Genomic DNA, 60,948 nt, shown 5'->3' with positions numbered 1-60,948 from the left:
ACTGTCACCCTACCATTGCTGGGACAGGGTCCCTTGCCCTTGAAAAATCATCTCCCTTCCAGGATGATGTGGTTCAAAAGGAGTGCACATCTTTCACTCGGTGTTACAGGTTTTTCTGCTGGCCCCTAAAAGCTGCTCAGACGGAAATCGGACAGGCGAAGAGTTGCTGTGTGCAAGCCAGATATTTCTCTTTCTAACCAAGAAAAGTGAATGAAATTTCCAAAAGTGCTTGCTCAACATCCAAATGGTGACTTCCAACAGGGGACTGAGTTCCCAACCCAAAGCCCCCCAAACAGGAGCTTTAGCTAAATGCCACCCAAGTGGACAAGCCATCCCCTGCATGAGGTCTCCCTTGCACAGCTCCTGGCCCAGTAGGTACATTTAAGAAACCAGGAGAAAATAAGCAAACTCTTTTCAGGCATTTTGGTACTTTCCTGCTCTGGTCCGAAAGGAATGAGAAGCTCCCGGCTTTCGATACATTTAGTAGTCATTCGCACCCTGGAAAGCAGCATCTTTCAGCTGTCGGACTGCGCTCCAGCAGCCATAAGTAATGACAAAAGAGCTATCGGATACACAGAATACATTTACATGTTTAACAGACTGAGTACACAAAATAAATAATTCTGTACACTCTAATCATAATGTTACAGACTAATTACAATGGTTCAGACCTCATTCTGCAAAACAGTCCTTAGTGTAAAAACAGGAGTCAAAGGCAAGTCACAGAACTGGATTCTTCTCAAGACAAACAGCCCCTGTTAGGAGATGAACAGGACGTGACAGGATTACTTCCAAGCAGCTCCAACCCAGCACAGGAAATTTGGCAACCAAAAATAACAGCAAGCACCGGAAGACCTCCAGTCCCGAGAGCTTCCTGGGAAGTGTCTTTCTGTAGTGAAAAGCAACAGGAAAACCCACAGCATCTGTGTGTACTTGTGGTAGGTGCTCGTTTCTCACACATACCTAGTTTGGACCAGGATCTCTTCCACATTCAACAGATAAACACAGTGCAATACATTTGCAACAGCAGCAAGTAGCTTGTCCATCACACACAAGGGATCTACAGTATTACTGTGCAGAGGAGGAGAGCAGGAGACAAGCAGATGAAGGAAAACCATCACTGGGCGACAGCAGCCTGCTGCCTCCCATGCTCTCTCCACCAAAGGGACACTTAAGGGTGGAGGGTACCAAGTTCCGTGATGCCATTACCACAGCGCATCCCTGCTGCTTCACATTTTTGGGCAAGTTTGCTGCTCAATAATGCATATCTGACAGGAATCTCACAGGAACCTGCCTCTGCAGCACCCGAAAGCTGCATTTTTAATCCAGGCTGAAAGAGGAGACTGAGTGGTCAGAAAAAGCACCAAAAACCTCCGAGGAGCGGTGCATACCACCTGGGGCTGGGTATCCAGCACCGAGTGGTACAGGCACTTTGTTACATTTTCCAGGATGAATCTGAGTTGGGCCCACAGACTGCGTGGGGTCACGGGAGACTGGGACACAGCCACCCTCACTGCACATCCAAGGGCCCATCTGGAATACACTAATAGCAGACAACATTTTGTGACTCCTCCAGAGGGTCTGATCCCAAAAGCCAATCTTGGTTTTTCTTCTCAGCATTTAAAATACTAAATTAAGTCAAAAATTGAGATTTTCATTTATTGTCAAAAGAAAAACAAAAAACAAAGCCCCCAAGCCCTCAGAATCTGTAGTATGATCATCTAAAACAGGAAGGTGGCCCCACGCAGTCTAACAAGAGGCTTGTTAGTGTTATACACTGTACAAGGTCATCTCTTTACAACGGTAACACACATACAGCTTCTCTCACACACACCACCCATGCAGGTAAGGCTGGCTGGACTGCATAGGAAGGAAAGACAGACGATATTCTGACACGCAAGCTACATCCTTCCTAACCAGAAATGTGCTGATAGGGAGGAAGAACATAATGAGATGTAGTCTGAACAGTGATCAGAGACTCTCACGTCTCTGTTTACAGTGCAATCCGCACTAGCAGTACATGACATTATTGCTGACCGTTCTTCCCAAGCCTGTTACTCTACAAATGTGAATGATGACAGCACATACAGATAACCCAGGTACTCCAGACAGACAGCACAGACAAGCCCCAAGGAAACACTTGCTCGGGGAACAGAACACCCTAAGAACACCACCTTGATATCTGCTGTAAAATAGCACAGTTACCACACCAACATACAATGGAAACGAGTGGCCTGCCCCCTCTCTCACCTCCGTCCTCTGACACTCAGTAAAGCTGCAAATTCAAATGGCAGCAGTTGTGCTTGGAGACTGGCAAGTAGCAGCCAGGCCATCCTCTCTAGCGAGCCCACTCAGTCCTGATTCACTCTGAGGTCCTTACAGAGACGGTCCTACACTGGGCAGCTCATTTAGGTTCTAACCAAGTTATCGGAGCAAGATGAACAGTGCGTGACCCTGCTCAGTTCATCCCCAACTATTCTCAGATTATTTCCACCAGAACTGATGGGTCACCAGGGAAGCACCTACATTCACACAGCCAGCTTCAGTTGCCCCAGTGTGGGATCGATGAGCAAGAGAACAACAGGAGCAATCCCAAACGAGGTAAATGCACACCCACAAAATGACAGTGAGAACATACATAACGGAGAGGCCACAGAGAAAGGTGAAGGCTGATGCACTGCGGGGTCCTCAAAGGGAGCATTCTCCCACCTGCAAAGCACAACACAAATGCTGTTACCTTGCTCCAGGACTGAGCATGGCTCCTGCAGAGCCAATTCCAGGCTTGCTGCCCCAGTAGCTGAGTTATCCACAAGTCATATTCCAGTTTGTGCATTACACAAAAATTGATATTGGTCTTTCGACCAAACACTATGGCTCTGGCAGAAAGCAGGATCCAGAAATGGAGCAGGCTATGCAAATGAATGTAAATTACCAGAGCAGAAAACATCTGAATGAAAGGAAGAAATTATCCAAATTTCAAAGAAGTTAATAGTCTGAGAGTTTATCATTTCCAAAACAAACATCTAATGCTGGCCCTATACCGCAGCTGGTTTCCACATCACTAAATAAGCCAGCAGGTCAGAACTCTCTTGTCTGGGCTTACATGTATCACAAGGCTATAAAGCTGTCTTCCATGTATGCTTGTAGGTTTCCAAGCACAACAGAGCCCAGGAACTGGCAGGACATCTGGATGCTATCACAATCTCAGCGTTAAATAGCACAGGCTTATTCTGGATTGAAGGAACGCATGTTTCTGCTGCTGCTGGGCTGACATGTTCGTTTTCAGAAGCCTGAGAAGGGTGAGAAGTAAATCAAACATATACAAGTGATTGCTGTTTAAGCAACGCACGTAGAAAAATATATTGTGTGTGCAAAAATCTGAATGCAAAGCTTAATAGACTGAAGACTACCTAATGTTATTTCTGGAAGACCTTTTTACATTCATTTCCAATAACTCTCCAAAATATCAAAGAATCAATAGGCAACATTCTTTGAAGCTGTAATTCTCTTCCCCAAGAGAGCAGGCAAACTCCCAGGGCAAGACGAGAGATTGTTTTACACAGTACCGCTAAGTTCCAAAAGACGAATATACATATTTCTCTTTACTCCTTAAAACTGCTTTTCCCTGAAGCGGAATATGCTGGAAAGCAACACCCTGAGCTGCTCCATCGTGTCTCATGATGGGGGAAAGTCCAAAACCTTGTGCTTCTAGCCTCAGCATCTTTAGCCTTGGTTTTCTCCTAGCGTCACCTGAGCTGTGCCCCCAAGGCAGGATGGTTGTGAACGTTTCCTCAAGGTACTGGCAGGCTTACTGCACAGTGTCATTTCCCCAGTACTGAGTCCCCTTCTCGTGGGTGCACGTGAACATGTGCTCGTACCTTTGCGCGGTAAAAGCCTGTTCTTCAGGATTAACGATCAGTACGAGAGAAAACAGTGCCATGTGACAGGTCCTCAGTAAGACATTATCATCTACATGTCACTGTGCAGGTTGCTGAACCTCTAGGACTGCTGGAGTGGTAATGCCCAGGCCCGTCCTTCAGCACACCAAACCCCGATTCCTCTTTCTAAGACCATCTCATCCTGAAACAGTGGGAACATAGCTAGAAGGGGGATGCATGTGGATAAGGATATGCTGCAATTTGCCGCTAGATGTCATTCCAGCTTCATTTTCATTGCATTAGCAAACGTACGGAAAACAAAAGCGCTCATTTACTGAGATTTGTGCCCCAGCTAACACAGAAGACCAGAACTCAGCTATTGCCTGGGACATGCACATTTTGCTACCTGCATTCTTCCGGGTAATTCTGCACTAGAGGAAGTCTTCCAAAAACACCATGAGCCAAACTGAGAACCACCATTAAGAGCTCAAAGAAGCAGATTTAAAAACTAAACTTAGGAGCAGGAGAAATTTCAGAGAGATTTAAACTTCTGAAATCTCCAAACAAGGCACTTCTGAAAAGCATAAACTCCTGAGACTCAAGAAAAACTGAGAGCTGAGATGCGCCTGTGGAATATATATGAAGACGGACGTTCACTACGGTTCACAGTGAAGAGCTTCTTAGAAGGCAGACTGAAGGCACCTGAACCAGTGCTCAAAGTTACAGCACACTGGCTCTCCCCCCTGAACAGATCCAAAGATAAAAGCACCCTAGGAATTGTTCTTAACTTGGACCTTGCATTGCAGCATTTGGACCATCACGGCTTTCTGGGCAAAGTGAAAATACAAAGGTCACCAGGGTCTTCAAAAGACACTTGGACAGAGCTCTGCTAGTCTCTCCCCTTATGCATGTTATTTTCTGGGTAAAAGAGGTCCTGTAAATACTGAATAAAAAAAAAAAAAGAGGGATTGAACCAAGACTGTTATAATCAAATGATGAAAGGAGAGCACATAAAGACTATCCCCATGCGTACATTGATTTTTCCATACAAGAGAAAACATTGTATTTATAAAGAGAATTGAAATTCTTTTTCTAGAAAAGCCAAAGCCCCTCATGGGACTGACTTGGTCCTCTTCGGCGCAGTTCCCTAATCAGTGTGATGCCTGAGGATCAGAAGCATCTCCATACAACAGAGATGCAACCTGCAGCCATCCCATATTGCTCATATATCTGAAGAATCCTCTCTTCTGTCAACTGACCTCCTGGCCATAGAGCATCACTGCAGAAAACTAACAGTGACACAAACATATATAGCAATATCTTGTTTCCAAAAACGTATTCCACCCCAAACTTACAATGATCAACATCACTTACAACTTTTCCTGGTGCAAATCCAATTGCTCAAGAGCAATAAAGCAAAAAATTGGCATAGATGAAAAGACCCTTATTCTGCTTTTTGAAGGCAGAGAAACAAGCTTGGTCAGGTCAGAACTCAACACCCCGATCTTCTCTTCACCTTCATTTTTATCCCCTGCAAGGGAAAGCTTAAAGGAACATTGTGGCTACAGGCCTGTACAAAATATGTGCATATGGAAAGTCTAGTGGTTACTGGAAAGGTGTCAGATTCTAGAGGTCTTGGCTCAGTTCATCAGTTTGACTTATTGCATAGGTTAAAATACCTATTTTAAGAAGAAACATGCTAGATAATCTGGGGAGGGCCATGAAAACACCTACCTAGACAATACAGATCCAAGTGGTTATGTGTGATGCTCCAAACTTGCAGAAAGCTGTTACAAGCAGTGGCTTGAAAAATAGAAGCCTTCTGAGAGACCATCCTGCCATCTCTTAATGTTTAGGGTAAGAAGTTCCCAGTTAATACCTGTCTTGAAGTGGCTGCTGCTTTGAAGAGCTGTTTGCAGCAAAATGAGGGGCCCTGAATTGTTTATGAAGAAAACTGTGGTGAGCTGCCTGTTCTGTCAGAAAACATATCTAGTTTGTAGTTCTAATACATGGTAAAGAAACAGGGAAAACTAGATGAAGGGGTAAAAGAAGCCAAATAAATCTTTTTTGTAGTCCATAGAGCTGGGAAAAAAGACAAAACCAGTTTTTGGTAACTCTGTGATATCAGTTGACGCTGACTGAGGAAAGAGAAGGCTATATGTGACAAGGGAGGATGGCCACTGAGCAAAAGGGCAGCCTGCAAAGGATCCAGAGTTTCCAAAATCATATGTAACACCATGCAACGGATTTTGAATTCTCTCTTGCTACACATGTGTGAGGGACAGTGCTGTTCTCAGGTTTCATCACTCGTATTCCCCATAGCAAGCTTGGGAACACCCAGCTGTGCTCACTGTAGTTATGGCCCATCCTAGCTCTGGAGTGGAAAACGCATTCTCAGAAATCCTCTTTTTTCTTAGCACAGAAAACTCAAGTCTTCTCCCTCTGAAGCTGTGATGCTTTGCTGTTTGCTGAGCAAGAGGGCTGTGGACAGAGGAGTTAGAGCTCCCTGGAAATACAACAGATCACTTACAACACTAAAACACAGCAGCACAGACATCAATCCTATTGCGGAAAGGCCATGCTCGCCAGCCCCTTACGGGCCCCAGGTGTGTGCAGAGACTACTTCTCCAGCCTAGAGCTGAGAAAGCACTTCCTAAGTGCACAGTATGAAGCAAACTGTATGGCTTCATACGGAAATCCTCAAAATCCAGCATTGATCTTCACTGCCAGCCTTGTTTATGCTATTTCAAGACGTCAAATCTGCCCTGAGATTGAACATGCTAACAGCCTTGCTCTGCTGCACTGACTAGCGAGGGATAACAACTCAGTGGATGTGTGCAAAGCTCAGCTCTACGAGCACCCATCTTCCCTGAGAGGCCCTTCACAAGAGGCCCCTCCATTCCTAGCACAAGGCAACCTGAAAAGCAGATTTTTCATGTTGGATTTCAGCCCTATCTAACAGTTGAAGAAGGTTTTTGTGCAATGTCTCCTGAGCGTTATTGCTGCCGACACCCCAGGACTGGGCCTCTGCTACTCAGGCCCCCACCGTGACCCTGCAGAGGGATTTGTGGCCATCCCAGCAGCTGCACGACACCATTTCACTTTCCCAGAGCAGGAGCGGCTACCCTGGGGCAGAACAGGTGTGCGGAGCAGGGGAGCCCTGCAGTAAAATCTGAGCCAGGGAGCAATACTTGGAAGAACCAAAGTTTCCGTGTGCTGAAGCAACACGGTCAGAAACATCAATCTGAAGGATGCAAGATGCATAACAGGTTGCAGCGCTGAAAGGGCTAAGTCACCACAACAAGAACGAACCCTGCACAGTAGGAACTGGTCCTGCTGCACCCAGGAAAAAAGCCCCTACAGTACAACTGAGTGCCTGCATTTGTTCTTGTGTTTACACCTCAAGAGACATGCAAAGTAACTGCCCCAACAGTGCAGAACTCTCCCTTCTGCCTTTCCTACATACTGCTCCTTACAGCTGCTCTCCAACAACTCACAAGCACCCTTTCCCCTAACAGAGAACTGCTGCAGGACAGTTCAAGGAGGACAGCAAGGAACCTCTAGAAAACCTGCCTTTCTGTGAACCATGAAGCTCAAGCAGGATCACTGTCCTCTTCCTACCCCTCCATCAGGAGCACCCAGTCTGGATAAAAGGACTTAGACTACAGCTCCAAGTTGGCAGCACTTCAGTTTGGTTGCCAATTTCCACAGCAACTCTCACACAACTTGAGTAAACCTTGACGTCATCATGCCAATGGCAGCCCTTGGGGGAAACCTCTCAGCTTCACAGCTGTCATGGAAAACTGCTGCCTGGCATCTCCTCGGCACTGAATCAGGATGAGAAGCTGGTGGGCAGTGCGCTGGCTGAGTCAGAGCTACCCTAGTTCTAACTGCATGTGACTCATATCAGCTTCACTGCAAAGGCATCACAAAGTCTGACTAAACCAGCCCAAAATTTATATATATATATGATTTTTAAATACATATACACGCCTACACATGCATACGTGCACGCACACGCGTGCATGTACACACATGCACACATAAAGTGATTTTGTTTTTAATATGGAAGTGAGAGAAACTTAACACTCTAGAATTAATAAATAACTATGAACAACCAAGCTCCTGGGCTATGGAGGGAGCTCTTCTCCTTGTGTGGCTCCTTAATTCGCTTATTACTTGAGGCTCTGAACTTTGCTCTGAGCCCACGAGGACTCAGGGAAGGATTTTGCTACTCCTGCTTGTTTCCTGCGTTGAGACCCTGTGGCTCAGCTCACCCAGGAGCGCTCGCAGGGTGCGATGGCCACCACAAGGTTCCTTTTCCTCCACACCTCATGGTCACAGGGGGGACACCCGAAGGAAGGGAGGGAGGAACCTGGATGTTCCTCACTGAGCATGTGTGCGGCAAGGGGTGCTGCGCACCTCCACCACAGGGAAGGCATCTGGAGAGACTTCTGGCAGGTTCCCATGCAATGCTCAGCCAGTGTATTGCTGCTGGTAGCGCAGGTTGAGCTCTCGCAGCTCCCGTTCCCGCACCCGCCGTGACTTGTTGGATTTGGTGGAGCGGCTGGAGCGGGTAGACTGTGCAGACTTGGTGCTCTGACAACGGGAAGATGCCCTCTTGAGAAGGTTTTGAGAGATGGAACGATGTAGGTTCTTCATGGAGGAAGAGGCTGCCATGCTGACCACCCATGGATGCTTCAGGGCTTGAAGGGCTGTCATCCTGTCACTGGGGTCCACTGTGAGCAGACGATCAATGAAATCCTTGGCCAAGTTGGACACACTGGGCCAGGGCTGAAACACAAAAGAGAGAGGATTAGTGTGAAACACCATGGCATAACTTTGCTGATCCATCTGTTCCTCCTAGTCCAAAAAAGCCCTTCTGGGCATTCTGTTTCTTCCATTCTGTCTTCCATGTTCAAGTCTTCCAAGCTGTAACCATCTTGCCATGGAGAACAAGACACAGCTACTTCAAGAGACTTTCCAAAATTGCCTAGTATAACTCCCTTTCTCCCCAACACACACCAGTCTAAATTCTCTGTTGGTATAATTCAGAAGTTTTTAGTTAATTCAAAACATATGTTAACTTGTGCTAGCTAAGAATCTGGGCCTTTAAGTTTGCACTACTGTTCCACGCCAAGGTTACAGGCGCATAAAGTGATGCTTTCGGTATATAGTGTTGAGGTAAACACTTGGCTGTAAAAAGACAATTTTCTGTGCCAGTCCTTCATTAACCCAACAGTATTTGAGAAAAGTCTCCTACCTTTTTCAACAGCAAGATGCATATTCATTGGGAAATACATCATTCCTTCTTTGGACATGGCACAATGATGAATAACCACTTAGTACAGGAACTTCAGCACTTGCACTATCTTGTGAACAATTCCTCCTCCCAGTTTAGCCCTTCTCTTGCCCATTACTGATTTTTGATTTTTAAAAATGGATGCTGAGACCAATAACTTCTTTGATCGTATTTTAGCTGATGGGCTGTTTGTGAATAGCTCATAACAAGTGTCCATTTGAACATCAGAAATCTTGAATTCACTATTTAATATGCAAAAGTGGCTACCTAACTCCTCCTTTTCTCTGATGTTCACTTAGCTCTGGAACAAAATGTACTTGGTTGCCTGAACTAAGCAAACACTTGCCACAAGTCCTAAAGGCAACTCCTGAATGTAAAAGCCAACTCTGGAGTATAAAAGCAAGGGAAAAGGGGCAAGGAAAGTGTGCCCGAAATTTGCTACAATTGTAGGAAAATATACATTCTTGTTTTTCACCTTTCTACTCAGATATCCTCTTAAGAGATATCTGAATGGAGACACAAGCCAGTACGGTGGTGATATTCATTAGCACCTTCATTCACAGAAAGAATAGGATGTCACATTTAAGCTGGTTGCTCACAAAACCTGAATGAACCATCCTGACTTGATAACACTCACTTCCCTCCTTAATCAAAGCACATATCTTCACATCTTCCAAAACTATACAGTTGTTACAAAACTAATGGTAAGTGTATCCCACTGAAGACCTCAGTCCCAATGTTTCTTATCTGAGGAAGCTGTTACTGTTTGCAATCCTCTTGCCCAACCCCTGGTCCTCTTCTGTGCCTTGCTCTTAACGCACAGATCTAGTGAGCAAGCACTGAAGTCTGCATCGAACCTGAAACCAAGACTAGGGAGATCTTTCTGCACTGACACTCGGTCTTACTACCACATGTAAATATAAAGACATTGCTACTAGATAACCCTGAAACAGCCAGCCCAGACTGACTGAAAACCATTCCATAAAAAGTTCTAAATTCAATAGGTAATGTTGAAATAAGGAATTTTGATGAATACATACCAACAAAATAGGATTTTTTTTTTTTTTTTACAAAATATTGGTTTTAAAGAAACAAAAACATACAAGCCAGAAAATTAATTCATTACTCGTATATCCCCATAATACACGGAAGGATAGTCATAAAAACTTACAAGAAGACAAACATTCACAGCCACGCATGCTGAAATCATTTCATTTCTGAAAAAACACTGTATTAGCACTAACATGAGAAATAGGAACATTTCCTTGAGAATGAGGTACAACTGTGGACAAAGCTAGGAAAATCCAGCATAACAGTGAAATGAAGGAGACAGCGTGGCTGGCTTAAAAACAAAGTGTTGAGTGCATGCAGGCAACAACAGGTCTCTGCAATCCCATGCTATTGTGTAGCTGTCTGCATGGAGACTATATTCCAAGTGGCATTAAAAAATGCCTGAGTAGATTCATGCAATGAAGTGAAGATCTGGATACAATAATTAAGGTCATACACAAATGTGCACATGTAACTGGCTGAAAAAAACATGCTTGTAAAAAAAAAAAATGGCTGCTATTCAACCAATATACAAGTCTTTCATTCCTCTATTCTCTTGGTGAGGAAGGAGAAAACCCCAGCTATTTTAAAACACAGAACCCACAAACTGTAGAGTTTGATGCCCTTTTCTTGTGTGAAGGGGCCAAAAAAAGTTATGTCCTGATTATTTTGAGCTCTGCAATTCACCACTACCAAAAGCAATTCTCTCTTTCGAAAGACTTGAAGCCACCGGCAAAAAGGAAAGCTTAAGCTAATCCATTGGAGAATTACGTAAGGAAAGGAAGGATGGTCTCAGAGCTGCAGCACTGTTCCCTGCCGTAGACTGCCTACATTCATGCCCTTCTCTGTCCTACGTGGCAAGGAGGAGAAACTCCTATTCTAGGAAGGAACTGGCTGCTAGAATGATCAGGGTATAGCAAGTCTAGTTTACAAGAGAAGACTAAAACGGTCTGGCTTATTTAGCTTAGCTAGAGTAGTCACAGGAGACATAGGATCCCTGTCAATAAACACAAGATACACAAGAGAAGAGAGAGGAGCACGAGAAAGAATGATATGAACTACCTGAACTAAAAGAAAATACTGGTACACAAACAAAAAGCTCTAAATGCTCTTGAGTGCATTCAGGATCAAAATTGCAACACCTCTAATCACTACAGCCATAACATCCTGGAAGGAGGCACGTCACTGTCCCATGGACTAGGCATCAATTTATAAAGGAAGGTTTCCATAACAGGTTAGTATTTGGAAAAAACGTCCAAAATGCACTCCCCTCCAAGCTTCAAGCACAAAATCAGTTAACAAAAAATGTCATCAAATTCAAGCTGTTCTGTCTATTGTTCTCAAATATACTTAGTTTGCCATGACCTGCCATTAAATAACTTACTCAGCTGATGAAACGCATCTTGACAATGAATGGTAAGGGGAAAAAAAAAAGAACAGGGGCTTGTTATATAACAGCATATAGACAATCTTTGATCAGAGTAGCTGACTCACTAACGTATTCATTTATAAAGAGGACAAATAAAATAACAAAAAACCTTTTAAAATGTAGTAAAAAGCACAATAATAAAGATTACAATTGCAATTGAACATAGCAGTCTGTTTTACAGGAGAGCTATGTACCTTTTGAAGAGCGCAGCCTTTACGCTATTTATAACAAGAGAACCTAAAAGCCAAATCTACCTTTGACATGGGGACCTATAAATCAGATTTCAAGTCTACAGACTTACTAGATTTTTGGATAAGGTGCTTCCTTTGTTAAATACACAGCAGAGGGAATCGACCCAGAGGGAATCTTTTATTTAAGTACTAGTCCTTTCAAACTCCAGATCTCCAGTTGCAGATGACCTTTGAGTTCTCTCTTCCATAGAACGAAGAAACTAAACGACATCCAGAAATAAGAGGTTTTGCCTTTACTTTCTTTTTGCTATCTCTTCTGTGGTTTTATTTTTGTCTTTGGACCAAAGAAGTTATGGGTCTAATGAGTGGAGAGGCACTGAAACTGAGTTCTAGTCCTCGATTTGGTCTTTGCCTGTTCATGTCTTGCCACTGGCTCTTGATGCAAAAGGCACAAAGTTTACTCTTCTTAGTACTGATTTTCAAAATGATCTGACTCGAAATAAACCAAGAGCAGCCAAAAGTTCAGTACGAAGCAGGTAAGAGTTATTATTCACTTGTAAATAAGAATCTCCTATTCATTTTTATTTAAATCAGTTTAAAATGGTCTCTCTGGTTAAACACTCTCTCACCGCTGTCTCTGAATAATCCAACATTTTAAAAGGGCTAAAAAGCTATTTGCTAATCTGTACTTTCCAGCATGATAAAGTTAATGAAACACTTTACATAACATGCACTATTAAGTTACAAAAACTTGACAACTTGTCTACAGGGCCTTTTGTCTCATTTTACTAGTGAGAAACTAACTCCATACATAAATTTGTGTCAATGCGTTTACATCAGTTTAAAGCTTTGCCTGATTAAGGCAGAACACAATCACAACAAAACCAGCTCTAACACCAAGCTTGCCTTGCAAATAGGTCTGTTAAAGATGGTGCCAATAAGCCTGCGTTATCCCATCTGGCTTCCGGCTGCTGGTCCAGAAGGGCACAGGTCTCCTGGAGGTCCTCCATCATGTATTTTTTACCCCACAGGGATGTCCTGGATATCCTACGGCACATCAAATGACACTAGAAGCCTATGTCTGGGCATCTGCGTAGTGTTCATGGTGGCTCACTGAAGGGTTCGGGATTTAGGCCATGCTGCCGTTGACCCCGATTTTTTTCCTGACTCGCAGCTTGCAAGGTTTCCTTCCTTCTGATCTCATTAGGTAGGCAGCAATTTAATTTTAAGGCAGTTCTAAATGTTAAGTTCCTGATGTATCCGGATCAGTATCTGCTGTGCAATTCACAGATCGGGAAGGGGTGCACAATGCGGGATGGCACTGCCCAGACAAACCAACAAGCTGTAAGAAGGGAGTTCCTGTGACAACAGCGAAACTGGGAAGCCCTGCCTGTCTATAGCACAGAGATCACAAAAAGTACAGAAAACTCCCTTGAACCCCATGGATGAGATTTAAGGTATTTCACCAAAATCATTCTAAAGAAAAGCTAACTCATATGTGAGTGATCTGTCTTTGAGCAAGGGGTTGGACTAGAGACCTCCAGAGGTCCATTCCAACCTAAATCTTCCTATGACCCTATGGAAAAGTGAAACAGAAGTGGGTTATAAATAGCAGTTTGCTCTTTTACATAAAAATAGTTCCAAAACAACTTTTTTTAATATTTAAAACATTTTCCTCAAGCTCACCTTCAAACCCCCTTTTTTTCCTGTACCTGTTTTTTAAACTCATATAAAGTATCAGCTGTCTATACAGTTAAAATCACAAATTCATCATTACCTGTCTAAAATCCATTAACGTCCAATCAGTTCCTTAATTCTCTTCATCCTAGCAGACAGAGAGCTCATTCACTTCTGTTTCCTTCTCAAAGAACTGTTTTTCCATTCTCCAAATCATATGGTATGCGAATGACAAGTCTACGCTAACAATGTCTATCCAAGTTACTTTAACTCAAAGCCAAATTAAATGTTGGTGACAATTCAACTTTCCTTGCAGTGATATTTTTTGTTAACAACTCTTTATTACCATCTTCATAACCTCATTAGTTACCAGCAATTGAGATGACTTAGATATCTTGCAACAGGTTTTGTCCCTCTCAAATGGGAAAACAAATCCAACTGATTCCAACCTGATTGTTCCTCCTGGGGAATTTGTTCACATCTTTCTAAAGTCTTTTATCTTTCTGAATACTGTCTATCATAGACATATCATGAGTCATACCAGGATCTCCATCCTTTCTTTTTTTACTTAAATCCAAAAAGATGCATTCAAATGAACAAATATCGAGGACTGACACACAACAATACTTTTCACAGAAATACGTCTTCAAGAAAGCATTATTTCCCCTTGTGGATATTAATAATCACACAGACCTTGGACTTAAAGCAACTGAGAGTTATTTCGTTCAGATGCATTCAAATTTCATGGCTGCCCAACACAGTACAAAAAATTCTGGTGTGTCATATGAGTCTCCAAACACCAGGAACAGTATTACTTCAATCCTTTCATGTCATATTAAGAGCTAGCAAACTTGACAATGTAGAATTTGAAGAAATCAGTAAAGCATACATCGGTCTGACTGAAGAGCTAGAAACTGGGAATAAATAACCAGACTCAGCCTTGAGAGGCCTATGCATTACACCAGTCCAGTTAAATCGAAATGAAACAAAAATAAACTCCAAACTAAAGCAGATTGGATTTCTTATTATTCCAATTACTCTAGTTCCACCACAAATGCAGAATACAGAGTACTTGCCATTAGATTTTTCTTCTGGTCAGCAAACGCAGATCAGGTTATTGATCTGTTTATGCAACCAGAGGTTTCATTTGCTGTACCATACATATCTTCAGTTTTATTCCACTGAAGACCTTTCCTTAAATACAGGTAAGCCTACATTCAACTGAAGTACCAAGTAGAACGAATTTAGTAATTTTTCAATCCATTTTCCAGAAACCTTGCATCAGTTGACAAGACATCAGTCTTCACTTAGCAAAACCCCATGAATCCTGCTGATTAATACTGAAAGGCGGCAGCAGAATTTTGTGTAAAGACTGAGGAAGGTCAGCACTGACATGTTGCGGGAATCCTAAAAAGGACATGTGCGCATTATACAAGGCGACATGACCAAACTGAGACAACGGCTCTCCATCAGCAGGGAAGAGTGCTGCGATGGTTCTGCCCCTCTGCTCTTTCCCTCCCACCAGCTCCAGCACTCATCACAGAACGCAGAGCCATCACCGTCAAACCGCAGCAGTACACTAGTGCGAAAAGGAGCAGCCCTTATCGTCCCTCTTCACGAGTCCCCTTCTCTCGTTTCTTGCTAGAATAGTGTTCTGCCATATTAGAAAGCTGAATCAGCTCATGGTGCAGTGACACGAGGACCAGAGCACAGCTTGGGAGGAAGATGCTCCCATCCAGTGGCAGGGAACTACCGCATCCACTCAAACTATAGCAGGTAGCCTTACCCTTAACCTCACTGCTGTAATAACAAATTCCTCTCTTTTGTGGCACGGAAATGTCACAAAAATGAGGAGAGGTCACCATTTGTTCACCTTGCATCCCTGTTCCTCTGTGAATTGATTTCAAGTGTAATGTAGTTCAAGTATCATAATTGCTGTATACTTCCCTTTGTTACACTGTATTCTTTTGGAAGTAAAAGGTACTACAGGAGTTCTCACATCTTTCTAAGTATCTTTAAAAAGGCAGAACAATCATCTTCCAAGCAGAACTTCAGCAGTACTCGCTGAACGTCAGTGGTGACCTTGTAAAGGTGACCAGCTTTTCAAGTACCTGCAGTAAGGTACTTTGCTTAGGATGCCTGATGCAGCATCCAAACCTCATTTCTCATGAGACAAACACGGGATACAGACTAGTTTTAACACTGGAAACTATTGGCCCTTGTGCTGGAGGGCTGAATGTCAGTTGGAAAAAAATGTCCGCATTTGCAGAATTTAATAGAACGCTGAGAAATGTCATCCAGCAGGATTCCAAAAAATAAGAGAGCAAAAGAACTGCACTAACTAGGAAGTCTGAATGGCTCACACTAACACAGGAATAACCAGGATCCCTGCAACAAGCAAAGGAAACAACAGCACATCTTTACCCTTGTGTGCAGGCTCAGCAGGGAGTAAAGGGATTATGCCTTGCCATCATTTTGCTTTCCACGATCTAACCACCAAGAAGTGCTGGAGAAGACTTCTCAGCTCATGCTTGCACCACAACAGCTCTAAGGTGCTCTCCTTTCTATTTCCTATGCAGGACTGCAGCGCTTCCAAGATCCAAGGAAGTCTAGAGCTGCTGCTACCTGCAAAGCACCCTTAAATGAAAATAAACCCCACACCCTATGTACTAGCTAGCACAACCCTTCGGGTATGTGCAGATCCCCAGGAGGGGGGAAGAGAGCGTCGACTTTCTCTAGTGAGTGTGAGGATATCTGAAGCAGAAAACCAGCCACTAATAAGTAACATGCAGTCTCTGAGACGAGTTGTGCAGTCATCCATCCCTCACTTCTATCTTTGGTGAAGGTTTATTCTATTCAACAACTGAATCCAAGAGGTTAAAAGGCCTCTCAAGAAGAGGGGAAGGAAGATGGGCTGTAAACATATATAGGGATGTCATGTATCTAAGAACTACAGTTACTAGCAACATTCCCTTCTTCTCAGAGTGCCTGTCCCCTAGTCTTCCAGCCCTGGACCATGCCTGCCAGCACCCTGCGCCTTTGCAGACAACCCAGAAGAGGACCACAGGATCACTCTGCTAAATGCTCAGACCTCAGAGGCTGACTTGCTTTCACTGGCTGCTGAAACTATGAATGGAGCCTGAGATGGCAACGAGGCAGAGTTCAGCAGACGTATTTCTTCCATGTGCCTTGCTTGAGACCAACTACAGTGTCCTAACTAAGGGCAATTCCTCTTTGGCAGTCTGAGAGCTGTTCTTGACTCAACTGCTTATACAACGCACAAGCCTACACATAAACAGCCAAGCTCCTTGACATTTCCACTAGAGACACAAAGCAGCAAAGGGATATTCTGGTTAGTCCTGTGTAAATAAAAGAAAAACAGACATTTGAATGCCAGGCTTTGCTTTCAGCCCTGGAAGCATACATTGTGGGAAAAAATACAGATTAATTTCCTGATTCCAACACAAATCACACGTTGTTTCCAGCAGGAACTGACGTGAGCTCTAAAGACAACATTATGAGGAAGGTGAGGAACACAGAGAACTGCCTGGGCCTGAATCTCCTTTGCCAGTCAGCCTTTACACAAATATAAAGCACAAATCATGTTATCAGAGATTCAAAAGACTGCTCTAGTCAAAAATACTATATATCCCAGCCTCACTGATTCATGGGAAGAGTATGATCAAGTGCTGGAGGAGCCTCGAAGCTCCAGGGAGACTGAGAAGCCCTATAGCAGCCGGTGGATTCCTGCAGTTTTGCCTGAAGAAAACTACCAGATTGCTACTTTTAAGCTTTACAAGAGAAAACAGATTTACTGGGAACTAGGCCACCCCAACAGACAGACTGCACTGACTAGGTTTACTTGGTCAGACAGACAGCCTTCATATATTGCCCTTGCTGCTATCAGCAGAGCTGCTGCACACCACAGACAAGTGGGGCTGCCCCGTCAACGAGGCACACGGCATGAGGGCTGACGGACAAAACTGCTTAAGCCAGGGTGCTAAGGCATCCCGATTTCTGCATCGGGAAGCACAGAACAAGACACTACAGGCACAATCTGGCCTTAAGGAAACAAAAATGACACCTCCTTGCAGCAGCTGCTCCCCAGAGGATAGATGGAGACACAACGGACAGCAATGCTGAGATGGTTTGTAAGCCATGAAATTCTAGACCAGCTCTGGTTTAAAAAGCTACCACACATCATTGTAAGGAAAACCCTCAGCAAAACAGCAAAATGGAAGAAGCACTCAAAGGGGAGCTGTGGCTTCCACGCTGTCTCCAGCGAAGCAGAGCGCTGTCCATGTTGCAGGTGCAGCTGCTCAGACAGGAAGAATCACGGGCTCCAGCGCCACGAGCGCTTCTTCAGCACCAGGTCCTGTTTCTGCTGTTCGTTCCCATTTTGATGCTGCACCGTCCATCGTGCCAGCACAGATGTTTGTGCAACCATCAAAGCAAGCCAAATCAGGGAGACTGTATTATTTATTTTGCTGGCGTTTTCAGTCACTGTTCCTTGATATGATTCATCATCTGGCTACAGAAGCAACTACGTCAGCCCACGTGAGCATGTGGCAGAGTCCAGAACTAGCAGCACTTCAGCCAAGTACGAAGCCATTGCCACGGTCTAACTGACAGCCATAACGACACTGAGAGAGGTTCCTGTGGGGGAGATTGTAGTTTTTGCCCCTCAGGAATGACAGCTGCTGCTTCCAAGGTACAGCAGCATTTGCTACAAAAATATCTTCTCAGCTTCTAAGCTGCATAAAACATGGGGCCCATCTCTGATCTGCAGCTTCAGCCCTGCTGGATAACAAGCCAGGGGAAGGCAGCCTCATTTACAGTGCCTCAGAGAGCTCTCCAGTGCGCTGTATGTTATTCAGCTCGGGCTCCTACTCTGGAGGAGGAGGAGAAGCAGAGATCCTCATACGAGTGTCACTTAGCCTAGGTGAATGCATACAGCGCGAGGCCCTTTGTGATTAAATCCCATCAACACCCCTGCTTGTTATTTATATTGGCTACTGAATAACATTAAAAAAAAGAAAAAGCTATTGAAGCACAGTCCACGCTGGCACACAGGGAACAAACACACGTTGATCTCTCATGTGAACACCCAACCCACCTCTCCCACCTGGAGCTGCAGCTAGCATCAACCTGCAGCACGTTGTGTAGGGCTCCCAACATGCACGTCTGAAATGAAACTCCAAGCTGTGTTACTAACATGAGTCTCCCATCTAACTAAATGCAGGAACCTAGCTTGGGGGTGGAAGCCATAACTACTTAGGGAGAGCAGCTTCCATGTAATTAGAGCTAATGCCCTGGCCCGGCTTTAGATACCAGAGCAGAGACCCTGGGTTTTACTCTGCCTGCGGAGGAAGCGCACACTCCTGTCGAGTGCTCACTGCAACCTGCACTGCGAGCAAGACAAATGCTTTATACTAGCTTTTTATTTATTTTTAGCTTAAAACAGATGGCAAATATGTTTCTGGTCCATTTCACTATTGGGCACCAGCTCTTTAAAATATTTCTATTATATTCAGATTTCTAAGTTATTGAGTTCAGTATCTTTTCCTTTTCCTAAATCAGATTTAAGATGTCCCTAGATTTGTATATCCTCCTCCAGACACATGCTAGTATCCCTAAGAGGAGAGGCCATCCAGACAGAACTCTTGAAGTTGCAAAGACCCCCAACTCGGGCAGCCCGAATTTTTAATATATAGGAGTTTATTCTGGATGCTGATTACAGGCATCATTATACACCTTCCTTGCTCTGCAGAACCTATGGGATGTAAGGCTCAACACCTGCTTTCCATCCTATGGATCATACGCGGCCATGCTACTGTTAAACATTGTTCAGCTCTCCCTATACACACTTCCACTCCGTGTTCACTGACTGCTCTTGTTCAGCAATCCCGTTGAAGAGATCTGGATGTAGATAAAACCACTGACAAGCAAGTCAGTCTGAACACAGATGTCATCCGGGTCTCATTAATGTGAACACAACAAACACTTTTTTCGCAGAATTGACTCAATCTAATGGATGTGCACGGCGCTGGAGGCAGAGCACATCTATCCATCTACTATTTTTCCGAGTAGATACATTCTAAAATTCAGATGTCTTTGGTGGTTGACAGGTGACATGCCACTGGCTTTTAAAAAAAAGCAAATTGAAGGTGCCCCAGTATTCTGCACTACATCTTTCATATAACAATTGGGGAGCATGAACAGTAAAAACTGTATTACTGTTGAAGGAAACTCTTAGCAAAATATATATCAGCATGGTATTAGGCAAGGAAATCATTCAAAAGTCATCTCAGGCTGCCGGCCAGGGGCTGACAGTTGTTGGAGTGTTCAGGTTTGCATAGCTGTTCTGTCTAATCTCGGGGGTTCCTGCACGACTTCAGAAAATGGAAAGTGTCGACTCTGGAAGAGCAGGTTGAGGACAGCAACTATAAGATGTCACATGGTGAACCAGACTAGGCCTGAATTTAGGCTCCATTAATGAAAGGCTTGCATAGTCCAGGACATTATTCAGCCCAAGAGCAGTTGGAAAGAGTTGATAAAACCAAACAGTTCAAAAGGATTGGAACAAAAAGTTTCCAGTGAAAAGATGTAATGTGCTAAATTCTGTGCAGGACAGATTCCCAAGCATTCAGCCTTAATTTGTTGATGTGGGGAGAAGGAATAAAGGAAGGATGAAAGAGGCAAATAAAACAGCCCTTTAATAATCCACAGCATCATAAGTATGCGCAGCCATCTGGTGCTGTGAACTTCTATAACCCAGCTTTCTGAATGGAAATAGCCAGCCGATTTTCCCTGTACAAGCATAGAGTATCCAGCTAGAATCATGTAGTAAAATTACAGCAGCTACAAAACCAATAAACACAAAGCTTTTCTCTACAGCCAGAGATGGCTCTACTAACTGTAATGCTGTTACTTTGCCTAGGGAAATAACCAGCATGCTAAAATGAGTTAATACCACATTTCTGCTAGCACCACTTTACATCTATCTCTTAAAAATGTGTCAGCAAGTTACAGATAGGTATGGGGAACCTTACCTTTAAGCACTACCTTGGCTGAGAAATTTTGTATTGAGATAGCTCATGGCTAAGAGACCTGGACTCCAAAAAATGTACATGAAAAGCCTAGATCACCAAGTACAGACTGCTGAGACTGCCAGTAAAAAGCCAAGCAAGGGAAACAGTCAGCAATTTCCCAAGGTATTGCTACAGTACCAGTTCACAATGTTATTTACAGTAGCTAAATGGGGAAATATCTTTCCCAAACTGTCCATGACATCTGAGTATCTTGGCATCTCTACTGCTTTCATTCTCAAAAGAAACTCTCAAAACTGATTGGAATGCTGTTCTCTCAAACAACCTGAATGATCACCTTTAGTCTTTGTTGGATGTGAACAAGAACTGAAGTTAGTAAATGTTTCTAGCTAACAGTTCAGCATAACAGTTCAAACAGTTCAAATAAAAAATGGCAATCCCTAACAGAAACATTCGCACACACCAGGATCTAAGCAAAACCACATTGCAACTTTTGCCACCTGATTCACTGACACCAGCAGCAGAAGCCCTTGTTTCTGCACTGCGATGCTGCGCTGTATCGCTGCGTAGCTCATTGCAGGGGTTTGCACAGCATAGGGATTTTTCACTTTTCTAAAGTGATTCTAATTAAAGAATGGCACTGCCTTCCAGACCCTAGCGAGAGCACTGTTCATTATCTTTGACTCCTGTTTGCCGACTGGGAAAGGGTACTCATTGCTAACGTGTTGTTACTGGGAGCAGTGTTGCGGGAGCACCTGCCTGGGGCCCATCTGTCCGCCCCGCCGGCACGGCACACACCCAGCCCTGCAGCTCACCTCCTTCTGCGCCTCCTTCTGCGTTCTCTGTGTGCGTAGCAGCGTTGCCGCAGCTGTAACGAGCTACGGATACAGGCAAGACAAAGGTTGTCGGGAGGAAGGAAGACTATTTTTTAGTCACACTGATTAGTGCAGCTGGGGGATGAACAGATAAACTTATAAACTTCTGGGGACACACAGCTTTCTGCAGGTTTCCGGTTGCTGATACACAAGACCTGGGTATGTACAGGAAGAGAACTAGCAAAGTTGAGCAAATCCTAAGACAGCCTTAGTTGAGAGCCTAACCATGCCCTGCTGCCCGGCTGGCACTAGCCCTGCTCAGCTTCTCAGTACAGCACAGAGATCCCTTTGAGCTTCTCAACCCCAAGTGCCAGATGCGGCAGAAAGGACCGAGGCCGTGCTGAAAACACCAGCAGTGCCTGGGCTTCAGAAGAGGCGCAGCACCTGCCCCTTTGCTCGGCCTGCCTTACTTTTTTTCATTACAGTCAGTCTTTCAGTTTTCAATATAGTCCAACCCTGGCATGGGTCAGAGAAGGTGAAATGCCCATTCCTCCCGTCTTAGCATTTCCTACAAAACGCAGATTAAAGTTCTAAGATCTAAGATCTAAGTTAGATCAGCATGTGTTGATTAATGATGTCCTGCTCTTCTTCCTCTTCCAGAAAGCACTGCTTAGAGTAGGTAAGTTGGATATAAACTATTACCATCTTGAAAACTTCAAGGTTCACAGAACATTAGGATATACTAAAAATAAGGTTGCTTGGACCATCGCAGTTCACTCCTGGATGACTGGTTTACAGTTCTCTTTCCTGGCACTATTTGGGAAGTCTTTCTCAGAGTCCAGAGTATATAACTGTTCTGGGTCCCACTTCAGTGTGTTTCTCCTTATTATCTTTTCAACCTCTTCCATTGTCCAAACTGTGCAGTGAAGGAGACTGACATTCGGCTGAACAACTAAGTATGTAACTGAAACTGCACCAACGTGCATATACGCAAGAAGGCAAAATTAAAGTAGCAAGGACAACCTTAACTCAAACATCCCTAACTCAGACATACCTAACTCTGCAGCTAAAATCTTATACCAGTGTGACTTTTGTTCTGTTATTTCCTACACTGCTTTTTCCAAAAAGCAGATCAAATGTTTTCAGTTTCCTATGTGGAGTCATACTAAATATTGCCTAGCCTGGTTAACAACAAGCTCATTAAAATACATACCTCAACCCTGTATAACTTGATTTAAAAGATCAGCTAGTATCAGCAGTAAGCTATTATCTTCTCAGGGCTCTAGTTACTGCAGGGCAGTACTCGAGCAGCTTAAAGAGCTTTTTCTGAGATAGAAGAAAGGTTCTGCCTAAAAGAAAGGACTGTCTGGTAGGTACAAGAAACGCAGACAAATGTAGAAATCAGATGTAACACTTCTACAAGGTTATTTAGTCTGTGTTTGGGATCATACTGTGTTTGGGATCACAGGTAAGTCCACAGAGAGCTACGTAAGTGCGTCATGAATTAGATCCATTTAATTGTTTGTAACTTATCCAGGGAAGTCAAACCAGCTCCTTGCGCCTAGAATCACTAAACAAATCATTCTGTATGTGGAGGATCTAATGAAGCCTCTCCTCCCTCAAAGAAAGGAACATCTGGGAGAGTTCTCTGATGACTGAGCTAATGTCACAGCCACCTTAAAAAAAGGCAAGAAGGACACTACTAAACTTGAGGATTGGCTCAAGGGAAACCTCACAATGTCCAGTAAGTGGGAAGCTCTGCACCTGGGGCAGAATAACCCCAGGAACCAGTAAAGGCCGAAAAGTGAACGGCTGCATAGGAACCTGCTGGAAAAGACTTAACGGTGATGGTCACCTCCCAGTTCAAGAAGGACATGGAGAAGATCCAGCTGAGGACTACCAAGATGGCCAGGGGTCTGGGGCACACGGCCTGCAAGGAAGGGTGGAGGGAGCTGGAGTTGTTTAGTCTGTCAAAGAGGAGCCTAAGGGCAATATAATAGCAGATTACAATCACTTGAATCTAGTTACAAGGATTACAGAGCCAGACAGTGGTGCCAGATGATACTGCAAGGGGTAACAGGCAGAAGCTGAACCTTGGGAGGTTCAGGTTGGGCAATAGGAAAAAAAATTCACTGGAGGGGTGGGGCAGCCCTGGAAGGAGTCAGCAGGGAGATGGGGGATCTCTATCCTTGAAGTCTTTCATGACTTAGGAAGACAATGTCACTGCCAACCTGATCTAGTGTTGGCAACAGTCCCCAAGCAGGATGGGACTAGAGATCTCCAAAGGTCTCTTGTAACTAAGGTTTCTATGATTTCAGTGCTTTTGTGTCCCTCACTGCCCCTGCCAGTCCTGGCATTTCCCTTGCATGGCAGCAGCACATCCCTCCTTCCCCCACACACCACTGCCAAGCTCCAGCCCGTGTTTAATAGGGTCAAGTGTGCCCTAAGTGGTTAAGATACAGACGTGCACTGATCAGCGCTCTGGATAAATTCAGACTGATATTTAATTACCTTTCTTACAGCAAGGATGTGAATTTAGTTCTCTCTCCTACTAAGCCACTGACTTGTATAAAATTCACAGGAATCTGAGGTCTTTGAATTCTCCACACCTCTCAAATTTGGCTGAAACTGACCTACAAGTTGAACAGTTAATTGTGGGAGACTGAAAGACAGCACAGTTGCATAAACTTTGCTTCCTCGGGAAAGAAGGGTAAAAATAAGGCTGTAATAGATGCCCAGGGATCATCTAATCCATCCCACAGTCCCCAACGACTCCACCACAGATACATCACTCCTGACAGATGACTGCCTAACTTGTTCTTAAAGATAGCTTCAGCAATCCTCCTGGTAATTTATTTTAGGAGCATGAGGCGCTACTAGCAAAGTGTTCTACAATGTCTAACATGACTCCTTCTAGGTGCAATTTAAGCCTCTTATTTACCATAATCTAGAAAAGAGATTATTCCTTTTCCTCTTTGAAGCAGACTTTTGCACAGTTGCAAATTCCGATCACATCTTCTTTAGGTGAAACAGCCAAAACTCTTTCAATCTTCCCTAGGCTGTGTTTTTTCGACCCCTGATTATTTTTGCTGATCTTCTCTCAAGCCTCTCCACTTGGCTTGCAATTTTGTTGAAGTAGGTTGCCCAGAAGTGTCAGAATTTCAGCTTGGCATGCTGAATCTGACACTGAATGGAGCAGGATTAGGCGACGTGCAGGCTGTCCTTCTGTTTCTACATCCCAGTACATTTGATTGGGTTTTTTTTTCACAACAGCGTGATATTGCAGGCTCATGTATAGTTTGTGATCCATACTTAGACTCTTTTCTGAGAAGCCAACATGTCCTAATCTTCTGTTCCTCACCTATTTTCGGGTACTTACTTATTTTTATTTTTAAAAAATTGCATCTGCTATTGAACTGAGTTGCTCCAATCTGTTAGGGCCATCTGGAATTTAATGTAGTTTGCAGCCCTTCTAGTTCAATGTCATCTGCAAACACAGTGGACATACCCTCTCCTTCCTCAGCTGGGTTAGTTAATAAAGCCTCCAATAACACTGGACCTTTAGCAGTTTTCTAGAGAACCATGGTCACTACATACTCCACTTTGATGATGAGCCACCAGTAAGTCCTTACCAATTTTAAAACACAGCCAGGTTTGGTCCCCAACCTCTCCCTGCATCACCTGTGACAGATCTTGAAGATGCAGTATAGCAGAATCTGCTTGCTGGTTTCTGTTCCCAGAAAGACTGGAGAACATTACTTTTCCTGGCTTCTAAGCAAAGAGTATGAAGTTCTGTTCAGCCTGAAGGGCAGATGAGGACAAAATGATTTGTACCAGTAAGTGCAGAAGCCTGTTTTTTCCTAGCGCCAAACCCACTCTCCCGCAGTAGTTCTATTACACTGACACAGAAGGTATCGGCTGAGGAAGAGAACGCTCAAGGCAACACTGCTTGCCCAAAGCCAGGGAGAGGAGAAGGTCCCCTGCTTCCAGAAGGCGAAGAACAATTCAAACCCTGCCTCTCCTTCCTCTGAAGATGTGGTTAGTTCACCATCTCAGTTTGTTAAGTACTGATATTGCACTTACTTATATGACTTAGCCTTATGACTACACAGAAGCTGCATGTGCTTGGCACACATTCAGTGCAGAAAGAATATTCCTGGGTTTTTAAAGCAAGACTATCAAGTGCTACAGTGCACTTGATACAGTTTCCAAACAGTGATTTCTCAGAGACTATGAAATGGCTAAAGATACTTGCAACCCCAAATCCATCCTTGCCAAGTCCCTGTTCCAAACACTGGAAGTACAGGAACACCTGTGCATTTTGGAAAATGAATATTCCATGAAATTATTTTACCATCCTCATCTAAGAGCCAAGCTAGTTTTACACAAATTTTCAAAATCAGCCTCTTAAGCAAAAAAGGTAGCTTAGTGACTTCAGTAAGAATTCCTGAAATTTGTAAAGCTAAAGAAAATGAGAAAAATTGAGGATTTTACGTGGAAAGAGGTAAGAAACCATAATTCCAGGCATTTCTGTCAGCACCCGATATAACAATATACGAACTCCTTTGAGTCATCCCAGCTATAACGAAAAGCATTTCTTATGCTGGAACCACATACCACATACTCAAAATGATCAGATCGTGAAAGAATCCCTTAAAAAATAGATTCTTTAGACACACAGAAAAATCGCTGAGAGGAAGTATGCAAATACTTTCCTTCTCAGACAGTTCTTAAGGATGGTTCAATTCTATCTTTTGTTAGGTACCAAATCAAATTCTTCAGTTAATCAGTCAAAATGCCTGAAATGCTGGGTGCATTCAATATGCAGACTGTACTGCGCCAACAGAAGTTTACAAAGGTAGAGAACACAGCGAGGCATACATCTACAGAGCTGGGTACGTATATGCTGCAATAACAGCAGGCACCTCTAAATAACCAGTACGAGAATGTTTTCTCTGGCTGACATGTCTGCATGGCTCCCATTTCACCGACCAACGCTAATCCGATGTATTAGTAAAAGCTCAGGTTTCAGGAAAATCCATAAAAGCATCCACTTAAACAACAAATGAATTGCAAAATGTGCGGTAGGATGGTAAGGAAGCAAGGTGGTGGGACTGGGGAGGAGGGACCAGGAGAGCTTGCCCAGAGGCCAGACCTGAAGCCCATGCTCCAAAACACCAACATCTGGCCCAGAACTCAGATGCACTGCTGTTGGCTTGTGCCACCCCTTGCTGACCAAACCCACTCACTCAGCTCCCTTACGTCTGCCAGCTTGAAAGCTTCAATACCAATTTTCTCAGATTTAGGGATTTCACGGTACAGAGACTACCAAGAAAAACTCTGGGTTTAGGGAGCATCTTTCTAGCCCTCCAGCTCAGCACTGACATAATTCCCTCAAAGCAGCTTTTGCAACTGGAAAGAGATCTTAACTATCTGAGATCAAAATCTTGACTCATGCATACTACTTGCACTGTGCATGCCGGTAAACTACTCCGTTGTCTCACCCCAGAGCAGGAGCACACCGCAGCCGTTATGGGAGTCCCAAATTCTGGCCACAGGAAACTCGAGACATTGCTCACAGCAGATTGTTCCAAATATATCAGGTCCAGCTGGCCTCTCTCGAAGGCAGGGTCATGGCAGCCAGAGAAAGATTTGCAACAAGGCACACGCTTGCAGCTCTACTTTCCAGACTCCAGTTTTTATTCAAGAAACCCCCTGTTAACATGCAAAAGGGGACAGTAGCTGGAAGTATAACTAGATGCCGGTTCTTCAAAACCTCAAACTCTAGTTTCAGGACCTCAGTTCCAGGACTTAGAGAAGATGTAGGAAGAAGCTGTAGTTTTATCCAGAGTGCAACCCATTTACAGCACCCACCCAAAAACTCACTTTGAAGATGTTTCACAGCTGCCAGTCAGGGTTTCCTGTGCCTCTATAGCATTGAATTGCTGTGCAAGTTCTGTATTTCCATATAATCTTCTAGATTCATAGCCCCTAAGGTCTTTGGCAGATCAGGTCTTGCAAACCCAACTGAACTAGTTTAAGAGGTTGTCCCCATTTACCCTGCCTCTACCACTTGCTGCTAGAAACTCCTGTATGCGTCACAGCAACGACAGAACGAGTGCTTCCACCCTGCTGCCTTAGTCCTAGTTCGGCACCTCGCTCAATCCTTGATCTGTCAGCAGTTTAACCTCAAACACGGCTTTGCACAGCAGCCCAGGCTCCCACTGCGGGGCCCATCTCCAGCAAAGGGCAGGAGTGGACGGGTTTGCAGAGATCACCTCTCGAAGCCCACAGGGCTGCAGTAAGCAGTTACTCTTTCTTCCTGACTACAGCCTTGCAGGAGAGCTGAACTTTTTTACCATGTTCACTGGTGGAGCTATGAAAAGGCAGCAAACTTAGCAGGTCCCCAGCATCGTCACCACAACGTCGCCCGTATACAAGCCTAAGTGAAACACTGGATTCAGGCGAGCAAGGAAGGAAAAACGCAAACCGTCTTCTTGGTGGGTAAGAGCTGTTTCTTACCATCAGAGCCCTTTCCACTGCAGAATTAACATATGTTCTTACTCCTTGTACCTTGGTCCTAAGCAAATAAGCACGCAACAGCATGTCTTGTCCCTTAAAATATACCTCCACCGGGATACTGGAAACGCATCTGAGCCATAGTAAACAAGCAAGGTAGTGAAATCGGCCAAAGATAAAAAGGGAAGCTGCCTTGTCTAGTTTCAGGGAGTTGTAAAAGGGTCAAAAAAACCCGTCAGTGGCGGTTGATAGTTTAAATCTTTTCTGTTAACAATTTATATTCTGAATGGGGGCAGCTTAATATTCTTTTTCTACCCTAACAATGTCCCTTTATCCCTGTATTCCTAATTCTCCAGAAATGTTATTCTGCCATTAACAGGATTTTACAGGGCTCTGAGACACAGAAATGAAAAATATAATACCTGATATTACAGCATTATTTCAAGTCCTTTTCCCTCAGATCTGGCTCATTCCTTCCACTAGCCCTAAAATAATTGTGTCGTATACTGAGCACCACTTCTCCAAACCCAATTGTTCACCCAAATCAAAACCAAAATACTCAGCTGCTGCCCTTCACCTTTGCTGTACTGTCTTGAACCTTCAGGTGCTACATGTACGGAAAGTAGTGTCAGGGACAAGGGCTATACCAAGAACTACGGGGTGAAGATGCATTCCTCTCCCCAGAGGTTCAGCTCACTTTTTTCTCTGTTTCTAGGTGCTTGGGCACAGGTTCCTCCCTGTGCTTCTCTGCTCAACACACCAAAATAAATTTGAGTATCACAGTGCAAAAAAGCCACCTCACCACAGTTTGGATAGATGCTTCCAGCCGCAGAAACTGCAAAACGAAGACCATGGAAAGCCTGGCCAACTCATCTGCCAGGAGACCCTGATTCCCGGAATTCACTGACCTGACAAGACGCGGGATTCTACGAGACACAAAATCTTAATGGGGTGTTGCGGAGCGCAGCTGCGTGGAAATGAAGGAACACTTCTGGTATGCAAAGTAAGATCGCTTCTCTCCATCCTTACCCTGCTTCAGGATTTCGAGTTCTCTTTACAGGTAATACTAACAACATAAGCTGAATTACATGGCAGAGAAGCAACAGGAATGATTTTGATAAAGGTCCTTGTGACACACCAATTCCTTCAGAGGAAACGATCTTCAAAACCTCAAGAATTAGCCAGAGTGAAAGGGAATTGATTTTTAAATGCATGCATTCGCTTTAAGCCTGCACAGTGTCCTTTTAATGGAGGAGGTGTTTTTTAAATAAAGTGTTTTCCAATAGACCATGCTAAAGCTTTTCAGCAGCACGGTCACTGATATATGCCCGGCCGGAGGTTGAAGGATTTTCCAGGTTTTAACTCAGCTTACAATGTTGCAGAGAGCCTGAGATATCTGCTCCTGCAGCAGAAGAGATCTGGACAAACACTTCAGCTATCAGACATGTATGGAGCAACACAAATCCACCCATGCTCACCCCCACTAAGCAGATGCATTAAAAGAAAAGAAAGAGCAGAAGCTAAGAGAAGTACATTTATGAGGCTGGTCTCGGTGTTTTGTGCCAGGCTAGGAGAGGCCCACTTTGATCCTGCTCAAGTGTTTCAGCTCTTCAAAGCACAGCACAGTGCCCTTTTCAACGGAGAGCCATCTGACTGCATCTCGCCAACACTCTTCTTGCTCTACTTAAAAATCACCACGTTCTCGCGGCCGTATGAAATGCAAAAGCGCATTCCTCTGTAAAGTGATATTTTTTTTCTTTTTCCAGGCAGAGGTCTGAAGGTTATATAAAAAAAATTCTTTCTTACATGGAAAAAAAATCTATGATTTTTTAAAAAATGCATGCATTTGTGTCACAACAGGACTATTGTAAAGTACTGCTACTGCCTAATGTTGCTCACAGGAGAAAAAAAAAACCAACATAGTGGCTGCTATAAGAAAAGGCTGCTCTCTTCCCCTAAGGAGGCTAAAACATGGGCCCAGAGACTCATACAACCATGTAAATAAGTACTGCAAATGTGGTTTAAAAGCTCGTATTCAATTGCCTTGTGCCTGCTTTCCTTGTTACGCTGCATTTCAGCCGTTTGGAAACAACACTCAGTTTCCAGGCAGAAGAGCGATCTCTGATCAGAAAAAAGCCCCTTCTGATGGCAGGAAGCTCAGAGAACGAGATGACGATGGTGTCTCCTGAAAAGCTTCTAATGGGTCAAAAGACTGACTGGGATAGCTGGGGGGCAAGGACACCACCGCTCAGTGTGACCGGCTGTAGCCCCCAGGACCGAGTGGCCCAGCCGTGTTCTGACTCTCCCGGACACCAAGCCAACGTAGAGAAGAACAAAGTGGCCAACACACAAAGGTAAATCTTCAATAAATGGCTTATAGATATTAGCCTTTCTGGCCTGCTGTAGATGCATTCTTCTTTCTTTTTTCTTTTTTTCTTTTTTTTTCTTTTAATACAGACGGTAAAGAACCACTGGAACAATAGAGGGCAGTGGTGCATCTCCGTTCCTGGCAATTTTTAAAATCTGCTTTGAATGTTCTCCAGAAAACACACTCTAGTCCGAAAAACATAAAGCCAGGCTGTCTTACTGCCTGTCTTAAACAGCAGATGTACAGGAAAGAAATCGTCAATGGAAGAGTTCTCTTGACTTGAACGTACACTACAACAGGTTTCATTTGCATATATTGGATTACACTAATTTTTATAATACATATCAAAGCTATAGTTATGCACTGCAGGAAAAGACTGGGACAAATTCATGGGGCAAACAAAGCATAAAATAGAAAAGAAAGCTAATACAATATTAAACACCTGAATTTTTTTATTTTCATATTTCTTCTAAAGCAGCTGAACTTCTTGTTATCAAAATAACAAACAAAAGCTATTTTTTTCAATTATATAGGTGTATAGGCAAATAACTCAGAAATCTAAGCTACGAGAAGTGCAAAGGTGCAAGTGCCAATTCGGGACTGGTAGCCAGACAGTAAAAGATCACACTTGCTGCAGTATCAATACAAAACCTACTACTCTTTTAACAGCCAGATACAAAACGTAAAAATATTTGTGCTATACTGATTGAACTCCCCTGCAAAATGATAGGGATTGTGGAAAAACATTTTCCTTGGTATGTGAAAATATTTTTTCCTCTACTACAGGAAATCAGTTTCTACATTAAAATAAAAGTAAATAAAATAGGAAGTTTGGATTTTTGCTATGGATCCCTGCCTTTACATAATTCTGCCTGCAACTTTTAGAGGAAGGAGGTTAGCAAGAGTAACTGCCCCATGACATCTTTTTGTTGCCTGTGCCTTACCTAGTGCAAGACTGTAATTTATTAGAAAATCCAGCTTTCATCCTCATAGTACACCTACTGATGTGTCCCTTTGGAGAGGGAGAAGGGATATAGTAACCATTTCTCAACTGACTAACAAGTCTGTGTTCAAGTTCTACCTCATTCTCTTCCAGAAAGCTAAATAAATGCAGAAAATAATATTAAGAGTTGACAAGACTATTATCTGACTTTTCCATTATGTGTCACCAGGGATTTGGGGGTTTACAAGTCCTCCACAGCATTTTAACCAGCCTCCATGATGAGGACAATTACAAGAATACTTTGGAAGCACACTGCAGATTTACCGACGTACCTGGTGTAAGAACTCATCATGTAACTCATGCATCAAAATCATCAGCTGGTTTGAAATTGCTTTTTATGTTTTGTACCTTGCTATTTGTCAGGTAGCAGCTAACAGCACCGGCACACAATTTGCCTGCCAATGCAATCTTCTGTCTTCCTGCTCCCAATATCAGCTATGGACAGGGAGGGAAAATTGTTTTGGGAGAAAGTGTTTCTTTTCTTTACTTAAATGGATGTCATTAGATACTACTGGGGCAGTACTCACACTATTCCACTCGACTTCTCCTGGGACCCCTAGGTTTTCAGGTAATTAATTGCAGGTGTCATTAAGGCTGGAAGAATGCAGAGTTTACTCAATATCCGCATTTAACATGAAGCTTTCAACTCCAAGCTAGGGCAGATGACCACTGGCTAAGATGGTGAATAGATAATAGCAGAAAAAGGAAATTCTACCCAAATAAAAATTCTGCAGATTAAGTCTATCCTTCGGTTCTGCTCTGAAGTCATTTGTGCTGCAAACCTTTCTCTTTCTCATTACATTTGTTTTAGTACTTGCTTCTTGTTAATTTTGGCCAGGATTTGGGAGATTACTTGAAATACTTCTAGATAATGGTGACATTACAGCTTTATCAGTATCTTCTTCTTAGATTCTGCTCCTAACTAATACTTGCACACATCTGTGCTCTATCACCTATTTTCCAAAGCATTTTGTAAATCACTTTCTCATGCCTTTTTGATCATCTGCATTTCTCAGTGTTTTTTGCATTTAAAACTAGGAACGTCTTGTCTCTCTTTCCATGTTTTCTCAAAACACTCATGGATTAGGCCTCACAATCCTCATTACTCATTTTGAAGTATCTCAATTTCAGTTACTGTACCAAGTTTGAAAGAGCTGTTGATACACTGGAGGGCAGGACTACCATCCAGAAGGACCTCGAATAGCTGGAGAAATGGCCTGGCAGGAACCTCATAAAGCTCAGCAAAAGTACATGCAACATCCTGCCCCTGGGAGGGAACGGTCCTGTGCAATGGGACAGGCGCAGTGGCTGTCTGAGGAGCAGGGCTGCAGGAAAGGTCTCATCGTGCACCACGATCCCAAGCTGACCATGAGGCATCAGACACCTTTGTGTCAATGAAGACTAATCACATACTGACTGTACTGGCAAGAGCACATCCAGCAGCTCGAGGGAAGTGGTTATCCCCTGTATTTGGCCCTCACGAGGCCACATCTGGAGTGCTGTGTCCAGTTTTGGACTCTGAGTACTGGAAGGAGACTGAAACTGGAGCAAGTCCAGTGGAAAACCACTAAAACTGCTGGAGAATGGAGCAGGTGACGCATGAGGAGATGCTGAGAGAGCTGGCTTTGCATGGACCAGAGATGACAAATGGGGCAGGGATCTAAATACACCTTCCACTACCATCAGGGCAGCTAGAGAGAGGACAACGCCAGGCATCTCAGAGACCCTCAGTGAAAAGACAAGCGGCGACTGTCACAAGCTGCAACCAAGGAAATTTTGAGTAGACATAAGGAAAAGCATGGTCCCCATGAGAGTGGGGCAGCCCTGGGACAAGGCTCAGAGAGGTGGTAGCATCTCCGTCCATGTAAACTTTCAAAGCTTGAGTGAACAAGGCTCTAAGCAACCTCATCTAGCTTTAAAGTTAGCCCTGCTCTGAGCAGGGGTTTGGACTAGAGATTTCCTGAGGTCACTTGAGCCTATATCTTCCTACGATTTTAACTTCAGCTGTATGCATTGCAACAGTGTACTTCAGCAAGCCAGACCAACCATTTGTTGATGCTGTCTGGACTAGAGCTTGGCAATTTGCTTCAAGACAAAAATACAGGATCAAATCATGAATAACAGCAATTTCTTCATAAAGTTATCACAAATAATGGCATATAGCTTTAGAAAGAGGTCCTCTTTATTTGATTTGACATAACTTCAACAGTTGACATCACTGCAAAAATATTTTAAAATTGTTACATATTTTCATTATGTGTATCCACTGTTTCTCCATAGTTCAGCCACCTGAAGTATATGAGTAAGTCTCTAGTCTTACTGATTTTCCTGGGAAATCACCATCCATGTCAGGGACAGACTAACAGACCACAGCACTCCCTTTCAGCTTTACAACCTTCACTATCGAATGAGCAGCCACAGCCTGGGGCAAACCTAGGTTGCAGAGGAGCTTTGATAGCAAACAAACAACCCAAATAAAGAGATGGAGAAGATGAAATCTGCATGGATATGGCCACTGCAACAAGCTGGCAGCAGAAATCTGAATGAGTGAGTACGGGGCAAGAATATATTTGTCAAGTCCAAAGGAAAGAGTACTGCAAAAGTTAAGACTTAGAGTGAGAGTCTGACTGAAGGGTTTGCTGTATAGGTAGAGAGAAAAGGCCAGTTTTTAATTAAAAATGAGCAAGCCTTAAATATTAGGGTCTACTGAAGACCCATAAACCATCCAGTTTGAAAGGGGCATAGTCAGAGGTCTGAGTACCGAGCAATGAAACAGCACTGCCTAGATCAAGGAAGACAGAATGCAGCGTACTAGGGCAGAAAGACTGTTCTTGTCTAGCTTAACTGATGGCTAGATATTCACAAGATCCCAGACTGAAACTTCATCCTAAATCTGGACAAAAGGAGCAAGGGCTGGAGAAGTGGGCAGAGGTGTCATTTTGACAAGACGGTGCGTACCATGCTTTGTAAAGCCTCCTGCTGTCTGCGAGAGATAAATAGGTTACTACCATTCAAATGCAACAGGAGGGAGAAAGAAAGGAGAAAGCTGAGGGCACCTGAAGGCAGACAAAAAGACATCAAGTTTGTAAAGATATAAGACATGAGAAGGACAGGAAGGAGGGGGGTGATGGACAGCTGAAGTCATGTGATGAAAGGGGAAACCTATGACCAGTCCCGGTGAACTACATGCAGTTCCTTCCATGCCACCGTCTCTCAGTCCAGTTTTACCACAATCCTCTACATGACAGAGGTCCCATGGCAAGCTTTAACCACCAACATGCCCTTACTGGGCTGGTGTGAACTGCTGCTTTTCCAGTCCAGCATGAAGTTCACCAAGTGCCACCACTATAAGTAAGACATCACTTTCTCTCGTTGTTACAACACTACCAGGACTCTGACGTACTCTTTCCTCGGCTACTGTCCCCAGGCTGCTATGCCCCTCTTCTTCCTCCCTATTCTTCCTGTAGCCAGCTCCTCCTGCGGGGGAAAGGAGGGGCACTCAGACAGAGCAAAACAAGGAGAGGGTAAGATGTCCTCTCTGATCTTCCGTATCTGAGTGGATACTGGCAGGTAGAAAACCCAACCTGGCTATTACTTGAGTTGATACCGAACATGCTTTCATTGTTCAGCCTAGGGTCAATATGCAGCACCTAATGTTTTGCAGCTCCGTGAACCCATGTAAACACTGCTGCGTTCTGAACCTTTAGTGAACCATATTAAGGTTTCTTCCTGAATTTTGCATAATGCAGCATTGTGGGAAGGCAAACACCACGGCTCTTCTTTCAAACACTGAACTTTCTCTCTGAATTATTTGCATCCTTGGATATATGGCCACCAGGCCCAGCAGCATTCCAAGACTGCCTGCCAATAGACACAGACACCAGGCACAGAGTAAGTCAAAGCTCTTAGAAGGGTACTGCATAGCATGTTGATTTAAACCCGCGATAACTATTTTGACACTGTCTCCCATAACATCCTCATAGGCAAGCTCAGAAAGTGCGGGATAGACGAGTGGACAGTGAGGTGGATTGAGAACCGGCTGAAAGGCAGAGCTCAGAGGGTTGTGCTCAGTGGTGCAAAGTCTAGTTGGAGGCCTGTAGCTAGTGGTGTCGACAAGGGGTCAGTCCTGGGTCTAGTCTTGTTCAGCTTATTCATCAGTGACTCAGATGAAGAGACAGAGTGCACCCTCAGCAAGTTTGCTGATAACACAAAACTGAGGAGTGGCTGATACCCCTGAGGGCCGTGCGGCCATTCAGAGGGACCTCGACAGGCTGGAGTGAGAGGCAGAGAGGAACCTCATGAAGTTCAAAGGGAAGTGAAGAGTCCTTCACCTAGGGAGCAATAACCCCATGCACCAGGACAGGCTAAAACGCTTGTGGAAACCGCTCCACCCTATGTGCTACACACTGTTTCAACTTCTCTGTACCCCCCCTTGCCTTCCACCTCTGCCTTTCAAGCCGCTTTGCAAGTAATTCCTGTGCTAGGAGTGGTGGCCCCACCAGGTCTGGACAGGGTACCTCGGGGAGCTACCACGCGAGTTTACTGACCCTGGGGGCCCCAAGATTTGATTGCATGGAGTCAACAAACTCCCAGGCTTAAGGAGGACCCAGAAAAAGTTTTGCAAGTAGTAAGGGGAATATTTCACACATATGACCCCACTTGGGGAGGGACGTGCAGATGCTTCTTGAAACCCTGTTCACCCCCCCATGAGAAACACGCCATTCCAGATGCAAATTGCTGTTGGACTGAACAGGGAGGAGCAGTGGCTGCCTGAACAGCGTGGCCAGCTACGGACCCTGCACGGGATTATAATGCAGAAGCAGATTATCAGCAATTACAATTAGATAAACAAGGTATAGAGGAAGCCATACATTTGGCCAGACAGAGAACTGCAAATTGGTCTAAAATCCGGGACTGTCAACAACAAATTGACAAACACCCCTCAGCATTTCTGTCCAGATTGTCTACACAAATTAGAATGTCGAGGGAAGGGATCGACCCAGAGGCAGAGGCCAACAGACCCCTAGTAGTTTCCACTTACACAGACCAACCATCTCCAGATATATATATATATAAAAGAAATATTTCTCTAAGCACGTTCCCGACTGGCCAGGAAAATCCATGCACGAAATAGCACGCTTGGCTACCTCTGTACATAATGGAAAGGAGCATCCAAAAACAGAAAGACTAAAATCAGGTATTCTACGAACCTGTGAATCTCCACATAGTACTCCAATCTTACCAATTAAAAAGAACAGATTAGATTCCGATGGTGACCCGGAGTATCGATTTGTACAAGACTTGAGAGCTGTTAATCAATACGTAATTGCTCCTCACCCAGTGGTTCCTGACCCTTCAACTACACTGTTGCAAATACCCCCCTGGGCAGCGTGTTTCACTGCGACTGACCTAACGGCAGCCTTTTTCGGTATACTGATAGCTGAAGATAGTCGAGAACTCTTTGCCTTTACCTGGAAAGGACAGCAGTTAACTTGTGCTCGCTTGCCACAGGGATTTACCATGCCTCCAACTATTTTTTCACAAATTCTTAAAAACAATTTGGAAGACACGGAGCTTCCAAAAGAATCAGTGCTAATACAATATGTAGATGATTTATTGTTAGCCAGTGGGAATCACGAAACGCGTTTGAGGGACACTGCTTTCATATGTACTGCCGTAGCAGGAAAAGGGCACTGTGCATCCCTATCCAAGCTTCAGCTGTGTCAAAAGGAAGTAAAATATTTAGTTTTTTTTTTTTTTTTTTTAAAAAAGGACATAGACTAATTGATCCGGATCGAGTACAAGCAATTCTGGCCTGGGGTTCAGAACAAGAAAAAGCTTTTATATCTGTGAAAAAGGCCCTGACTTTGGCTCCAGCATTAGGATTACCAGATTATGGTAAAGACTTTGAACTGTTTGCCTATGAATGACAAGTAGCAGCAAGCCGAGTGCTTGCTCAGAGGTTAGGCTCTCATCACAGACCAGTAGCCTATTACTCAACCCAGTTAGATCCCGTAGCTAAAGGTACTCCAGGGTGTATTAGAGCAATAGCTGCAACTGCAGCCATTACCGAACAGGCACGGTGAGTAGTTTTGGGCCATCCGATGATCGTGTACATACCTCATGAAGCAGAGCTATTGCTAAAGCAGCATGCTACTCGGGCACTGTCAGCACAGAGAGCCCACCGATATGAACTTAGGATTCTACATGCAGAAAAGCAGAAAATGCAACCCTAAAAAGGTACAACGTTTTAAATCCAGCTACACTATTGCCTCTACCTGAAGATGGGGAACGACAACATTCCTGTGAACAGGTGATTATCAGCTCCAGTAAACCCCAAGAGGACCTTAAAGATGTACCCCTCAAAAATCCAGATCTAATCCTCTTCACTGAGGGCTCATCTTACTACCTGAACGGAAAATGACGTTCAGAGTATGCTGTTGCTAGCCTCTTTGAAGTACTCGAAGCTGGCCCTTTGCCCCCATCCATTAGTGCTCAAGGGGCAGAACTAATAGCTCTTACATAAGCCATGAAGTTGGGAGAAAACCTGCAGATCAACGTGTATACTGCTCTAAATATGCTTTTGGGGTACGTCATGCTACAGGAATGCTGTGGAAGGAGAAAGGATTCTTTACATCAGCTGGGAAGATGATTGCTAATGGACAAGAAGTGCAAGAGTTGTTAAAGGCAATCGAACTCCCTAAAGAAATTGCTGTTATATATTGCCCAGCCCATACAAGAGGATTATCTGATGTGGCACAAGGAAATAATCTAGCAGACAGAGCCGCTAAAGCAGCTGCCTGACGACCCTTTTCTGTAACTAACATAGAACCCACACAAAAATGGCCAAATATATTAAGCCCAGCAAAAAAATCTATGAAAACATACCAAAGGAGGAAAAAGAAAATTGGAAAAAATGGGAAGCAAATCAAAACAGTGAAGGAATTTGGACCATAGGTAATAAACCCATCCTTCCAGCAAGGTATGCACTTCCCACAGCTAGGCGATACCATGATCACGGACACAGAGGGCAGTCAGCTATCGCCTCACAAATCTTACAAAACTGGGCAGCTCCAGGAGTTTATGCTGTTGCAAAATGCATAACCACCGCCTGCTTGACGTGCTAGAAGTTTAATGATACTCAACCAAAAACTGAGCAAGGAAGTCGCCCGTGGGCATACTTCCCTTTCCAACACCCACAAATCGATTATGCTGATCTCCCACCTGCTGAAGGCTACAAATACCTTCTCGTGATCATCGACCAGCTAAGCGGTTGGGTAGAAGCCTTTCCTACTCACAAGGCAGATACAGCCGCAGTAATTAAGGCTCTATTGAGGGAAATTGTTCCCAGATATGGAGTAGCAAACTATAAATTCAGACAGAGGTTCTCACTTTTCAGCTGGAATCTTAGAAAAACTGTATCAAATGATAGGCATTCATAGAGAATTACATACACCCTACCACCCTCAGTCCTTGGGGCAGGTAGAAAGGATGAATAGAATCATTAAGGCCAAATTAGCATGAGTACATACACAAACCAATCTTAAATGGCCAACAGCTCTAAATTTAGTTTTGTGGGAAATCAGAACTACCCCGAGATAGCTGGTTAGGGTTGTCCCCAGCGGAAGTTTTGTTTGGACAACAGTTAGTTGTACCTGGGACTTATATCCCAGCAAAGACTAGCCTCTTGGACGGGTATGAGTGGTTAACCAAATATGTGTTAACTTTACAAGCTTCCTTCTGAAATGCATGGATCCAAGCCCAGTGGGCTCAGGCAGTACCTACAGAAATCAACATAGATAATACTCAACCTGGTAATGAGGTTATGACTAAGGTACACAGCAGAAAAAATAAACTTGAACCAAAATGGGAGGGCCCCTATACAGTATTATTAACCTCTTCTTTTGCTGTAAAGGTCACGGAGAAGGATTATTGGATCCATCATTCCCATGTCAAGAAATTACCACCTTCCCAGGAGAGCAGGACCTCTAACCTGGAAGATAAAGCCATTCCAGTTCCCGAAAACTGAGGGAATGGCCAGTACATGCTGCACTTGCTTCCTTTCCAGGGCCATGTGGACACGCGAGTCGCCGGTTGCTTGGCCGAGCCCACCGTCTTGGAGCGTAAACAACGGACATTGTCCTCACTGGTGTCTTTGCTGCCCTTAGAGGAGTGCCCTCCTCCTGAATGCTGCTGATTAAGATTTCACGAACACGGGTAGCTCTGGGCAAAATGTAATAATTGTGGTCCTAACAATAATGAACACATGGACCAACCTCTCAAAAAACAACAATTATTTGTAAGATGTCATTCTTTGAGTAGGAGTCCACGTGTACATTTACCACTGTCAGACTCCAAGAACTTATCCCAGAATCAACAACCTGGTAAATAGTACCTGAGCCCCACCTACGAACAAGCACTTAAGCACTACACCACCAAATACTTAAGTCCAGGACATTTCATGGATGTGACAGCACTTAACTGCACTTGGGGAAAAAAAATCCAGGTGAACACACAGGAAGGATCTTGAATGGAAACATTAGCAACATTCCTACCAAAGTCACCTGGGCTCGGACAGAGGTTTTGTAACCATCACTTAAAGCTCTTCTCCCACAGCCCCATCACCAATGCACACACAACGGGATAGCCACTTCCCTGCAAACTATCTAAACATCAGAGCCCCTGCATATTCCTCCAGTGGAGGCCATGCAGGAAACTCCCTAAAGCACCCTCCTTGATGCTGTTCAGCTGTGGATAGGTAAGGCTTCAGGAAGATTATCAGGAGACTAAAATCCCAAACAGAACTCTGACTATCCTGGGAAAAGAAATCCATCTGCAAAGAACAACAATCTATAGAAAGACAGCCATAAGTGCCTGAAATCTCTCCCAAATTTCTCATGGTTGTGATAAGCAAAAAAAAAAAAAAAAAAAATCCACCTTTTAACTACAAAGAAAAGAGTTTAAAGGCTTGAGAAGCAAAAGGGAGAATCACATGAATACTTTTCAACAATCGGTAAGAGAATAGGAAACTCAAGTGATTTGAGAGGAAAGCGCAGAGGTAAACAAGTGGACCTTCACCAGACGAAGACAACAGCTCAGCTTCTTCAGTTTAACGAAGCAAGCATGACTGGCCTCATCTTCCACTCAGGATCCTATGGCCCTACTCAGTCATCCATAAGAGAGTTGGTGGTTTGCCTGCCCAGCTTCTCTAAGACATGACTGGCAATATCCCACATTCACAGCTTTGTCCTCTCCAGAAAAAGTAGAATTGATCTGGTTACTCCGTGGTTGTTTATACAGTAGATTGCATGGAAGTATACAAGAGTCTCAACGATGACAAAGGAGACCTTACATGTGCTTCGGATCATTCACAGTTCTAGGACTTTAATATAAAGACAACTCTTGTTTGAAGACCAGCATCCAAAGAGGCTCTCCAGTTCAAAGGGGGAAGCATTTGTCAAGAACAACTGTGACTGCAGAGAAAAAACTGTGTTTCTATTAACGTGGGCAACTGAATTGCCACAGTAGGACATTTTGGACAGTCAGAGGGACAATCCCTCCACAAGAAAGCAATTGTCACTTGGACAAATAGGCCATATAAAGCCGTGGCTACATTATCTCAGTCCTGATGACAAGTGTAAGCTACAGACCCTGATCTTGTTAAAGGACATTCCTTTTTATTGGTAAAAATCATCCTCAGTTTTGTGGTCCTTTAACCTGAAATGCTATCAGTATGACAGAACTCTTGCCAATATATATCAAAGGTAATCAACATAATAAAAAATAAACACCCTTGACTGCAAAACAGAGGCAAAAGGAACTCTCCAAATTATTCATCTTTCTAGGAGATCACCCCCAAAAGGAAATACAAAACTGCAGTGGCTCTAGCCAACAGGTAGAGACTAGTCTCCTTTGAAACAATCAAGCAAAATGAACATAATATTCAGGAGAGGCTTTTCAGAGCTTGGGGAGAACACAGTCCCAAACTTGGCTGTTGCCCTCTCATGAACAAGAGGCCAGAAAATTCCCAGATTTCGCACTAGTTCAGAAGTGGGATCTCAACAGAGGAGTTACCTAGTTCTAGACTCTAGTCATATACAATAGGGTTGCATCTTTTTTTGTGATCAGAACTTGATACCTCTTGTTATCAGCCACCCCACTGGGTTTAAAGGTGGCCCCGGTACAGCTTGGCAGAGTACTTCCACGAGGACAAGATAAGCAGGAGCCATGCTGCACAGTGCCACAGGCAGATCTGTTCACAGTGAGAAAGGGGTAGCAGAAAGTGCTTCTTTCAGCAGCAGTTCCAGCATAAGCAGTCTCCTTCCCCAAAGTCATTCCCACCCACCCTTCCTCTAACTTTAACAGTGGTGGTACCACCACTTGTGCCAGCACGTGGTGACTGACTGAGGTTAATTAAAAAAAATAACCCAGAGAAAATGGTTATTTGTAACTGAAATCAGGTCCCCAACCTGCGCAGCTGCACAGACAGCTGTGCTAGCACAACTGAGAGCAGGAATGAGGGCAGGGAACCAGGTCCACTTCAACTGGCACTGCCCCAAAAGAAACATTCCTGAACTACACTCGTGTTTCTAAAACTACAGAGGGGCTAAATTTCCACATGAAGTCAGCAAGGAAAGTCACCACGCACTCATGGGGATCACAAGCCATTGCTTAAACACTTAGACTTAGGGCTTTAGCCACCCTCTCCAAAATTGCTGTCAGCTTTTCCCATCTGACTGTAGAAGCAACAGGGGAAGCTGTGGAAGACAGCATCCTCGCGCTGACCCAGCCTGTTAGAAGGAGCACAAAGAAAGTAAGCAAGCAAAATCCTAAACAGCAAAACTGACTAGCAAGGAAAGCTGTCAAAAATCAAAGCCGTCATACTACAGGCACCAGGGAGCAAGCCAGCCAGGACAAGTGGATAGGTTTTCTGTTCATGTTTCAAGTCTGAATGAGTCACCAAATAGGGAAGGGCAGAGTCACAAGGAGAATACATTTCACACCAGATTTTCCTTTATAGATGTATAATGTCAAGACAGACTCATTTATCCCAAGGAAAATATCACTGCTGCAGGAGAAGAGGAAATTAAACTAATTTCGTCATCTGCAAAACGCACTTCTCTTTACCAATAAGTCTATATGCGTTGCCTCCTTTACGCCAGCCTACTGGGGAACTCCAGCACTAGGTCATAATTAAGGAGTTCAAGAACATTTCCATTTGATGGGAAATGTTTAGCCTCCTCCATTTTTACATTTCTAGCCTTTTCAGAGGAGTATTATACAGCAAATAAAATTAACCTGTGGGAGTTGGTAAGCCTTAGGATTGATTTCTGACTCTCATCCTCATTCGAAATAATACTGCCTCCAAACCACAAGCCAGGCCTGCACAAGACGTGCACTGCCTGTTCAATTACTGTCAAATGAGGCCACCTAATGCCACCAGCACATAAGCAGGTGTGTCACATGTGGCACACATGACCTCAGAGCACTATCCACTCTGCAGGCTGTGTATTACTCAGCCTGCCCTGACCAGTAACTCTTAGAAGTGGACCGAGCCTCAAACTGAGGGGTGAAATGAGAGGAGAAAAGACTAATATCCCCAACAGGTATTACAGGTACCTCTTAACCTCTAATCAAAGGTTAAGAACATCAGAGAGTGGTTGTACTGGAGTCCAGGATTGTGTCTCCAACATTAGCTAATAGCAGATGCCTAAAAAAGAGCAGAAGAAAACAGTAGGAACGTTGCAGTACCTCTCGCTCCCCTCCACCCCCCAGTCCAACTACACTCAAGCCTCCTAAATCTGTGGCTCAGGGACACAGATCCACACTTTATCCACACTTATACTTTCTAATGTCATTCTCTCCATTGATTCCACGAGTTCATCCAATTGCTCTTTGAACCCAGGCAAACTTTTATGGTCCACAACTCCTGCATCAAGAAGGTCCACACACCCTGTTTTCTCTATCTAAAGCACCCAGTATCATCAGCAATCATGTTGCCTCACTAGCAAGCTTTGTGCAGAGCAGTTTTGAGCAGAAGGGCACTGGGCACAGATCCCTCGGAAATGACACCAAGTTCTCCTCCACCACAGAACTGACCGCTTATGTCAACTTTGTGCTTCTCACCTTCACCAAATTATTTATCCATACAAAGGCCATTACTGGATTATAGCTGCAAAGTTTTTTTTTTAAGAGCCTTAAATGCCACTGACTCTCCATATGCCACATTAATAAATGCATCCACTAGTGTTATTATTTAGAATAAGATTTTTTGGTTTTAAGCTAATTTTTCCATGGGAGATACCAAGCTTATTCATCTTAAACTCCTTAGACAACCTCTGGAAGTCTGTTCAAAACCAGCATTACCTACTTATTAATGATCATAATACCACTGTGCTTTTGAATGAGAGGTTACGTACCACTGTCAGTAATTCACTTATTTCATCTGTGAATTTCTAGAACCCTTGGGTCAGTGCTATCTGATTCACACAACTTGTTAACTTCTTTTGCTGGTCTCCCCAATCTTCTATAGTTGCTTCAATTTAAAACACATCCTCCAGCAACTTCTCCATTAAGAGAGGTTCCTATGCTGGCACCCACCAAACTCACCCACAGTCCACATACTGCAAAACGTTGATTTTGTCTTGCGAATGGGAAACAGGCACAAGGTGAAATGATTTGCCAAGATCGAATAGTGATTACCAAAACCAGAACCAACAACACACCCTAGTCCAGTTTCACAGTTTATCCATAAATATATATTATATCTTGCCTCTTCCAGCAACCTTCCCAGGTGTATTAAAGCAACATAAAGTCGGTATTCAAGAAAAGGACAAGCTTTGAATCAAAACAAACCTGTCTCAGCAGGATAATGATGGCCTGACATTCATTCCTCCAGTTTCAAATTCAATAGTAGCTATGAATAGAATTCCAGCTTTGTGCTTCAGGCAACTTTTTAAGCTACACAGAGAGCCCCAGAAATCAATTTTATCCCCAAGATTTCAATTACAATATTGCCAATTTTTCTTTTTAGTGAGCTCTAATAAAACAAGTAGAAGAGACTGATTTTTGTAGCGGACAACAATGCAGTCTTAATAAGCCACACAGTCTTTACTCAGAGATGCTCTTGTTACCAAGCTAGCTTCTCTCGGTTCCTCACTCTACCCATTACTCCAAGCAGTTCAGAAAGCACAGAAGGAGATACAAGAGATAATCAGAGCAGTGATGTCAGCAGTACCCGAATGAGCTATTATGGGAGATCTTGTCTATTGATCTGCTAATAGCCTCTTCAAACAGACCTCACACTCCAGGAACAGGAGAGCAGGGGTAAGTAGATCTCTGTCAGAAAGCAATTACTTTAGCTGGACAAGCTCACTTGTTTTTCAAGAGAATGGAACTGCTTCTCAGGTCAGCATGCATTTTGGCTTTTATTCCTCTCTCAATACAGCTTTGTCCTCTCTGACCAGGATTTGAGGGCAGTCATCTCTCAAAAAGTGGGACTCAACTCAGATTCTCTGCAAACTTGTGCCTCTGCTGCTGTGCGACATGGTACAGCAATAGTTAGGAATACGGCTTCCTCCTGTCCTGGAAGTTCCTTAGTTATTGAAACTTGTCTGACCAACACAGCTCAAGCTGTCAGCTCTGGGCACACTACTTTGCAGGCTTCTTTTAGCATCTCTTCTTCCATGTCACAGCCTCAAAGTTCACACTGTAGAAAAGAAAATCAATTGTTCCCAGGAAATCCACGCTTCTGTATCTATCCAAGAGAGACAGTTGCTGCAACAGCCAAGTGTCTTGTCTAGTCTTCCTCCACATAAACCACCAGTTAGAGCTTCTGCCATTTCCCTGTTAGTCTGACAAAGTTATCAACAGGCTCACTTCTGACATCTTCCCACTTCTTCCAACGTAACATTAAAAAAGAGCAGAAATTTTCATCAGAAATTTGGAAGAATTTTAAGCCCAGAGAAGAATACTTAAAGAAAGACGGCAAGGTGTGGGAAACATGCCAGGCATCTCTGAATCCCTGGCTCACTTTGCTTCCACCTGGAACTTGTTCACAAACTGGGCAGCCTGTTAGGGCATCTCTGCCAATGTGTGGCTATAGGCAAACACGTCTGCAATTTAGGGACATATGCTTAGTTAAACTGGTAAATTAAAGCATCCATTTTTACTGGCTCTGGAAGAACAGAAAGCAGCTGGGCAAAAGATAAAGGCTATTGGCTGATACATATCTCACTACAAAGAGTAAAATATCTACAGCTTTCCAAAACCACCACTCATATCACAAATCGTATTGAGAACAGCCTCCTAAAATATGTCACTTTTAGTGGTCAACAAGTAAAATGCTCCAGGCTTGGACACTTGCACTGTCAAAATACATACAGTCCAGTGCTTTCTCTGTAGCACAAGTGCTACCTTTGATTATGCAACCTACAGGAATACGGTAGCTCTAGTCACAATTAATTCATAAGATTTTTCAAAATAATTCAGTTCTGACAGGAAGACTAGAGAACATCAAATTAAATTACTCCAGGGAATGCTCAAAACAGTTGCTCTCTATTCACTCTCCCTATTCTGCTTATGACAGTGTTGAGCTCTGCCATATTCCCTCTTCCAAACATCTATTTTTTGGATGAAGTGCCCTAGGCTGTCCTCTCACTCTTCACATGGAAAACACCCCACACCTTCATTCTGCCCTTCTTCATGTTTTTCAGTTCTGTATTATTCTCAGGAAGAACCAAAACTGCACTCAATATCCAAGGTGCAGATGCATGATGGACATGGCACAGCAAGGACTCCTGAAACAGTAACACTAATTCATAATATCAGTTGGCTTTTGATGACTAGTATCAAGCTGATGTTTAGAAATGTTTATCCTCCAACTGTCTCTTCGGAAGAGCAAGTAGTATTTCAGAGCCCACCATCATTTATGGAAAATATGGAGGCCTTTTCTCCCACAGGCATCACTTCATAGTTGTCCACATCAGTCAATTTATCATGTGGTCTCTCACTTCTTCTTGTATTGCATCTCAGACAGCTTTTTTTTTGTTTTAACCTCAATAGCTCAGTATCATCACAATAGGTGTCAATAGAGGTGTCAAGCCTGTATCCCAAAGCTTGCTTCTAGGACACTGGAATTACCACATTTCACAATAAGGGAAATAATCTCTCCTGGATACCGTGCTATTTAACTTAGTCAAATTATCTGCAAAAAGGTAGAAATAGCAAGTGACAAAATTTAATGTTGGTAAACACGAGCTCATGCACTACAGGGTTGTAGAGATCAGACAGAATAAGCCAAATTATATATATACACCATGACAGACAAAATTAACTATTTACATTCAGGAAATGTCTAAGAGTCACCATAGACCATTCTCTAAATCATCAGCCAAATGCTCAGAGGTGTCAAAGAAACAAATACAGTATCAGAAACCCTTAGAGAAGAAGTAGTGAACAAGTCAGAGACAACTTCATACACCACTGCGCAAAGCCAAGATGTTCACACATATTGAACAGTGTGAATAATCACCCCCATCTCAAAAATAATAAGTGAACAAGAGAAGGGTAACAGCAAACACCAGAGCTATGAAATACATTCTCTGTGGGCTCTAAACATAGCTGGATCTTCAAGTTCTTTCTTTTTTCCAGGCTAAAGTAGTATAATAGATAACATCATAACTTGTATGTGACCAGGGAACAGTTACTCACTAGTTTCTCAAGTCAGAGGGGCTAACGAAATGTACATAGAAAAATACTAGTGAAATGACCAGAGGCAGATAAAACCAGATATAATCTGAAAGAAGGGAGTACTTTTTCCATGTGTTTTTTGAAATATACTATGAAACTCACTGCCACAGAGCATTGGAGAGGCTAAGAATAAAAACAGCCTCCTCAAAAGGGAAGAAGCAAATTCAGAGAGAATAAGTAAACTGTCTCACTGACCTTCTGGCATCTCAAGGTAGGGGGCTGACAAAGAATTAGTGGAATCAATGCAGGGAATGTGTGAGGAAGAAGAGGAACTTGAAACACTACTGAGACATAGGAAGAGTGCCATTTGGAGGGAGAGCAACCTCATGCACTCATACATTGGGGCCAGAGGGAAAGAAATCTAAAGTTAGAAAAATGCATTGACTTAGAAAGGCAAGATACACTACTCTGCCAAAACTAAGACACCATTGGTCCACCTGCAACAGTTCAGCAGGATAATCAAGATGCCACCTGCAGCTACCAACATTCCTTGAATTCTGAATATCAGAGACTTGGGGTTCAAAAACTTGTGGGGCAAAAAAGGGATAACTTTCAAATTGAAAAAAGAAAAATTTTAAATAAAAGGCCTTCAAGAAGAGGATAAAATGAATGGCCAAGACAAACACAGCAGAGTGAGCTAAAAAGGACCAAACCTGTGTTTGGACAAGCAATCTAGAACAGTCTAAAATCTAGAGGCCAAGATCAAGGCTGAGCAAAACCAGACCTACCTACTGCTTGAAAAAGAAACTACAAGAGGACACATGCACTTGAATGAGTTCTGCTAGGCAACAAACTTTGGAATGAACTGACCTTTTTACATGAGAAAAATCACTGTATTGGCTCATTTCTTACATGCTTTCTAATCTACCTACTGCTGCTGATTATAAGGTAACTAGGAAACTACACTTCACTGTGACCGTACAGATCTTATATGCTGTTGATATTTAATCTATTTCTGCATTAGGATAACCGGATTGCTTTCTTAAAACTCTGCAACTGGTTAATAATTCATATTAGTGTGGCAAGTTAACAAAAGAAACAAAGGCTGCCAAAATCAGCTGAAACTTGGAGTTCAAACAAGCAGCTGATAGAATACTTTTGGCAAAAAACTGATCAAGTATTGCTATTTCTAAAGGAGGTAACACACTTTGTCCAAAAAGTGTCAACATTTGGCTTTTATGACCCCTCACGTTTGCATTTCTTGTATGTACCAGGAGACTTTGAGGAGTACTCAAAGGAAGAAAAAACAGCTTTCACAAAGTTGTCAGATCTGGCTCTCCTTGGTGGCCTCCAGTGCAAATGCCAATATTCATTTAATTTGGAAATTCCAACTATTAACACAAGCTGGCCCGACAACTTGAAAGAATAAAAGGCTTATTGACGCCTTTGAAAGACCTTCAGGGAGTGACTTTTTTTTGAAAACAATCCTAAAGCAGCTTAATATGTTTAAAAATTAAACATGTTAGACTCCCCTCCATCTATTACTGAAATGCCAACATACCTGTCACAGTTAAAAATACCAGAACAATCATGAGTGTGTTCTGTTTTTCTGACAGTTACTTTACTGTCATTTCAGAATCCTCTGCATCATAAACTTAGTCACACATTCAACACTTTCCCAGTGGCTTCATCTCACAAAGTCATGATATTCAAGAAGCTAAGCACTTTCCTCCCTCATTATGGTAATAGTTGTAAAATCTTAATTTTGGAATATATCCAGTAAGGGATATAGGCAGAAACCCAACTTGCGAATTTGGATAGCCCCTCTTTCTGTAAGTGCAACTCCTAAACTGAGGTTATGCCTATACTTAGCAAAAGTGCTAGAAGAGCTGGCTCGTAACCCAGATTTCTCAACATGACCAGGAGCCTGGTGCCCAGCCACATGTCCACTCCTGCATAGTGGTGGGACTCCAGGAGGTGTGGAGGCACCCATCTTCTGCCTAAAACCCATCCCCTCAGGTTCTCCTTCCCATAGTCGTCTAAGAGAACCATCATTCACTCCTCAATTTTGGCACAAACTAAGTTTAAGAGACAATGCAGACCAAGTACAAAAATGTTGTCTCAGGACCTAAAAAGCAAGAGCCTCTTTGTATGCCATAAACATATCTTTCAGCAAAGCTATTTTTCAGACTACACTTGAGTTTGTATCTAAAATCAAATTAGGTATGTGCACGCTACATTTCAAAACTCATTCTGGCATGAGTTTCAACAGCAAAGCATCAAACAGCAGCGTAACACAGCTCAGGTTTCCAAAATGAAAAACCCACCAGCATCCCAAGTTCTGTTAGTCCCTCCTATTCTTTTCTACAGGAAGTGAGCTCTTCTCTCTTTAGATACACATTTTTAAAAGGATTTCATTATTCTGCACTGGAAGCAGTTTTGTAAACCAGAGGGAATGCAGGACAGGATTTTAGAGGCTAGAATCTTTAACACTTATGCTACCATCCTGCACATGACAGCCAGCTTCTTGTCATCACACAGACCCAGTATGGAAAGCTTCTTGTTTAATTTCCCCTTTCTTTAACCCCTGCGGCACTCACCTCCCCTGAGTAACTGTATTTTCCTTTCAGGATCTGCCGATATAAACGGGTGCGGTTGTCATCTTCAAAGGGCATAGTGCCGCTGAGGAGGATGTATGAGATCACACCCAGAGCCCACATGTCCACGGAATTAGTGTAGGGCTTCCTGACCAAGATCTCAGGAGCTATGTACTCCGGGGTCCCACAAGTGGTTTTCATCAGGCAGTCGTCTCCCTTCTTCCGAGCACTTGCCAGTCCAAAGTCTGTAATCATGATTTTTGAATCTGTTCCGGGATGGTAATACAGCAGATTCTCTGGTTTTAAGTCCCGGTGCGTGATACCCAGTGTATGTAAGTATTTGACACCATCCAATACCATCTGCAGCACACGTGTAGCATCTCTCTCAGTGAAGGAGCCTTTAGCAATGATTCGATCAAACAGTTCCCCCCCAGTAGCCAATTCCATCACCATGTATACGCGATCCTGGGTCTCAAACACCTCAATAAGCTGGATGATATTGGTGTGCCGGACCCGTCGCAGCACACTAAGCTCTGACTCGCACACTTCTCTCCCCTCACGGTATTTGGTTTCTATCATCTTGATTGCATAGGGCTGCTTGGTAGCCTTGTGTTCCACCCGCACAACACGGCTAAAACTTCCTCTTCCAATCAGGGCTTTAATGTCATACTTTGCTGTCACTCTGGGGTCAAATTTAGCACGGTACTTAGCCACCTTGTTCTTGCGGGGCTCAGACTGGTCCATGTGGGTAGGCAGGTGGTTACCAGGATACGGGTTAGTATGACGTGGAGGTGAGGGAGAGCCAGCTTTGATGACAGCCCCACAATCATCCTTGATGAAATGCTTGTATATGTCATTGTGGCCTGTGTAAGGTTCTACTTTTTTAACCAGATCTAGCTGCACATCTTTGGGGGGCTCGGGAAGCACTTTGCTTGTCCCACAGCCCATCACTGAATGGTGTTAATTCCCTATCAAGGCATTTTCCCAGGGCAGCATCAGCAGCAACCACATCCAGGGCAGTTCCCACATCTGAACCTTCAGAAAACAAACAAAACAAAACAAAAACAATAAATCACCACAGTCAGCAGGTATCTGTTCTCTCCAATCACGCTGCTACAGGCTACTTGCCTGGCCAGTTATTCCTACAGTATAATATCTCATATTATTCTTCTATATCCACATATCTACTTGCTTCACTCTTTTGGCTCTCCCTTTGGCCTATTTTTGGAAGATTTCACTCATTTACATCAACCATAATGTAGACTATTCCTGTCCATCCAAGTATTTGTGAAACTTTATCTCTGCACCAGCTATTAATTTGATTCAGTCTGACTTCTTCAACCTCCAAAACTGTAATTAAAATACCAATTAGGACTGGACGTGGAATAAAACCTCCAATGCCTTAAGCGGTACTTCAGCCCAGTTCAGTTCCTAACTATCCTGTGTCCTAACTCTCAGCTCAAGACATTTCAGGCAGATGATGGTGACAGCTCTGAAAAGCAAAGGAGACCATTTCCAAACCTGGTTACGGGCAGTTGAGAAGCCTATCCAAGATTCATTTGCTATTAGACTATGCTAAGCTGCTGCACAGCCCAGAGAACACAGAAGCCCCTATCTAGTCTAGTACAAGAATGGAACAGCTCAGCACAGAGGACAAGCCATATCAGGCTTTAAACTGGACAGTGTAAGTCAGCTCACACCCAAGATTCCAGCTAGTTATGGTGCTGGAGGCAAGGAAGACTGAGACAGAGACAGGCAGGTTTTGAGATGTGTTTTAACAGTACTGCATTCCCTCCAGAAAGGAAGGCATTATTTAACTCAAACAGCTTCTAGTTAACAATACACCATGCTCCAAGCCCTGAGAAATCAAGGTGGGCTTTGATGTTTTCTAATGTCCTGACTCAAGATCTGAACGCTCAGTTTTGCTTTCTTTTGCATCTTCAGGTACCAAGCAGCACTTCTGTTTTTTCATATGGAAATGCATCTACCTGCAATGAGGAAGTAGAATTTATAGCCTCTGTTCCAGACTACAGCAAACACAGGTCTTGTTCATCACATTGTATTCTAATGGAACCAAATCAGCTGCACTTCAGCAAGTCTTTACTTGACGTGCTGATTACAACAAGATGACTGGCTAGGAGAGGGAAAGGGTGCCTACATGCATTCTGGCAACTAGCCTAGCAGTTTTAAGTGTCTACTCTTTGGCTCAGAGCCCGTCAATACGGTGCCTGAGCATTCACAGAATATTGCAGAAAAGCTGTCAGCCTTGAAATGTAATCATACATCTTACCATCACCAAATGTATCTTTACTCATTCACCACCTCTCCACACAATACTCAGCACAAACAGTAGAAAGGGAGCCCCAGTTCGTCTTCCATCAAAAGAATTACAGGTGGAAAAGAAGTGATTCACAGGGACATCAAGAAGTTCAGACTACATTCAATCTGGAAAGAAAGAAAGCAAGGTTTTACTGAATCTACAGTTCAGATACAACTTTAAAAGGAAATACCAACACAGACTTCTTATGTAACACCTCCTGGCAGTACTCAAAGCATACCAATCATATACGAACATGCCTATATTTGGGTGCAAGCAGCAGAAATAAAGACCAGCTTCATAGAAAGCTTAACTGACATTTGAATTTCACTGAGGGCTATTTCATACTTGGATGTTCAGTCAGATCCAGATATTGTGACAATAAAGTATTACTGCTAGTTCTGAAAAAAAACCTCACATGGACAGTTCTCAGCATTACTGCATTACTCTTCAAGCATATTAAGTTAACACAGAAGTGCAATAACATCATCCAGAAGCAAGATAATTACAGAGTAATTCCACATATAGAGAACCACTTTTGTAAAATGTTTCAATAGTAAACAAAAACAGTAAGAAGGATCAAATGCTCACCTAGAAAACATTATATATTAATTCACTGCTACTGAAAACTTCAGTTGAAACCAGGCATCAACTAACAATATCATAATGGCTCTTCCTTGTACGCTTATACACATAAGGGTCTTAGCACAGCAGTAAAGTCTACAGAAACCCAGGGCTGTCTACAGTGGCCAGAACTGGCCGAGCCCAAACTACTCAGCTCCATATCAGTACAGGTGGAAGTGCTCCTGAGGAACATTAGGAAGAGCTTGGGGGGAGAAGCAACTAACGCATTAAAGGAATGAAGCATTACAAGCCCCCTCAAAGCTGGAAATCATATACTCGGCAGGTACGCAAACCACTGGGAAATGACAGCATGCTTTAGCTACAGTTATAATTGGTGAGAAGGAACATTAGTTTTATGCTGCAATATCTACCCACTTCTTTCCTACGATAACTGGCACATTACATGTTGCTGCTCAGCAAAACAACACCTCAGCTCCTGCTGATTCAGAAGGATCCACCACATCTGGGAAAAATCAGACCCTTAATGGTTTAATAAGCCACTCAGGGTGCCTCTGTGCATAAGCAGTGTCAGTCATCTGAGTAATTCGTGTGTGGAAGGCCTAGCAAGCCTTCCATCATCTCTTAATTCACACAACTTGAAGCTATTGAATTTCACATTACCATGGGATGCCAATATGGAAATTTGAAAATATAAGCTCTTAACACTGAGAAAATAGCATAAGAAATGCTCATGTACGAATCTTTAAATCATACTTATGCCAAGACAGCATTATGTGGAGAACTTTCTGAAAGCCTTACCTTTAATTTTACTAGCAAATCTCAAACGTACACCTCATTGCTTCAAATAAACCTCGCACGACTAATTGCCTGGAGGGCAGTGTAGCCCCCGGCGGTCTCCTGCAGGTTTCTGAGAGCACATTTGTGGGCTGGGGGTTGATGTGGCCCTTCATGAGGTTGTGTCAAAGCCTGTGGCTAGAGGAAGGGGAAGAATAAATCAGGAGCTCCAAAAGCGGGGTCGTTCCGTAGCTTAGCCATGTCTACAGCACTTTTGCCGCCATCGTTTGCAGGGAGCGACCCCGCGGCAGGACAGCGCCGGAGCGAGACTCGGCTCCCGGCCCGCACAAAGCCCGATGGGCCGCGCCGGGAGGCGCCCGGCCCGCCGGCCCTCGCCTCGGGCAGTGGCAGGGCTGAGACGCTGGGCCCCACCGCGCCCGCGCCGCCGCCCGCGCCCCGAGGGCAAGCGAGCGGCTGCGACTTCCGAGCCCCGGGCCGGGCCGCCAACGCCCCGGGAGAGGAGGGGAGCGGAGGGGAGGGGAGGAGCGGCCGGCCGCCTGCCCACGGCGCCGCCAGCTTGCGGCCGGGGCCGGGCCACAGCCGCCGTCCCCGCCGCAGCCGGGCCGGGCCGGGCCGAGCCGCGCCGCGGGCGGAGCGGGAGCGACCCGGGCACCGGCCGGGCCCCGCACTCACCTCAGCCCGCTCCAGCCCGACCCGTGGCGCGACGCCCGCCTCCTGACGTCACCACCGCGCGCCGGGGCTGCGCGTAGGAGGGCGGGGGGGCCGCGGCGGCCGCCGATTGGCGGAGACGGTGGGCGGGGCCGAGGCCGGAGGGGGCGCAGTTCCGCCGGCGCCCCTGCTCTGCCGCCCCCTGCCGGGGCCCCGCGGCCCCACCTCCCCGGGGGAGGCCCCAGCTGCCCGGCCCCTCTCCCCGGCCCCACGTACCTCCGGGTCCCCCCCGTACCCCGGGATCCCCCCGAGCCCCGCTTGGCCCGGGAGCCCCCCGGCGCCGCATACCCGGGACCTGCCTGACGCCACATGCCCCAGAAGCCCCCGGGCACCGCAGGCCCAGCCTGGGCACCACCAGCGCTGTCAGCCAGCTCCGGGGCGGGGCTCCAGGGCTGACCCGCGGTGCCCAGCCCCCTGCGGATGCACTGGCAAGCCTCGCGCCGCAGGCACGGGCCCCGGGTGCTCTCCCCACCCAGGGGTGACTGCCGGCTCCGCCGTCAGCTTCCCCCGGGGGCTGGGAGCGTGGCTGCCCCGCGGCGCTGGCTGGGGTTCAAGGGCAACAGCGAGGAGCCGTGGGCCGTCCCGTCCGCACCGGGGCCGAGGCGAGGGCCGTGGGACAAGCAGGGCGGCAGGCGCACGCGTTCACCGAGAGGCAGGGCCCGGCTGCAGGCCCCTGGAAGGAGGCTGAGCTCTGCAGCTAACGGCATCCAGTGCCTGCCAGAGGGCTACGTTTGCCCCCACAGCCCCATGGACCTGTTCTACTCATCCTGTGTGCGAGGGACAGCAAAGACCCCCACGGGCCTAGCTGTCCCCCTCCCCATGCTCCTGCCTGTTGAGAATGGCTGCAGTGACCCACTGCCCGAGGAGGGAAGTGTCTTGCCTGATTTTTGGAGTTAACCAAACCCAAGTGATCTTCAGCAGCAGACTGGAAATGCTGCTCCGCACTGAGTGGGTCTTAGGTTCCCCTGCACAGCGTTGCTCAGCTGTGTGGATTCAAGGCACATTCTGGCAAATATTCCCCTTGCGGGAAAGTCACCTGGGAGAGTCGACCCTCCTCTTCAGCAGTGAACCCCTGTCCCTTGGGCTAGCTATTATGCACAACAGAATAATGAAGTACATTCCTTCTGCCTTTCTTTTCCCTTGCTAGTAAGTGTCACAAACCCGCACAAAGCTTGTTTGGTAACTGCTGATGGACTTTCTTCCTCTTACCCTTTTCCCATCCTTAAACCAAACATTCCCTGTTGCAGCTTTAGATGACCTGAAAGCAGAGGGACAAGGTACTATGTCTTATTGCAGAGATACAACTTATTACGTAGATGTTTATGGTACTTGTTACTCTGGAGAAAATGCAAACATGACACTGTCAGGCTTATGAGTCTGAGCTCTTTGGCTCTTTAAAATGCATAATAAATAATACCATAATAAAGAAAGTTATACCTGCTGACACATGTTATTGTCATGATCTTTTCAGTGTTGCATGGACTCCAGTAGATAAGGCAGGTACACGTAGCAAGTGACCTGTCTGAGAAGGGGTGCTTGGGTTGTACACGACAGATCCGGTGTGCTCTACAGAGCTGCCATCTGTTTGTCTTTTACACTAACAGCACTGCAGGTAGTTTCAGTCCTTTAACCCTCCCCGACTCCCCCCCCCCCCCCCCCCACATTGATTCTCGTCTGGAGAATGGTTTCACACCCTTTGGTTGCTTGCACTGTCTCTGTGAGGTGGATTAGCCTGTGCCTAAATGTAATATCTTGAGCATGTTCCTACTAGAGCTGATCCCATCATTTTAGACAGTTTCCCAGGATCATTCTGAATCCCTGTCCCATCCTCCCAGGTGACTGCAGCCCATTGCAGCTTGGTGCCACCAGCAAATTAAAAAGCATGCACTTCTCCTTCTTCAGTCAGACTGTCAGTGGAAGTGTGTATAGCACTGGGCCCGGGACAGACATCCTTACATTATTTACATCTGCTATGACAGTGATAACCACTCTCCAAGGATGGGTTTCCTTAGGGTTTTGCATCTTCCATTAGCAGTTTCCTCACAGCTTTGTTTCCTGGTTGAGTCATGAGAGCATCAAATAAGGCAGTTAAGGTCTCCATCACCACCACTAATTGCCAGCACAAAAAAAGTCAGAGAACCAACATGTATTGAATTCTTGGATCAGAACCATAGACTTCTGAGAACTTCAATCAGAGTGGCTCTTTCTTGTATTATTTATACTGTGGTAGTGCTTGGAAGCCCACCAGAGCCAGAAGAACACTACACCAGGCATGCACATGAAGCCAGCAGTATCCGTCCTGAAAACTACCCCAGGGACCAGGCTGGGAAGGACCTGTAGCTCACTGCAGAAGGTCTGGCGGAAGTGTGAAGTCTTTGAAGGAGCTTAAGAGTAGGTAGACTAGTCAGAGATCTCAGGGAATGGTCCTCTCTTCTACATGATCCTCTGCATGCTGGTTTTGGCACCCATTTTGAGTTTGGGGACAGCGTCAGTCTCTCCACACGATGTTACAGCATTACCAGGGCACTGAGGTAATTCAGGGAACCCATTGCTTCCCACTCTGCCAGGCAATAAAAAGTCCGCAGTGCAGGAGCTAAAGGTCTCTCATGTGCCTCGAATGGACCTGCAGCGATGCAGGAAATCTGGACTGCATCTGGGCCATGTCCTACACCCAAGCAGCCGTGAGCCCGTAGCACCAGCGGCCGGTCTGGCCCATAGTGAAATGCAGCCATGTTGGGCCTGATTTCAAGGTCATCGCAGCAAGGCTGAGCAAAGGTCAGAGGGGGAGGATGTTCAATTAAATCTGCTTAAAAAAGAAATCCAACTTTCCATATGCCTCGGTGGAGAAAAAGCCCCAAAGCTGAGCGCATTAGGGTGTTACAGGGTGCCAGGCTGGGGGCTGAGCACTGTCCCCAGCAGCAGAGGTGACTCCAGCTCAGCTGTTCCAGCTGCATCCAGTCCACAGGGATTGAGGTTGCCTTTTCATGTTCCTTATGAGAAGTTTGACATTTGGCTCAGCAGAAATCCCTGTGTGAGCTTGGATGGAGACCAGCCCTGTGACACTGCATCCTCCAGGGTATGCACAGCTCCCACAGCTTGATCTCTCCCCCAGCACCCATTGGGTCCCAGCACTTGCTCAGCAGGGCTCAGCAGGGAGATGCCACCGTGTAACAGCCACCTTCTCCCAGCCACGTGGCCTGGAGATGCAGCCCACTGGAAAGCAGCACTCCTGGATGAGGCACGCACTTCGGCCCAGCCCCGAGGCATGGGGCAGACCCTGGGCCAGACGGTGTGCTGGGGCACTGGCTGATGCTGCGGTGCTGGAGGCAGCTCGGTCCACTGTGGCAGGTGCTTTGTCCACCCGGCCATGGGGAGGCCAGACCCCAGGGTCCATGGGGAGGCCAGACCCCAGGGTCCATGGCAGCGTGCTGCAGGCACCAGGGCTCGGCAGCAGCTGCTTTTGGCCATGGGAGGGGATGGAGCCATCCCACCTCCACTGCCCCTGAGATCAGCTGGGGTGTGGAGGAGAGGGCAAGGAAATGTTGACGTGAGAGAGAAGGTAGAGCACCATCCTCTTGCAGCATAAAGGCCTCCAGGCACAATTTCAGCCCGGTCTGTCAGACAAACCGATGTTGGTTTGCCACGGGGCAAGACCGTGCCTGTCCCCACGGTGGAAGAGGTCCCCACCTTCGCCAGCAGGAAATTCCTTGGGCTGCAGAACAGAGGACTAAAATACTGAGTGGTAGAAGCAGAAGATGGCGTGGCGGGGAGGTTGGCCCTCCCATCTCAGTGCCACGTGTGGTGTCTCGGTCACACAGCTGACCAAAATAGTGTCACCATCTGGTTCCAGCTGCCCAGGGATGCAGGAGCTTCTCCAGCCCCTTCTGTGATTACGAAAAGTGAATTTATGCATCAACTCAACCTAACTCTCCATTTCTTTATCTTTTTCTTTTTTTAATAATTCAGGTTTGCCTCTTAGAAAAGAGAAAGGGAGATAATGTCTGCAAAGCATTTAATCTTCTGACCAAAGAATAGCAGAGAGCAAATTAGGATCTACTCCAATTAATTTGCCTTGATGGGCAAAATCTGGAGAGCAGCCATATCTGGGAATTAGGAGTAAAAGCGGGGAGCGTAAAGTAGGTCGCTGGAGTTTCATAACCAGAGCAATGGGTTTTCACAACATACCGAGCGCTCAGAGGTGCCGGGCGCTGCCAGGCCCTGTCCCCCCGTTCCAGTCCCAAGGGTGAGCTGCAGATGGCCGTGCTGCTAGCGTGAATATTTACCTGCCGAGGACCAGGAAACATCAGAGCTGGGTTGGGGATTTCAAGGAAAAGGCTGGCAGGCAAATGTCGTGGGAGTGCCGGGAGGCTGTGTCTGATGCAGGGACGGAGCGGGTGGAGGCAAGGTGCTGGGGAAAAGGAAACATCCACCGCCAGCAGCGCAGCCTCCGCTGGAGGAGCAGCGCTCGGGAGCACAAGCCAGCCAGGCGTTGGCAATTACTCCTCCACCTACACTATAGGGGAAAAATCCCTCTTTAACATCCCATTGTGATGACAATTTTTAAAACAGCTTCAGTTAAAAAAAAAAAAAAAAAAAAAAAAGTGTTTTTTAAATGCCCAAGCTGATGCTTTCATGGTTAGATAGTGTGGAATAAATTTGCTTTTTGATTTGAGCCTGCAAAGTGATTTTAAAGCCAGTAAGAGGAAGGCCATTAAAAGGTTTTGGCTCTGGAGGCTGGTTCCCGCAGTGGCACAGGCATGTGGCACCCTGCGCGCTGTGCCTGTGATACCACACCCCAGGTCGTGATGATCCCACCGGTCAGCTGTGCAGTGTGGTCCCACAAGCCAGGAACTTGGAGAGAGAGAGTGAGAGAGAGAGAGAGCGCGCACGCTACTTCGACTCGCAGCACTGTGGTGCCTTGTCCATCTCTTGGGCTAGATTGGGAGAATAATCCCAGGACACTCTCCTCAAAAGCATTTTTGCCTTGCCACAGATTGTGGTCAGCGCCTCGAGGGAAAAGCCGTCCTGGTGATGGTCTGGAAGAGCTTTGCTTTGATGGGCCTCTAGGTCCCCGGTCACCTTCAGCCACCCTAAAAGAAGGCAACGAGGGAGCAGACTGCAGTGGCTGGCAGGTGACCATCACTTTGGGTGGCTGCTGCAGGCCTCTCAGAGGTGGCACTGGGTGAGAGCTGTCAGGACGATGGGTGTTGCGCAGTCTGCGGGCGGCTGCCTGGCTGGCGCTTATCCTCTTAGCCATCCTGCAGGGATCCAGCACTAATTCACCCTTAAACACAGGATTGTCGGAAATTGGAAAGGAAAGAGTAGGCAGATTATCCGTCCGACGGCTGCTTTAACCACAGGGAGAAGGCAGCTGCTGGGAGAGCAGAGCTGAGAGGGTGCTTTGCCCCACTGAGTCGATGCCGCAGGGACCTGGCCTGTCCTAGGGCCCGGTAACAGTCCCCCAGCAAAGGCTGCCTGGGCTGGGTTGTGGCAGCCAGGTTCCCCATCACGGTGCTCCCGTGGCCGTGCCCATGAAGGGGGACAGGGTTCATATGCGCATGCAGCCCATCACCACTTCTGCCTGTGCTATATTTTGTCCTTCCCAGCCAGCAGCTGTGAGTCACCTCCCCAAAGCCAGCTCCAGGCTTGCTAATGAAATAAGTAGCAGGTTATGCCATGCTTGTATTAACTGAAAGTGCCGGGACCGCTGGCTCTCTCACTGAAAAGCCTTAAAACCAACAGATGTTAGACTGACATCTGCCAGGAGTGACACTGGCCCAGCTGGTCCCAGCGCAAGGCAGGCAACGCGCTCCCAAACCTAGCCCAGCCCTACCTGTGGCCAGGAGAGCCCACGGGTGCGTTAGGGTCTGTGCAGGCCCCCTTTACCTGCGGTGGGCACTGGGCCAGCGAGGCTGGACACGGGGGCTACGAGCCAGCCAGAGTGGAGCTTGGTTGCTCGTGCTGGTGCTGCAGGAGCTCTATGCCCAACATCCCTCCCCTCTGCAAGATGTTTGGGCTCAATGTCTGATGTTCTGCCAACCCCTCCTGAAGGCGAAGAGGGCCACGATGCTGCAAGATGGCCCAGAAAGAGGGGAAAGCAGCCAGATAACGAGCCCCGCTGGCTGAAACGTGGCTCCTGGAGTGGGGGAGTAGGGGATTGTCCCCTACGAAACAGCAAGGGAGAGCTCAGGGAGCAGCAGTGTTTGCTCGGCCTTTTGACAGCAGGTGATTTCTCTTCCTCCCGCAGATGTATCACAGCGTAAAATTCCAGGGAGTGCTTACTGGCCCAGTGCTCTGGCATGGGCACCGAGCAGCCGGACCAACGCACAGAGTGGGAGAATTACGTATCTAAGTGCATCACTGCAGCTGGCCAAGCTACGGTTCCTGTATAGATCGTGTCGATCGTAGCCATGATAAACTTCCACCAAAAGATTGGACTTAGAAGGAGGAGGTTTTGCAGTTTCTGCGATGAAATGAGAAATAATTTTCCTCGGCTCAATAAAGACAGCAATAATTGGATTCTTCATTTGTACACAGAAGACTTTCATATATAGGCATCTAGGATAAAAACAAGCTGTTGGACTCTTACATGCAAAACTTTGTGCTAAGAAATATGAAAAAAAAATACAGAAAAGAGGATGCTAGCCGCAGTCAAAACAACAGAAGTGCAGCACGATGTGTTTAGGGTCACTGATGCAGCTGGCCTGAGCGCAGCAGCAGATTAAACAGCGCTATCTTCTGAGATTTATCCTGAGCTAAAACACCACAGCTTTCTGCGTTGCCAACTATGTTATGTTGCCAACAAGTTCCTCCTTGAATCAAGCAAAAAGAAAATAAGGGCTTGATTGACAGGGGAGAGGTTTCTCCTGGGACCAAGGATGCCTCCGAGCACAGAGACTCCAAAATGTGTCCCTGGCACATTTGTCTCCTTGGCACTAGCCCCAGGCTGGGAGGGGATTTGCTGGGAAAAACCCG

General features: G+C 45.1%; 1 protein-coding gene across 3 annotated transcripts; it reads right to left on the bottom strand.

Moving 5' to 3' along the window:
- Positions 1–565: 565 nt before the first annotated feature.
- Positions 566–54,008, bottom strand: PSKH1 (protein serine kinase H1). Of its 3 annotated transcripts, none has more exons than XM_064519294.1 (5): positions 53,938–54,008; positions 53,269–53,442; positions 51,859–52,013; positions 49,572–50,603; positions 566–8,672 (listed from the first exon to the last, which is right to left on the bottom strand). In XM_064519294.1, the coding sequence occupies exons 4-5, from the start codon at positions 50,514–50,516 to the stop codon at positions 8,355–8,357; spliced, it is 1,263 nt and encodes a 420-aa protein (XP_064375364.1). In that variant the 5' UTR covers positions 50,517–50,603; positions 51,859–52,013; positions 53,269–53,442; positions 53,938–54,008; the 3' UTR covers positions 566–8,354. The 3 variants fall into 3 exon arrangements, with proteins under 3 accessions (XP_064375364.1, XP_064375366.1, XP_064375365.1); XM_064519296.1 differs by having other exon boundaries at positions 53,269–53,436; positions 53,938–54,002; XM_064519295.1 differs by lacking the exon at positions 53,269–53,442.
- Between the last annotated feature and the right edge of the window lie 6,940 nt (positions 54,009–60,948).

The sequence above is a fragment of the Dromaius novaehollandiae genome, chromosome 13, assembly GCF_036370855.1.
Source record: "Dromaius novaehollandiae isolate bDroNov1 chromosome 13, bDroNov1.hap1, whole genome shotgun sequence".
Classification (NCBI taxonomy): Eukaryota; Metazoa; Chordata; class Aves; order Casuariiformes; family Dromaiidae; genus Dromaius; species Dromaius novaehollandiae.
This window is presented reverse-complemented; position numbering and strand designations above follow the sequence as displayed.

Coding starts and splice junctions, on each gene's coding strand:
- PSKH1 (XM_064519294.1), bottom strand. CDS start 50,516: ATGGGCTGTGGGACAAGCAAAGTGCTTCCCGAGCCCCCCAAAGATGTG. Junction 8,673..49,571: donor AATACAGTTACTCAGGGGAG/GTGAGTGCCGCA, acceptor TTTGTGTTTCAG/CCCTGGCCCAGTGTGTCCAA.